Source organism: Bubalus bubalis, chromosome 9 (assembly GCF_019923935.1).
Source record: "Bubalus bubalis isolate 160015118507 breed Murrah chromosome 9, NDDB_SH_1, whole genome shotgun sequence".
In the NCBI taxonomy this organism is placed as follows: Eukaryota; Metazoa; Chordata; class Mammalia; order Artiodactyla; family Bovidae; genus Bubalus; species Bubalus bubalis.
Window position 1 is genome coordinate 106,686,427 of NC_059165.1, and position 72,089 is coordinate 106,758,515.

The 72,089-nt window shown below is 40.9% G+C and overlaps 1 protein-coding gene and 2 long non-coding RNA genes across 5 annotated transcripts; 2 read left to right on the forward strand and 1 right to left on the reverse strand.

The window, feature by feature from the left end:
- Positions 1-5,058: 5,058 nt before the first annotated feature.
- LOC123335190 lies at positions 5,059-22,866 on the forward strand. Of its 2 annotated transcripts, none has more exons than XR_006553578.2 (3): positions 5,059-5,914; positions 9,552-9,659; positions 22,099-22,866. It is a non-coding gene; the product is annotated as an uncharacterized LOC123335190 (long non-coding RNA). The 2 variants fall into 2 exon arrangements; XR_006553579.2 differs by lacking the exon at positions 22,099-22,866 and adding an exon at positions 19,923-20,306.
- A 2,280-nt stretch (positions 22,867-25,146) lies between these two features.
- Positions 25,147-28,625, reverse strand: LOC102409741 (RNA-binding protein with serine-rich domain 1-like). Of its 2 annotated transcripts, none has more exons than XM_045166781.1 (2): positions 28,518-28,625; positions 25,147-27,983 (listed from the first exon to the last, which is right to left on the reverse strand). In XM_045166781.1, exon 2 carries the CDS (start codon positions 27,955-27,957, stop codon positions 27,154-27,156), a length of 804 nt encoding a protein of 267 aa, XP_045022716.1. In that variant the 5' UTR covers positions 27,958-27,983; positions 28,518-28,625; the 3' UTR covers positions 25,147-27,153. The 2 variants fall into 2 exon arrangements, with proteins under 2 accessions (XP_045022716.1, XP_045022717.1); XM_045166782.1 differs by having other exon boundaries at positions 25,147-28,001; positions 28,518-28,617.
- An 8,712-nt stretch (positions 28,626-37,337) lies between these two features.
- Positions 37,338-38,171, forward strand: LOC123335299. The gene is made up of 2 exons (XR_006553668.2): positions 37,338-37,565; positions 37,677-38,171. It is a non-coding gene; the product is annotated as an uncharacterized LOC123335299 (long non-coding RNA).
- Positions 38,172-72,089: the final 33,918 nt, after the last annotated feature.

Sequence of the window (72,089 nt, forward strand, 5' to 3'; positions counted from 1 at the left end):
ATAAGCCTAGCCAGTGGGGAGGTCTCTACCTCCTTCTGAAGTCCGTGTCAGAAGCGTTCTCTATGCTTCCCCACTTTAATAAATGTGCCACATGAAGCTCTGAGTGACTGAAGCTGTGTCTTTGCTCCCAAAGTGAAATTCTGTCCTTCAGAGATCACGAATCTGACACCGTTCACTGTAAGCTATCAGGAGGCCACCGTTCACTGTTCAGGTAGCAGCTGGGATAGGGCAGGTGCTTTGATTGACAGACGGGGGACCTTCCACTGGTTTGCACTGTCCCAGGATGTATGGGGTTGGGCATCTGATGAGCTTCCTGAAAATGTTTCCAAGTCCTCCTCTGGATGCCTGGAATGCACCCTCCCTGCCTTGGCCTGGAGTAGGACATGTGGGGATCCAGGCCATCCATGTAAGGAGTAGACCAGATGACCCACAGGATCATCTAATGGTGACAAGGCTGTTTCAGGTTCCAGTGGCCAGGTTGAAGTTCCAGTAAGTCAGCCTGTGGTGTAGATATCACACACTATTGGGGGTGGGGGTGTGTTTTCTGACCTGGCGGCCAGATTGGGCCACCAGAATGATGGTGACATGCTGATTGTTGGCTATTCAGACTGTCCACCACCCAAGACATTCCTGTTTGACTTGCACATGTGCTGACTTGTCTGTCCACATGTCCTAATCTCAGTGCTACTTCTGATCTGTGGCACCTGCGAGTGGCAGAGGTGATAGTACAGGTTCTTCACCCAGCAGAGGACAAGTGTCTGAAAAGCACTGAGGTCAACCTGAGGTCAAGTTCAAGCCCAGACTAGACCAAAGTAAAAATTTCAGGCAGCAATAGAAATTATGAGGATAGTAGTCAAGGACAGTATATGGGTCTTGTGAAGAAGGCTGAGCGCCGAAGAATTGATGCTTTTGAACTGTGGTGTTGGAGAAGACTCTTGAGAGTCCCTTGGACTGCAAGGAGATCCAACTAGTCCATTCTGAAGGAGATCAGCCCTGGGATTTCTTTGGAAGGACTGATGCTAAAGCTGAAACTCCAGTACTTTGGCCACCTCATGCGAAGAGCTGACTCATTGGAAAAGACTCTGATGCTGGGAGGGATTGGGGGCAGGAGGAGAAGGGGACGACAGAGGATGAGATGGCTGGATGGCATCACTGACTCGATGGACATGAGTCTGAGTGAAGTCTGGGAGTTGGTGATGGACAGGGAGGCCTGGCGTGCTGCGATTCATGGGGTCGAAAAGAGTTGGACACGACTGAGCGACTGATCTGATCTGATCTGATAGAAATAAACACTGCTTAAGATCAATGGCAGGATTTGGTCTGAAACAGAGTAAATATAGAAGCCTAGGGCAAGGTCACATAATCAGTCAATAATAAAAACTGTCAGGATACAGAGTATGGGTCTGAGAAGAGGCAAGTGCTGGGAGCCGGCATATTGCATATTGAGTGAGGATCTGGAATAGCTCAACTGGAATTCTATCACTGCCGGGAGCCAGTGTGAGGCACTCCGCCCATGACAAAGGTCATGAGGAAGGAGGCTCGGCATACGCAAAGGCGGGATCGAGCCTCAGGAGTCCCCCTGGAAATTCTCGAGCATCTACCCCCAAAACCAGAGTCTGCCTACTTTCTGCTTTGTGCTTTCACCTACACCTCTGACTTTACGGGGGGCTGTCCCCCACTACCTCTCTCTGAAAAGAGAGTTAGCTTACAGCTCCAATTAATAATTCCTGGATGTGACAGTGTTTCAACCTACAAACTCCTTTGGAAATCCTCTAGCCTGCCTGAATGGGTTTTTCCGGCCACATGTGATTGTTCAGAGCCTCCCAACTGTGAGAGGCAGGAGATGTTCTAAACTGCCTAAACACAGATTCCTTTGAGTAGTTAAAAGATTGATTAGAAATTGTATTGGTGAAGGGTTTTTCACTTGTTGGGCCAATGTTTGCTGCTAAGTCTCCATACTCCTTACCTACTGTGTCCTTGGCAGTGTATTGATTGATATAATGGGTGTATAGAAATGTAAAATGCAGCTTTGTCTAATGCTTTTTGGAAGGCTGGTGCCTGACTTTGGAATAATCACCTTTAGAGAAAAATAAGTTTCTTAAAATGTTAACAGGCCTCCGGGCAAGAAGATGATGTCAATCACCTGAACTTTTGCATATGATAAGTTTGAAAGCCTGGCTTCGATTAGGACCAGGAACTGCTGTCCTTGCATGACTCCACCCCTTCCCCCATTATCCTCTATGCACAACTTTAGGTATAAAAACTACTTTGGAAAATAAAGTGCGGGCCTTGCTCACCAACGCTTGGTCTCCCCATGTCATTCTTCCCTTTAACTTCCAGCTGAGCGTCCATCTGGAGCGCGGATGTCCTCTGCGACCATTTATTTGCCTGGGCTTCTAAGACCCACTTGAGAAGGTGTCTAAGGTGGGGCACCTTCCGCTATTCGAGAGGGCGCCTGCGGCCTCCGTGGTCAGAGCTAACCTGGTGTCACGGGTTATATTGATTTTCCGCGTAAACCAAGCCACTCAGCTTCTTTTCTCCACTGAATTTTCCTACTGAGCTATCCTTATTTCAGCCGCTTTTCTCCACTGAATTTCCTCACTGAGCTATCCTTATTCTATTACTCTTTGTATCCTTAATTAAAGTGTAATTAAGCAGTTGTTCCCTGACCCTCGCCTAGCCGTCTCTCCTTCGAATACCCTGGATCAGCCGGGGCTGGTCCCCGGCAGGCAAGATCAAATCTAAATCAAGTTTAGGGGAAAGGGCGAGGGCAAGGTTGAGGCTTAAGCCAAGGACAAATTTTCAGTCAGTAATAGAGAAGTAATAGAGAAGATCAAGATGAATTTAAGGGACAGGACATATGTGAAAAGAGGAATGTGGGGAAAGTCAGTTCACAAAGTCAGATCAAGGCCAAATTATTGGTCACAGAGAAATTGAGGAAGACAGTTAGAGACATGTTGTGTTTGACCAATATCTATGTCAATTTCAAGATTACATCAATTTCAAAGTCAAGTTGACAACAAGATCAAGGTCAAATTCTTAGTCATTATTAGAAATGGTGAAGATAGTATGTTTACTGAGACTATGGTTCTGAAAAGGGTGAAGGTCATAATTAGGCCATGATCAAGTTCAATATCATAAAAGCCCAAATCAGGGAGTTCCCTAGTGGTCTAGTGGTTAGGACTCTGAGCTTTCACTGCTGAGAGTTCAATTCTTTGTCAGGAAAGTAAGATCCCACATACTACATGGCACAGCAAAAAAAAAAAAAAAAGCCAAAATCAAGCTCATATTAACAAATTAGTGATAGAAAGGATCAAGATAGTACATAGGAGATACAGTTTGTTTAAAATAAGGGTCAAGGTAAAGTTAAAGGTCAGGGTCAATATTAAGATTGGGGTTGAAGTTAAATTATTAGTCATAGAGAATGCTAGGATGGTAGTCAAGAACAGATTACAAAACTGGAACAGATAAAGGTCAAGAACAATGCCAGGTGAAGTTCATATTCAGGGTCAAATTCAAGTTTAAGTTTTCAGTCCGGGGTAACAAAGAACACTGAAAAAGGTGAAGGACAGGATTTGGTCTGTATCAGAGTCAATATACAGGTCAAGGTTAAATTAAAATAATCATTCAGTAATACAGTAATGATAGGGACAGAATATGGGCCTGAAAGGGGTCATGGTCAAGGTGAGGTCAAGGTCAAGGTAAAAATCTAAGTTTGGTTCAAACAGTGTTAAAGATATGAAAAGACAGTCTGATATAGGCCATTGGTCTGAAAATGTCTAGGTCAAGGAAAGGTGAAGGTCAAGAGAAAGATTGACAGGTTCCTTGGACCCATTCTTGGCTACTACTTTTAAGAAACAGGGAGGCCAGCTAGAAGGAGAAAAACAAAGACCCCCAGCCCGTACCCCCACCCTAGGGGCCAAAAGGTCCTTTAGCCAGGGCCTGGCAGTGAGGGAAGCAGAAAACCTCCCTGGTGACCCTTGCTCCCAGTTCCTCCCCTAACCTGAAAGCCAACTCTGGGCAGCAGCTCTGTCTTCCTGGCCCAGCCCATGGGCGAGTTCCCTGACAGCCAGCCTCTCCACCAGGACAAGTTCTCTTTTCCCCAAGGGCAGAGTCCTGGTCTGAGTGGGTGGGCAGCGTGGAAGTGAGTATGGAGGGCGTCAGTAGGACTGAGCTAGAGGCCCCCGCTTGCACAGGCAGCTTTGGGTGGGAGGGTTAAGTTGGGGCCAGGTAGATGGGGCATTGGCTTCACTGAGGTCCCGGAGGCCGGCAATATTCAGGAGGACACTCTTGGGGCACCCGGCGGAAGTTCCCAATAACAACAGCCATCTAACCTGAATAAGCCGGGTCTCCTCTGCTCTCACAAGCTAAGTGGCGTCAGGTCCATCCAGGATACTGGGTGCTTTCCTTTTACTGTCCTCCCCACTCACCCCAGCCAGCTACCAGTCTCACCTCTTGCAGCAGATCAGACCGCGGCTCCTTCAAAACATCACCTGCCCCTCCATCTCCTGGAAAGGGACCACAGTCCACGACACCATTAGCTGCGCGGTACAGTATCCCAGTCCTGAACCCCTGTGGGCCCAGGTCAGACCAACAGGCAGAGTGGGCCCTGGCGTGTGACGCTCGACCCACCTGGAGGGTCCCGAACGGGGCACGGAAGTGCGGAGATGGCCTCCAAGTACTTGCACCTCCAGTCTTTGAAAATGACTGAGCCGTTCATTCCCCTGCGCGGGCACAGCCTGGATGATCCCTCTAGAGCCTCCAGCCTCAAGAGACCCTCGCCTAAGGCACCGCCCCCAGATCCGTACTGGTTTCGCTGGAGCTGAAAACTATATGATAGAGGCCGCCAGGTGGCGCCAGACAACCGGCGCGAACGTCAGCGGGGGGAATCCGGATCGCAGGACGGAGAGGAAACACCGCCCGCCCCCTGGATGCCGGGTCCTGGTCCAGGCTTACCTCTGAGCGTGTCTCTCCAGACAAGCGGCAGCAAGGGCGTCAGCCTGGGAGCTCAAAGCCTGCGCGGCGTGACCCCAGCAGCAGAAGGGGGACTAGGAAAAATTCTTTTGGGAAAGGACCCAGAACCACTGTTCACTTCCAGAGACGTCTGCTGGGAAGGGGACAGTCTCCCTACGCGACCGCGCGGCTCTGGGCTCCGGAGGGGAGGTAGAAAAAGTCCCGGAGATAATGCCAGGCAGGGGCGTCCTGCCCATCTTCCTAGACCTGCAGGAGCGCAGTTTTGGGTGGGAGGGCATGCACTGTAAACCTGAAATCATGAAAGTACTCCTAGAAACATGGATGAATCATTTTCATTCTACAATGTCGGAGAGGAAGTTTTTCCTAAAGCATAAAACGAGACCCAGAAGCCATAAAGGAAATGACTGGTAAACTGGATCACACAAAGTTTAAACAAAGTCTGTCTATTCCACAAGGAAAGTCCAACTGTAGCAGTGGTCAGCGATAGGACACAAGGCATAAGGGGCCTTTCCTTCCCTGGCACCGGCCTGCAGGCTCCACTGAGACAGACACCGGCTCTGCAGCACAGTCCTACCCAGCCATTTGTCAGCCCCCTGTGGGCCCCTCCTCCCAGGTCAGCAACTGTCAGCCCCAACCAGTTAACAGCCCTGCTCTGCCATTGGGCCCGGCCTCAGAAAGCGCCTTCCCACTCTCTGTCTTGTGTATAAGAGCACCCTGATTCCCGAGGGAGATAAGATGGTTCCTAGGCTAGTCTGCCATCTCCGCTGTCTGCTGGCCTTCCGATTAAAGTTATCATTCCTTGCTCCAACAACTCGTCTTGCAATTTATTGGCCTGCCATGGAGTGAGCAGAATGAGCTTGGGCTCAGTAGCAAATTTTGGCAAAGCCAGCCAGGAGCCTTGCTGCTCGTGGTGAGCCGGCCCAAGTTGAGGAATTTTCAGGTAAGGCCTGCAGCTTCCAGGACCATTTCTCCTGAGGATCTTCCCTTCACAATTCCTGTAGCGGCACTGGCTGCCCCAGCGCTTGGCAGTTGGAGCGAGTTGACATTTAGGAGCTGTCGGACTCCGCATACTAGGGAAAGTCGCTCCCATGTGTACAGCTGGGAACATATTCCCCTCTCAATTCGTTTGTTTGTTGCTTCAGGGTACCCTTCTGGAGGGCAGAATTGTCATTGGATTTTACCTGATTTGTGAACTGGTTCGTTTGCTTTTGTTTTTGTGTTCATTCACAATGGAATCTGTTTGTTCCGTTGGTATTGAAATCTGTTCGTGTCTTTGTTTTGTGATTCTTGAACTTATCAAGAGAGGAAACACTCCATCTGTCCCTAAGGACAGCCTTTTGGGTCATATCCTAAATGGCAAGATACAGTTGTGGGCCTATGACTAAGAAAGAGATGATATTCGATTGTAGTGGTGTGTGGTCCCCATATACACTAGAATTAGGGGAGCAATGGCCCTTAAATGGCTCACTTAATTATGATACAATCTCACAATTTTTTTTTGTGTGAAAGGGCAGGTAAAAGTGATGAGATTCCGTATGTAGAGGCATTTAGGCTGTTACATCAGGAAGAAAAGAAGTCTGATGGCTGCCACCTTATGGGGCAGCGGTCTTAAAGGGAAGTCAAGGAGAAACCTATTCTATAAGAGGGAGAGGGAGAACATGAGAGTGAGGATTTGCTGTTTCAGAACTTAACCACCCCTCCGACCAACCCAGCTCCTCCACTGGCCAAGCACACTGCACGGGCAGTTGTTCCAGCTGCCCCCATGCCATGGGTATATCCATCGCCTCCTGTTTCCCCTCCTTTTGGAGATGAATTAGAGGTTTCTATGTTAACACTCAGGTCACAGGAGCCTGGTTTGGTATCACCATCCTAGATGTGATAGGGAACCCAATTTGGACTGGGAGCCACTTCTGGAGCAGGGCAACCTCCTTTGTGCTGATATCACTTCAGTTCAGTTCAGTTGCTCAGTCATGTCCAACTCTTTGCAACCCCATGGACTGCAGCACGCCAGGCCTCCCTGTCCATCATGAACTCCCAGAGCTTGCTCAAACTCATGTCCATTGAGTTAGTGATGCCATCCAACCATCTCATCCTGTGTCATCCCCTTCTCCTCCTGCTTTCAACCTTTCCCAGCATCAGGGTCTTTTCCAAGGAGTCAGTTCTTCACATCTGCTGGCCAAAGTATTGGAGTTTCAGCTTCAGCATCAGTCCTTCCAATGAATATTCAGGACTGATTTCCTTGAGGATTGACTGGTTTGATCTCCTTGCTGTCCAAGGGACTCTCAAGAGTCTTTTCCAACACTGCAGTTCAAAAGCATCAATTATTTTATGATATCACTTCAGTCAGTCAGTTCAGTCGCTCAGTTGTGTCCGACTCTGTGACCCCATGAATCGCAGCATGCCAGGCCTCCCTGTCCATCACCAACTCCCGGAGTTCACTCAAACTCACGTCAATCGAGTTGGTGATGCCATCCAGCCATCTCATCCTCGGTCATCCCCTTTTCCTCCTGCCCCCAATCCCTCCCAGCATCAGAATCTTCTCCATTGAGTCAACTCTTCCCATGAGGTGGCCAAAGTACTGGAGTTTCAGCTTTAGCATCAGTCCTTCCAAAGAACACCCAGGACTGATCTCCTTTAGAATGGACTGGTTAGATCTCCTTGCAGTCCAAGGGACTCTCAAGAGTCTTCTCCAACACCACAGTTCAAAAGCATCAATTCTTCAGCACTCAGCTTTCTTCACAGTCCAACTCTCACATCCATACATGATCACTGGAAAAACCATAGCCTTGACTAGACGGACCTTTGTTGGCAAAGTAATGTCTCTGCTTTTGAATATGCTATCTAGGTTGGTCATAACTTTGCTTCCAAGGAGCAAGCATCTTTTAATTTCATGGCTGCAGTCACCATCTGCAGTGATTTGGGAGCCCCCAAAAATAAAGTCTGACACTGTTTCCACTGTTTCCCCATCTATTTCCCATGAAGTGATGGGACCAGATGCCATGATCTTCGTTTTCTGAATGTTGAGCTTTAAGACAACTTTTTCACTCTCCTTTTACTTTCATCAAGAGGCTTTTTAGTTCCTCTTCGCTTTCTGCCATAAGGGTGGTGTCATCTGCATATCTGAGGTTATTCATATTTCTCCTGGCAATCTTGATTCCAGCTTGTGCTATGATATCACTTAGGAGGCCTTAATGCAGATGGTCACCAGTGGGGTGTCTATGAATACACAAGCCAGTTTCAACTTCAGATTTGTTTAATTGGGAAAACAATGACCCTACTTTATCAAGAGGACCCCCTCCGCACAACGGAACTTTTCACTTCCACCTTTGCCCTTCACCATCCCTCTTGGATAGACATTCATACTCTTATGAATTTGGTGCTCACAGGGGATGAAAGAAAGACAGTCATTGACAAGGCTAGAGACGAAGCACGCCAGCCTTATCTAGTTGATCCAGATGAACTCCAGAAGCAAACCTGGCAGTTCCTATTGCTGAACCTGCCTGGGATCCCAACAATGGAAGTATGCCACTCCTAAAGCATTACAGGAAGTGTATCTTAGCAGGCCTTCGAAAGGCAGTAGCTAGGCAACAGAGCTTAAACAAAATTCAGGGGCTACACCAAAAACCTAGTGAAGACCCATAAAAATTTCTAGGAAGAATTTATCAAGCTTATAGGTGGTACTCTGATGCTGACCCTAAGGCCCCTGAAAATATAAGAATGGTGAATATGAGTTTCACTGGGCAAAGCACCCCAGATAAAAGAAGAAAATGACAAAAGTTAGATGGTGCATTGGGAATGAAACCTTCTCAGTTGGTAGATGTTGCTTTTAAGGTGTTCCATAACAGGGAGCAACTACAGAAGCCAAGAGGATGCAAGGTGGAGCGCTACGTTATCGGCAGTAGCAGTGGATTCCGGCAAGTAACCGGAAGAGAAGTGAGCCACCGCTGGGGAAGGAACGATGCCCCTCCTGTAAGGAGGAAGGCCATTGGGAGAGAAACGGCCCTCAGTTAAAGAATAAAAAAAGACAACAATAAGAGAAAGGTGGGAGCTTCTCACATGGTAGAAAGAGGAAGGCACTCTGATGATGAATGGAGGGACCTGGAAGTTCCCTTAGACTTGAGATATTTGATTCAAATGTCCCCACAGGAGCCCTGGGTAACTGTGACGGTGGGGAACGAGTTAACTGACTTTCTAATAGATACAGGTGTAGCATACTCCGTGGTGAACCAAGGTGGCACAGAAACCATCTCCATCCATCCCAGGCATGGGAGTGTCTGGCGAAGGACAAAATCAGTCCTTCTTACAACCTCTAGAGTGCCAATTAGGGGACTTCACCCTGAAACACAGGTTTTTTTTTTATATATATATATATATTCCAGTGTGTGCAAAATTGGTCCTTCTTGCAACCTCTGGGGAAGTACAAAGTAGTTCCTTCTTATAACCTCTAGAATGCCAATTAGGGGACTATACCCTGAAACACAGTGTTTTTCGCTTTTTACCTATCCGGGAATGTCCAGTCCCTCTTTTGGGTAGAGATCTTCTTTGTAAATTAAATTCTCAAGTAACTTTTTCTCTAGGGCAGTTTGACATCAGAATCCCTCCAGACTATGCTGTAAGCCTATAGATGGCACTCATGGATGCTCCTGAAGAGGAGACAGCCTTTTCCCACTGAGATCTATGAAAAGGTAAGGCCAGAAGTGTGGGTTAATGGCACCCCTGGGAAGGCCAAGAATGCATGGCCAATACAAATTCCATTAGGAAAAAAATGCTGGGACACCTACTTTAAAGCAATACCTTTTGAGACAAGAGGGCCGAAAGGGAATACAGACAATTCTCAAGGAGTTTTTGAAAATAGGACTGATTAAACCTTGCAGGTCCCCATATAACACCCCTATCATCCTGGTCAAAAAGCTGAACTCAACAGAGTAACACTTTGTCCAAGAGTTGAGAACTATTAATGAAATAGTCCAAGATTTGCACCCAGTGGTACCTAATTTATATACTCTGCTTACAGCTATTTTGGGAGAATATAGCTGGTTCTGTTTTGGACTTGCAAAATGCTTTTTTCTGCATTCCTATTACAGAAGAATCACAGCAGCTTTTTGCTTTTGAATGGCAGGATCCAGAAACACATGTAATCTAACAGTATTGTTGGACCGTCCTGCCTCAAGGATTTAAGAATTCTCCTACCTTGTTTGGGGAAATGCTGGCAATGGACCTTAGAAACTTAATATAGGCTAAAGGACTCATATTCCAATATGGGGATAACTTGCTCATAGTAAGCCCTATTTATGATAAGTGTCTGCTGCTGCTGCTAAGTCTCTTCAGTCGTGTCCAACTCTGTTTGACCCCATAGACGGCAGCCCACCAGGCTCCCCTGTCCCCGGGATTCTTCAGGCAAGAATACTGGAGTGGGTTGCCATTTCCTTCTCCAATGCATGAAAGAGAAAAGTGAAAGTGAAGTTGCTCAGTTGTGTCCAACTCTTAGCAACCCCATGGACTGCAGCCTACCAGGCTCCTCTGTCCATGGGATTTTCCAGGCCAGAAAACCCACTGAAGTGGGTTGCCATTGCCTTCTCCGTGATAAGTGTCTACTAAATACCATCAGAACCGTGAACTATTTGGCCAGTTGTGGATATAAGGTTTCCCAGAAAAAGGCCCAAGTATGTAAGCAACATGTCAAATATCTAGGTTTTTCCATTTCCAAAGGACAGTGGGGTCTTTTACCTGACAGAAAATGGGCAGTTGGAGGCTTGAGAATACCCAAGACTTGTAGATAACTGAGAGGGTCTCTGGGAATGGCAGGGTTCTGTTGGATCTGGATCTCAAACTATGAGCTCATAGTAAAGCCCCTCTATGAGGCTTTAAAGGGCTATGATTTTGAGCCCCTTACTTGGACTAGCAGATGGCAAGCAGCCTTTGAAACCATAAAGACAGAGTTAGTCTCAGCTCCTGCTTTAGTGCTGCCAGACTTAAAGAAGCCTTTCAGACCGTATGTTCCTAGGAGTGTTAATGCGAACTTTGGGAAACACCCCCTGACATGCTGCCTCCTCCTGAAAACAACTAGAGCAGACCATTAAGGGATGGCCCCTTTGGCTTCTAGTTGTAGCGGCTACTTGTGACATGCTTCTGGAAGCTGAGGCGTTTCCCCCAAGGCAGCCCACCACTGTGTGTGTCCCTCCCCGCATCCTTATTTGCTGGAACAAATAGGTGGCTATTAGCTGACTTCTGGGAGAATGGGAAAATACCAAGCCATTCTCCTGGACCATCTGAGGGTGAGACTTCAATGCTCCTCAGCCCTAAATCCAGCCACATTGCTGCCGATTGATGGTGCATGATCCCCAGTGCATGCCTGCCCACACGTCATGGAGCTGGTGTGCTCTAGCAGACTGGACTTAATGCGTCAACCTTTGGCTAAGCCAGATGAGGACGTGTTGACCAATGGAAGCAGCTTTGTGGGCTGAGGTAGGCAATGTGCTGGGTGCGTGGTGATAACCCTTACAGACATCGTAGAAGCAAAGCCCTGTCCCCAGGAGCCCAGCTCAGAAGGCAGAGACAACTGCTCTGACAAGAGCCCTCCTACTCAGTGAGGGCAAGCGGGCGAGTATATACATAGACTCTCACTATGCGTAGCGCACACTTAAGGGGCAATATGGAGAGAAAGGGGACTCCTCACTTCAAACAATAAAAATAGCAACCATGCTTCCAAGATCCTGTTGCTGTTAGAAGCAGTCTATAAGCCCTCGCAAGTGGCTTTAATGCACTTCCCAGGCCACTGACCTGGTGACTCAGAGGTAAAGAATCTGCCTGCACATTGAAATACATATAATATCATATATGAAACGAGTTGCCAGTCCAGGTTCGATGCACGATACTGGATGCTTGGGACTGGTGCACTGGGATGACCCAGAGGGATGGTATGGGGAGGGAGGAGGGAGGAGGGTTCAGGATGGGGAACACATGTATACCTGGGGCGGATTCATTTGGATATTTTGCAAAACCAATACAACATTGTAAAGTTTAAAAATAAAATAAAAAAAAAAAAAAAAAAAAAAGAATCTGCCTGCAATGCAGGAGGCCTGGATTTGATCCTTTGGTCAGGAAGATCTCCTGGAGAAGGGAATGGCACCCCACTCCAGTATTCTTGCCTGGAAAATCCTATGGACAGCGGAGCCTGTGGGCTACAGTCCATGGGGTTGCAGTCGGACAGGACTGAGTGACTAACACTTAATATATAATAAAAGGCAACCAGCTAGCTGACCGATCTGCAAACAAAGCAGCAAAGGGAATTATTAAGCCATGATAGGGTCACTACTCCCGTAGATTAGCTTGTCAAGATACCAGCCAGTATATTCAGAAAAGGGCAAAGAGAGAGCCAAGGAGTGGGGATTCACTCTTGAACACACGCCACCTTGTTGGAAATGTAATGCACAAGGAAGTGCTTTGATTCTTGAGGCCTCCTGAACACTGTGCTCCAGCACATTCATAATAGTACCCATTACAGGAGAGATGCTACCTTACAACGGATTCAGAAATATACAATGGGTCCTAGAAAAGACCCAACGCTGGGAAAGATTGAAGGCAGGAGGAGAAGCAGACAATAGAGGATGAGATGGTAGGATGGCATCACAGACTCAATGGACATGAGTTTGAGCAAGCTCCAGGGGATGGTGAAGGACAGGGAAGCCTGGCGTGCTGCAGTCATGTATGCAGGCCTCTGCATGGGGTTGCAGAGTTGGACATGACTGAGCAACTCAACAACAACCACCTACGAAGGGCCATCTACTGAGTCACTCAAAATTGTATGATTTGTGCAAAAAAGTAACCCAAAGACTGAGGGACTGAACAACAACCCAAGACCCCAGTTAAGCAAAGATACTCTTATCAGACAGGACATTCCAAGGACTTAGAGATTCCCTCCCAGGAGCCAAATGAGGCCAGACCTGTCTTGGAGTGTGCAGGTTCTGTGCTGGACTCAAGGTTGCCAGAAATATCAATAACTTCAGATATGCAGATGACACCACTCTTATGGCAGAAAGCAAAGAGGAGCTAAAGAGCCTCTTGATGAGGGTGAAAGAGGAGAGTGAAAATGCTGGCTTAAAACTCAACATTCAAAAAATGAAGATCATCACATCCAGTCCCATCACTGCATGGTAAATAGATGGGGAAACAGTGGAAACAGCGACAGACTTTGTTTTCTCGGGCTCCAGTATCACTGCAGATTGTGGTTGCAGTCATGAAATTAAAAGACGTTTGCTTCTTAGAAGAAAAGCTATGACAAACCTAAACAGTGTTTTAAAAAGCAGAGACATCGCTTTGCTGACAAAGGTCCATGTAGTCAAAGCTATGGTTTTTCCAGTAGTCATGTACAGATGTGAGAGTTGGAGCATAAAAAAGTCTGAGTGCCAAAGAATTGATGCTTTCAAACTGTGGTGTTGGAGAAGACTCTTGAGAGTCCCTTGGACTGCAAGGAGATCAAACCAGTCCATCCTAAAGGAAATCAGTCCTGAATATTCATTGGAAGGACCGATGCTGATGCAGAAGCTCCAATACTTTGGCCACCTGATGCGAAGAGCTGACTCATTGGAAAAGACCCTGATGCTGGAAAGATTGAGGGCAGGAGGAGAAGGGGAAGACAGAAGATGAGATGGTTGGGTGGCATCATCGACTATTGATGAGTCTGAGCAAACTCCACAAAATAGTGAAGGACAGGGAAGCCTGGTGTGCTGTAGTCCATGGAGTCGCAAAGAGTAGGACACGACTGAACAACAACATATTTTAAATTTGTTTATTTTTGGCTGTGTTAGGTCTTCGTTGCTGCTTGGGCTTTTCTCTGGTTGTGGAGAGTGGGGGTCACTCTCTAACTGCAGTGCGTGGGCTTCTTTTTGTGGTGGCTTCTCTTGTTGCAGAACGCAGACTCTAGGGCATGTGAGCTTTAGTAACTGTGGCTCCTTGTCTTGCCCAATAGTTTTGGCACACAAGCTTAGTCGCTCTACAGCGTGTGGGATCTTTGTGCATCAGGGATCAAATCTGTGTCTCCTGCATTGGCAGGTGGACTCTTAACCTATTTTGGAGTGTGCAGGTTATGAACATCCCAGACCTTGACCACTGAGCCACCCAGGAAGCCCTGAATGAATTTTAAAAGACTTAAGCAAATGAAAAGATATCCTGAGTTCATGCTTTGAAACACATAATATTGCTAAGAGGACAGTAAAGTAATATACATATTCAATGCCATTCCTATCAAAATCGCAGTGGTTTTTTATTTGTTGTTGTTAGAAAATACCCAACATAAAATATAGAGTTTGAAGGGAGCCCAAAGAACCAAAACAGCCTGGAACAAGAAGCATAATTAGAGGACTCACATTTCCAGATTTTATTTTATTTTTTAATTTTTCTAATATAAATTTATTTATTTTAATTGCAGGCTAATTACTTTACAGTATTGTAGTGGTTTTGCCATACATTGACATGAATCCGCCACAGGTGTACATGTGTTCCCCATCCTGAACCTCCTTCCCATCTCTCTCCCATCCCATCCCTCTGGGTCTTCCCAGTGCACCAGCCCTTGAGCACCCTGTCTCATGCATTGAACCTGGACTGGCGATCTGTTCCACATATGATAATATACATGTTTCAATGCTATTCTCTCGAATCATCCCACCCTCGCCTTCTCCCACAGAGTCCAAAAGACTGTTTGTTCTTAAAAAGACTGTCCAAAAGACAGATTTAAAAACTTAACTTCTAGGCTACAGTAATCAGATCAGTGTGCTACTGACATAAAGATAGACACACAGACAAGTGGACAGAATAGGGGGACCAGAAATAAAACCTCAGGTATAAAATCATTTAATTTTCAACATGGATATCAAGATTATCCAGTGAGACTATTCATTCTTGTCCACAAATTATGGTGGGCAAATGACATCCACGTGAAAAAAACGTGGTTGGGCTCTTACCTCACATATACACAACAATTAACTCATAGAAGATCAAGACTTAAATGTAAGAGCTAAAACTACAAAAATCTTGGGGAAAAAACATAGAGGGAAAATCTTCATGATCTTGTATTTGACAATGATAAATTAGACATCAGGAAAATTAAAAACTTTTATGCATCCCTAATGTCATTTAAGCCACCAGGCTTCCCTGGTGGCTCAGAGATTAAAGAGTCTGCCTGGAATGCAGGAGACCCGGGTTTGATCCCTGGGTCGGGAAGATCCCCTGGAGAAGGAAATGGCACCCCACTCCAGTACTCTTGCCTGGAGAATCCCATGGAGAGAGGAGCCTGGTAGGCTACAGTCCTTGGGGTCGCAAAGAGTCGGACACAACTGAGCAACTTCACTTCAATTCACTTCACTTCAATGTCATTTAAAAGGGATTAATATCTAACGTATACCAAGACTCATAACTCAACAACAAGAAGACAAAAATATCTAATTTCAAAGTAGGCACATAGTTTATTTATTGAAGTATTTAATCTCCCCAAAGAAAAAATCATTTGCCTTTCTGTGTGTTGCCTTCTCACTCTCTTGACAGTGTCCTTTGATGCATAAAAGATTTTAATTTTCACGATGTCTAATTTATCTATTTTTTTATTTCATCATGCCTGTGCTTTTGGTGTTATACTTAAGAAATCAGTGTTGTGATGAGTAGGAACTCAATGGTTCTGTTGATTATTTTTGTGCAAAGAAATCTGAAGTCAGTGCTTATCTCATTGGCCAGGGCACTACATGAATTTTAGCTTCATTTTGTTTTTCAGGCTGATTGGTTTATTTCAGGATGTAATATTTGGATAGGTCTACCAAATTACAAAAAGAATTTAAAATCATAAATAAATTTGGTTATATTATCAAGTTGTGTGCATTCTGCAGAATATCACACTTATTGCGTGGTAATCAATTACAGTTCAGTTTTGGTTTATTACCTCAGGTCCTAGCATTTATATTTCTTTTTACTTAATTCAATGGAGACTTGGAAGCTCCAACATAAATTATAGATCAAAAGATGCCTCAGAAGAAAGAAATTGCTCTCTGTGTTGCTATACTTTGACTAGTGAAATAAAAATTTCTCTTTTCTAGCAACTGAAAATAACACTGAATTTCCTTTCTCCTCTAGTACTGTTGAGCTTTGTATAAACACTTATGAAAGTTAGGAAGAGATATTTGTGACCTCGGGTGGTGACTAAATAAAAACACCTCCACATTTATCAAGAGAACCCCCTGCAACTCAGAGAGTAATTTGCCATTCCTCTGGACAAATCAGAAAGTTCACTGTGCACAAAAAGTTTTATAGTCCATGGGGATAAAGTACGCCTTGCCTACTGGAATCCTAGACCCAGGCACACACCTGCATCGCAGTTCATCAGAGGAATCCTTTGAACACTGAAAGCTCAGACTCAATAAGTCCCCTCCCTGTCTGCAGCTCTTGCATGAAGGGAGAGAACTGGCCATTCTTTGTAAGAACTGACTTTCCTCGATCCTTCTGGCTTTGAAAATTTTCTTTCTTTTTATTTTTTAAAAACTATTTAAAACGTTATTTATTTTACATTGGAGGCTAATTAACAATATTGTGGCGGTTTTTGCCATACATTGACATGAATCAGCCAACAGTGTACACGAGTCCCCATCCTGAACCCCCCTCCCACCTCCCTCCCCATCCCATCCCTCTGGGTTGTCCCAGTGCACCGGCTTTGAGTGCCCTGCTTCACGCGTCGAACTTGGACTGGCCATCTGTTTCACATATGGTAGTATACATGTTTCAATGCTGTTCTCTCAAATCATCCCACCCTCGCCTTCTCCCACAGAGCCCAAAAGTCTGTTCTTTACATCTGTGTCTCTTTTGCTATCTTGCATACAGGGTCATTGTTACCATCTTTCTAAATTCCATATATATGTGTTAATATACTGTATTGGTGTTTTTCTTTCTGGCTTACTTCACTCTGTATAATAGGCTCCAGTTTTATCCACCTCATTAGAACTGACTCAAATGCGTTCTTTTTTATAGTTGACTAATATTCCATTGTGTATATGTACTACGACTCTCTTATCCATTCACCTGCCAATTGAAATTTTTCTTATGCTTTTTTTCCTTGTCATTTGTTTTGTATTCCATTTCTCTCATCTCTGTTTTCTGCTATTCCTTTTATTCTGCTGTTTTCTCCCTTTCATTTCTCTTCGTCTGTAGTTCTCATTGCTCTGATTAATATATATTTTTTCCACTTTATAGTCTTCAAACTCACTTATTATATTGATATTTAGTTTTAATTTATCAATCTTAAATTAAAAAAATAGAGAATAATTACTTTACAATATTGTGATTGTTTTTGCCATACAACAACATGAATTGACATTAGGTATACATATATCTCCTCCGTCTTGAAACCCCTCCCCACCTCCCTCCCCTGCCCACCCCTTCACGTTGTCATAGAGCACTGGCTTCCCCGCATCACACACTGAACTCCCACTGACTATCTGTTTTACATATGGTAATCTATATGTTTTACATATGGTAATCTATATGTTTCAATGCTATTCTCTCAAATCATCCTACCCTCTCCTTCCCCTACTGTGTCCAAACGTCTGTTCTTCATGTCTGTGTCTCCTTTGTTGCCCTGCATGTAGGATCATTAGTACTATCTTTCTATATTTATATATATGTGTTAATATTTGATATTTGTCTTTCTCTCACTTCCCTCTATATGATAGGCTCTAGGTTCGTTCACCTCAATAGAACTGACTCAAATGCATTTCTTTTTATAGCTGAGTAATAGTCTATTGTATATATGTACCACGGCTTCTTTATCCATTTATCTGTCACTGGACATCTAGGTTGCTTCATGTCCTAGGAATTGTAAATAGTGCTGCGATGAGCATTGGGGTGCATGTGTCTCTTTTCAATTCTGGTTTCCTCAGGGTATATGCCCAGTAGTGGGATTGCTGGGTTGCGTGGTGGTTTTATTCCTAGTTTTTTAAGGAACCTCCATCCTGTTCTCCATAGTGGCTGGATCAGTTTGCATTCCCACCAACACTGTAAGAGGGTTCTCATTTCTCCACACCTTCTCCAGCGTTTATTGCTTGTAGGCTTTTTGATAATGGCCATTTTGACTGATGTGAGATGATACCTCATTGCATTTCTCTAATAATGAGTGATGTTGAGCATTTTTCATGTATTTATTAGCCATCTATATGTCTTCTTTGGAGATATGTATGTTTAGTTCTTCTGCCCACTTTTTTTTTTTCTGTCCACTTTTTGATTGGGTTGTTTGTTTTTCTGGTATTGAACTGTATGAGCTACTTGTAATTTATCAACTTTTTAATAAGTGTTTATATCCTTTCTAATCTTCCACCTTCTTTGAATGTGAATTCTCATTTCTTCTGTTAATTTATTTATTCCTCTGTGACCTTAAATTCCTCTTGGATTCCTTCCTGCTTTTCCTCTTCTCTGCCAGTTATAATATTCCCTCTCTGTCTTCTATGCCTTCATTTTGTTTTCTTAATTGTATATATATTTTTTTCTATTATGCTTTTGCATTCTTTAACATAGTTTTCTATGTTTCTTTATTCCTCTTTAATGACCTTTCTCATATTACTAAACATCTTTTCATGTCACTCATATGTGTTGTTTACTCTTATATATGGTCTGATTTTTTGAAATTCAAAATTTAGCAATTTTATTTTCATTCTGATTCTTTCCTGTGTGTATTTCTTTTTATGTACAATTCTTCCAAACCTATTTTTATAAGGTGAAATTACCAAACTGTTAAAAACAACTCTATGGAAAAATATCGTGTGATACATAGTTTGGAAATTATTTATTTATTTTTAAAAATTTTATTTTATTTTTAAACTTTACAATACTGTATTGGTTTTGCCATATATCAACATGAATCCGCCAGAGGTATACACGTGTTCCCCATCCTGAACCCTCCTCCCTCCTCCCTCCCCGTACCATCCCTCTGGGTCGTCCCAGTGCACCAGCCCCAAGCATCCTGTATTGTGCATCGAATCTGGACTGGCGACTCATTTCATATATGATATTATACATGTTTCAATGCCATTCTCCCAAATCATCCCACCCTCTTCCTCTCCCACAGGGTCCAAAAGACTGTTTTATACATCAGTGTCTCTTTTGCTGTCTCGTATACAGGGTTATTGTTACCATCTTTCTAAATTCCATATATATGCGTTAGTATACGGTATTGATGTTTTTCTTTCTGGCTTACTTCACTCTGTATAATAGGCTCCAGTTTCATCCACCTCATTAGAACTGATTCAAATGTATTCTTTTTAATGGCGAAGTAATACTCCATTGTGTATATATTTAAAAATCAAGGAAATTTGCTGTACAAATTTCAGCTCTTTCCTAAGTTCACATATAGTCTCCTTATTTTTTAAATTAAATATAGTAGTCTCAAATTCAGATTCATAATTTTAAAAAGTAAACTGCTGCTTTTCTTACACGTGCATTTCTATATTTGTATGATTCTTAATTATACAAGTTTGTATAAATTTAGGGTATTTCTCAGGTGTGTGCCACAAACAATGTTAAGAGTCATTTCAGAAGAAACAGCTGAGTTCTGTTATAATCAAATAAAAATTACACAAACACACACACATACATTCTATTTTGCCTTATCTATCTATATATCATCTATTTATCTCTAGCAAAACAGAGTGATTAGCAGTGACTTTCCAGTATAAAATATATCACATCAGGACAACCTGTGATTGGAGATATAGAATTGAAGTATATGTTCAACATGTGTAAGAAATGATGTAAAATACTAACTTCATACTCTATGAGGTTGAATTATGAAAGCATGAAAATATTTCATGTAGCAAATCAGTAATCACACCACATCAGAATTATTATTTTTTGCAGCTGTAGAAAATAATAATAAAGCATTTATGTCAATTTCATAACCGTGAGGGGTCTTTCTTTTAAAGCATCACAGGAAAGCATGAAGATCTGAAATGGACTCAGGACATCACTTTAGGGAGGAGGAAACTGATCTGGAAATGAACAAGAGGAGCCAGGAGAAAGCTTCTCCAGCTGGAGGACTTAACTTGTGAAGTAGTGAGAGACAGTCGACAGCCCCCACCCCAGATGGTTGTGGATGCAGTCACAGGGTGGGTGCTGAGGACTGAAGAGAAACGGAGTCCAGATGGTTCCAGCAGGTCTGGGAGCAAGCAGGAGAGCTTGAAGACCCAGGGCCATGGCTGATGACTGACAACTCAACCTAGGGAGCTCTGCTTTACCAGTGAATAACGTTGTTTCTCTTGTTGTTTTATACACTTTGCTTCCATTTAAAAAATACATTTCTGTTCAGTTCAGTTCAGTTGCTCAGTCGTGTCCGACTCTTTGAGACCCCATGAATTGCAGCACACCAGGCCTCCCTGTCCATCACCAACTCCCGGAGTTCACTCAAACTCATGACCATCGAGTTGGTGATGCCATCCAGCCATCTCATCCTCAGTCGTCCTCTTCTCCTCCTGCCCCCAATCCCAGTATCAGAGTCTTTTCCAATGAGTCAACTCTTCGCATGAGGTGGCCAAAGTACTGGAGTTTCAGCTTTAGCATCAGTCCTTCCAAAGAAATCCCAGGACTGATATTCAGAATGGACTGGTTGGATCTCCTTGCAGTCCAAGGGACTCTCAAGAGTCTTCTCCAACACCACAGTTCAAAAGCATCAATTTTTTGGCACTCAGCCTTCTTCACAGTCCAACTCTCACATCCATACATGACCACAGGAAAAACCATAGCCTTGACTAGACATACCTTTGTTGGCAAAGTAATGTCTCTGCTTTTGAATATGCTATCTAGGTTGGTCATAACTTTCCTTCCAAGGAGTAAGCGTCTTTTAATTTCATGGCTGCAGTCACCATCCACAGTGATTTTGGAGCCCAAGAAAATAGTGTCTGTCACTGTTTCCATTATTTTCAGTGTTTCCATCTATTTGCCATGAAGTGATGGGACTGGATGCCATGATCTTAGTTTTTTGAATGCTTAGGTTTAAGCCAACTTTTTCACTCTCCTCTTTCACTTTCATCAAGAGGCTCTTTAGTTCTTCTTCACTTCTGCATAAGGGTGGTGTCATCTGTGTATCTGAGGTTATTGATATTTCTCCCAGCAATCTTGATTCCAGCTTGTGCTTCATCCAGCCCAGAATTTCGCATGATGTACTCTTCATATAAGTTAAATAAACAAGTTGAAAGTATACAACCTTGATGTATTCCTTTCCCAATGTGGAACCAGTTTGTTGTTCCATGTCCACTCATTAAGAATATTTGAAGCCAGGGACACAGATGGCATTGCCTGGAAGAATGTGTTGAATAAATGTGAAAGCATGACTGACATAAGAAGCATCAATTGTTAAGTGAGATAGGAGAGAGAGGGCTAGGAGGAGGGGAAGAAGGGAGGAAAATAGCTGTTTACAGTGGAAGAAAGAAACTTTAGGAAGGGAATATGGCTTTTCCAAGGTATGGCATAAGCAGGAGAATATTTGAGGGAAGATGGGACTTGGGTTTGAAAGCAAAGTATCTGAGGGTTGAGAGGTACATGATCACACTGGAGATGCGGTACTAAAGGATGGTGAGAACTAGGTGACTGTGTGTTTTAAAGGAAAGTGAAAAAGGAGATATCAGAAAGATATTAATGTCTTGTTATTCAAAGAACCATGTGATCTCTTTGTCCAGGTGGTGTTGGATGCAGGGGCCCAGCATGTGTATTGTTGACAGTGACAAGGATGGGAAGATATCCTCAAAGGAGGATGATGTAGGGGGAAGTCTGGAATTGGTTCTGGGCAATGACCTGGAGCTTTCGTTCTTGACTAATATCTGCTTGATGCCCCAGGACTCAGTCCTCAATGAGTGGTGCCTGTATTGGCAGTGTCCCCATCCAATGGGAATGCTTGGAAATGCAGTCTCTTGTCTCCACCCCAGACTACTGGCACTGAGAGCCAGAAGTCTGAGTTCTGTCAATCCATTGAATAAATGTGATGCACAGAGCAATTTGAGATTCATCTCACTGGGGAGAGTGCAGTGTGGTTATCCAAATGTGCTGAGAACATTCTCCATGACTGGCAGTTTTGTTCACATTTTACATTTCATTTTGTTTTCAAAGGGGAGGCTCAAAAGAAATATAATGCCCAAAAAACTGGAGAAGAAAAGACAAGAGCTTTTCACCAAGGCCAAGCAGAGATGTCATGACAGATCTGTACTTCCTCTGAGGCTGACCGGATGCACTTTCCAGAAGCCAGTCACAAAGATAACCTTCCATCCTGGCGATGTGATCAGGTGCCATTGATGTGAGAGGACCCTAGGAGAAGCTGCAGCAAGTCTGTGCATTCAGGAGGCTGCAGGAGCTCCAGGCCTACAACTCTGAAGGAGAACCTTTCAGAACCTTGGACAGCACAAATGTTTCTGGGGTTATTGCCCTGGTTTTGCAGGCGAGTTCCTGGGTCATGTTGGTTCCAGATCTCTGCACACCAGGCCTGAGCTCATCACTTTTAGTCTTCAGATAAGGCAGAGATGGATCCAGGATTGGAGCTTTTCCTCCCACAGGTCGTCTGCAGATGGCCAGAAACAGATGCAGATATTCACTGACAGTCTCAGATAGGGAAGACAGCAAGGGAGGGATTGGCTATGACCTTGAGGGCAGACAGGCTTGCCAGGGATGCAGAGAGAGCCAGGAGCCAGAAAGAATGTTCTTGAGAACTAGAGAAAAATAGAAGACTGTCTTGTAGAAACCGAATGGTCCCTGGGAAGTGGTTCATAGGGAGTGGGGTTGGGGACAGTCCTCTGCTCCACTTGCCACTTTCACTGTCAACCCGGTTTCTGAACTAAGATGCTTTATTATATTAACTTTGTACTCTATTAAATGCTTAGTAGACAAAAACAAAAGGCATAAATTTTTTTTGTGGATAAGAGACGGGGTTTCATGTGACAAGAGTAAAGAGTTTTGTATATCTTTGTACACCTCAGTTTCTGCTTGCCAGAATTTCTTTATTGAATTCTACAAAGTAATCTAGCCTGGGGAATTATTTAGTATTTTTAGTTATAGTATTTTCTTACATTACTTACACTTATGAAACAATCTATTCTACAGAGATTATTTTAATATTTAGTTAATGTTATAAAATCTTATTTTGTTAAGCTTGCTTTTAAGCTTATTTTTGTTAAGCTTGCATTTTTAACATGAGTTGCCTCCTTTTTTTTTTTTTTATCATTCTTGTGCCAAACTCTAAATCAGACAGAAGACATTTTACTGTAAATGTCTTCTTATGCTACGTGTTACCTCTTTATCTGTTACCTAAAAATTAAGTGGGTATTGTTTTTGAAGAATGTCATTTTGTAAAATGTTATTTATTTGTTTATTTTGCTTTTGACTGCCCAGTCTTCCGTTGCTGCCCATCGGCTTTCTCTAGCTGTGGAGAGCCGGGCTAGTCTCTAGTCGTGCCCAGGTGTCTCACTGTGGTGCCTCCTCTTGGGCAGAGCACAGGCTCTAGGTGCTCGGTTTCACTGTTTCTAGCATATGGACTTCGTTGCTCCAGGGCATGTGGAATCAGGGATCAAACCCTGGTGCCCTGCATTGGCAGGCAGATTTTTAACCACTGGATCACCAGGGAAGTTCTGCGTGGGTATCCTTAAAAATTAGATTTGAATTTTGATTCTTAAGAAGGAACAGGTTTTTTGGAAACAATTTATGCTGAAAATGACTTGCCAGCAATCTTGTTGCTCTGGTCAAAAATAGGTCTGAGTCACTGAAACTTGTCTTCTTCACAGTGTTGGGCCCATCATAATTGGTCATTATTCAAGAAACACATTAGATCAGATCAGATCAGTCGCTAGTCGTGTCCGACTCTTTGCGACCCCATGAATTGCAGCACACCAGGCCTCCCTGTCCATCACCAACTCCCGGAGTTCACTGAGACTCACGTCCATCGAGTCAGTGATGCCATCCAGCCATCTCATCCTCTGTCGTCCCTTCTCCTCTTGCCCCCAATCCCTCCCCCAATCAGAGTCTTTTCAAATGAGTCAACTGTTCGAATCAGGTGGCCAAAGTACTGGAGTTTCCGCTTTAGCATCATTCCTTCCAAAGAAATCCCAGGCCTGATCTCCTTCAGAATGGACTGGTTGGATCTCCTTGCAGTCCAAGGGACTCTCAAGAGTTTTCTCCAACACCACAGTTCAAAAGCATTAATTCTTCGGCGCTCAGCCTTCTTCACAGTCCAACTCTCACATCCATACATGACCACAGGAAAAACCATAGCCTTGACTAGACGAACCTTTGTTGGCAAAGTAATGTCTCTGCTTTTGAATATGCTATCTAGGTTGGTCATAACTTTCCTTCCAAGGAGTAAGCGTCTTTTAATTTCATGGCTGCAGTCACCATCTGCAGTGATTTTGGAGCCCAGAAAAATAAAGTCTGACACTGTTTCCACTGTTTCCCCATCTATTTCCCATGAAGTGGTGGGACCAGATGCCATGATCTTCGTTTTGTGAATGTTGAGCTTTAAGCCAACTTTTTCACTCTCCACTTTCACTTTCAGCAAGAGGCTTTTTAGTTCCTCTTCACTTTCTGCCATAAGGATGGTGTCATCTGCATATCTGAGGTTATTCATATTTCTCCCGGCAATCTTGATTCCAGCTTGTGCTTCTTCCAGTCCAGCATTTCTCATGATGTACTTTGCATAGAAGTTAAATAAACAGGATGACAATATACAGCCTTGACGTATTCTGTTTCCTATTTGGAACCAGTCTGTTGTTTCATGTCCAGTTCTAACTGTTGCTTCCTGACCTGCATACAAATTTCTCAAGAGGCAGATCAGGTGGTCTGGTATTCCCATCTCTTTCAGAATTTTCCACAGTTGATTGTGATCCACACAGTCAAAGGCTTTGGCATAGTCAATAAAGCAGAAATAGATGTATTTCTGGAACTCTCTTGCTTTTTTGATGACCCAGCGGATGTTGGCAATTTGATCTCTGGTTCCTCTGCCTTTTCTAAAACCAGCTTGAACATCAGGAAGTTCATGGTTCACATATTGCTGAAGCCTGGCTTGGAGAATTTTGAGCATTACTTTACTAGCGTGTGAGATGAGTGCAATTGTGTGATAGTTTGAGCATTCTTTGGCATTGCCTTTCTTTGGGATTGGAATGAAAACTGACCTTATTAAATAAACAATTCATTTTACTTATAAACACTCCCTTTAGTAAACATAATTATTTTCACTGAACACACAGAACATGGAATAAAGGTGTCATGCTACAGAAGTCCCAGGGGGACAATATCAGGAAGGAAAAGAATGACATTTTCTGGAACTCTTTGTGCAGTTTTGATAAAGTTGTTTTATCAGTAGTGGAGAGAGAAGGCTGATTCCAGAGGGCCAAAGAGCGACTGATAAATAGAAGGACAAAGAGTGAGTAGAGGTGGGTAGCTATGCCTTCTGTCAACAGGCTCTGGATTTAACTCTGATAAGTCTGATAAGTTCTCCCCACTGCTGGTAGTACTTACTAAGATTTTCTTCTGTGATTTCAAAGTTCAAGGCACCATAAAGAGTTTATAAATTTGTTTGGGTTCTCAAGTTTTCTCCCTCATGGCCTTGGTTACTTCAGCCCAATTCCCCATAGCTGAGGGAGATAAGAGAGATTTCAGGGATCGATGCAGACTGGACCTGTCCTGGCTCTGTGGTGAGAGCCTGTGCTGCTCCAGAAAACACCTCTAGGAGCACCTCCAGGGGGACCCGGCATTGCTGCTGTGGCCTCTGAGCTCCAGCCACCCTTGAATCAATCCTGGGCACCTTTCTGTCTTCCTGCAAAACATCGTTTGAACAGAGTGACCATTCCAGACCCAGTCATCAAAGTTAATATTGCATTTTCTCCACTAGTTTTCTAATTTTGAATTGTATGTGTATTATCGTCTCTTCATTTTATGTTGATTTTCTCACTAAGTTGGATACCCTATGAGGAGAAGGGTAATGTGAGTTTTAATGATTTACATTGCCAGACTCACTTATTCACTTTGCCCTTCTAAAGAGCTCAGATATTTTGTTGAAAGAAAACATTCAAACTCCAAAAATAGTTTCTAAAGTTTTCTCAGAAAGTCACTCAACTTCAGTTACACAATGATACTGCCTCTTTGGCGGTAGACTGCAATCAATTGTCACTATGATTTCACATCCTTTCTCTCTTAATTCATTTAACACTCTAATCACAATAATCTGCTTCAAATGTTAACCTAATCAGTACACTCTTTCTTTTAAATCAATCATTGCTGTCTTCAGAGATGTTTTGAGTGAAAAACTAAAAATATCATTTTATTCCTGTTGTTCTGCCATAGTTATTAACAGCACCCCTTTCAACACTCATTATTTCCTGGTTTTGAAGGAAAATCAATTGATCCTCCCATTTACAGTGCACTTATTACATGCCAAGGGGTGGACTAAAATCTATGATTCAGAAGTTCATTGAACAAAGTCATTGCCCCAGTTTATTTGAATGTTGATGAGAGAAAAGGTGTTTTTTTTTCCACTTTAATCCTAGATTTATTCAACACAATTATTTTTACTGTACACAACAAAGTATAGACACAACATTATCTAAAATACTACAAAGCTACAAAACAGAAAATTTATAGTACTGACTATACAATAAAAGCCGAAAAAGCAAGGACATGTTGCCAAGGTAACCTGCAGGACCACCGGGGTGGTTCTATGGGGACCCTGTAAAGCTGGCTCTCAACTTACCAGTTTCAGAGAAGGGAGCTGTGTGTGTGTGTGTGTGTGTGTGTGTGTGTGTGTGTACACATGTGAAAAGAACCATTTTGGGCAGATCACAGGAGGTATTTGACTCTAGAGGTCAGAAAAGGACCCTAGCAGGAGAGTAGGGCCAGGCTGACAAGAATGGCATCACTGCTGGACTCTGCAGGCGGACAGGTTAGGGCAGCACCAGGCCACCAGAACGGGCCTCAGGTCATCTGGGAAAAGCGCGTTCCCAGGCTGCGGCTGTTGCACCAGCTGGCCCGCTCTGCTCCTCCCTGCTGGCTTTGTCATTAAACAGATTCTCAGGAACTACAACCAGAGTTTTCTAGCCAGAACTGCGGAGGGCATCTTTACAAGCCCGACCCCACACCACTGCAGCGGGAACTCTGCTGCCCTGGGACAAGCCGCAGTTGCTGCCCTCACGAGGAGCTGGAGCTGGAGCGGCTCCGGTGGAGGGGGCGACGAGGGAAGCGGTGTCGCCAGCGCTTCTGGGACCTGAGCCAAGGGGAAGGCGACCTTCTCCTTCTCTGTGAGGGTGACCTGCGCCACCTGGGGGGCGGTGAACGCATTCTCCTGCGAGGGCTGAGTCGCCTGAGGGGTGGCACAGCGGTGGCCCTGATCTCCTGGCCGTCAATTTGTCCTCCATCCATGTGCTTCAGCGCCTTCTCAGCCCCGTCTGGAGTCTCGAACTCCACATAAGCATCAGACAGACCAGGGTGCATCCTCTCTACAGGCATGTCAATCACTCTAACTTTCCCGAAGGTGGAGAATATCTCCCGGATGTGGTCCTTGGTCACGTTCCTGGTGAGTCTCGCGATGTGCAGCTTGGTGGGTTTAGGGGAAGGGCTGTGCCTTCTCCCTTCCTTTTCATCCCTTTCGGGTTGTTTGGAGCGAGACCGCTGTCTCTTGCCTCTTCTATGCCAAGAAGGCTTCAAAGAGCCAGGGGAGCTGCTGGAGCTGGAGCTGGAGCTGCAGGACGTGCTGGAACGTCCTGAGCGGCTGGATGCTGAAGGTGAGCTGGAGCCGCTGCTGGATCCCGAGCTGGTGCTACAGCTGGGCGGAGACCTGGAGCTGCTGCTACCACTGGAAGCGCTGCTCCACTTTCGAGTTCTAGCCCTGCCACGGTACTTCTCGCGTGACTCCTTGGGGCTGGCTTTATCTGTAGAGGGATCCCTGGACTGCTCATCAGAGTTCTCTTTGCATCTGGTAGGAGAAGGTGCCATTTTCTCTCTGTCGTGCTCCTCAGTATCTGGAGAGAAACGGCCGACTGAGTAAAAAATGCTCACTAGTGTTTGGTACAATAAAGCACTATAGTAATCAATAAGGCCATCACAGACACAGAAGAGAGAAAGAGGGAGATATGAAGGAAGAGAAGTAAGGGGAAAGAAAAACATTAATAACAACTGGTGAAGAGATTGGGGAAGGCCAAACTGATGACATATGGAGCAGAGAACTGAAATTTTAAAAAGAAAGAAAAGCAAACAAACCAACCAAGCACTTTGTGGATAAAACATTTTCCAGAGAGAACTATGCAAACAGCCTGAGCAAATACTGCTTCTACTTCAGAGTGATTTTATTTAAAAAAAAATCTGGCTTATTATCCCAAGAAAGGATCATACACAAAACTGTACAAAATGTGGAATATTTCTTAATACTAACATCAAAGAAATAACTTTTAATAGGGTAATTTCTTATTTTAAGGGCCACTACCTGCCAAATTAAAGAGATTGCACAAAAGTAAAAAGCATATACACGAACACTCTTTTGTGGTTTCTACACTCACCAGAAGAGGCTGGCTTGGAAATCTGGTCTGTGCAGGTTCCCCCAGTTCCAAGAGCTGTCCTTGAACCACTCCTGAGATGCAGACTTGCTGAAGTCTACTGACTTCTGCCTCTGATTCTCCTTTTATAGGCGAAGAGATTGGACAATCCAATCAGGGGACAACCCAATCCAGAGGACACACCCTGTCTCAGATCAAAGGCATTGGAGAGGTTCCTAAATCTTCATCCACAAACATTAGGAGTTTTAAACACATGAGCCACCCACCTCCTCGCATGGCCCTGCAGTAAACTCTCTTTGTTCCAAACTCTGATGCTGTGATATTTTTTGGCCTCACAATGCACCTGAACTTGCTTTCTGGTTACATTCTTTCAGGAAAAGGAAGATATAGGAAGTTGCTAAGGCATCTAGTGACTTGTAAAGAACACCTGTAGCTGTGGTCCTTCTAAAAGCTACTTTGAAGTTGTAAACAGTCTAGCTTTCAAAGAAGGAAACAATGTATCTTCCTTTCCCTTTTGGTTTCTATGGAAATATTTGTTCCACTATATATATATACTATATATAAATATATATATATGTATTTATGAGAGCTATATATATTTCATGAGAGCTTTCCTGGTGGCTCAGTGATAAAGAATGCTCCTACAATGCAGGAGACCCGGGTTCGATCCCAGGGTTGGGAAGATCCCCTGGAGAAGGAAATGGCAACCCACTCTAGTATTCTTGCCTGGGAAATCCCATGGACAGAGGAGCCTGGTTGACTAGAGTCCGTGGGATCGCAAAGAGCCAGAGTCAGACACGACTGAGTTCCAAACACACACATATGTTTCATAAAAGCTACAGGGAAAGAATTTGGGGCACTGTGTTCTTTCCTTGAAAGGACATACCAGCGAGTTGTATTACTGACTTTCACCACAACTGCCTCTAAGGTTTCACTGAAGCTGGGAAAACTGGCCTTTCAAACAGGCTATGTTCACAACAGCCAACATGTGCAGCCAACACCAGTGTCCATCAGAAGGTGAGTGGCCCCTCTGTGTGTTACCCTGGGGTAGGTGGGTGGGTGGTGCCACTCACCTCACTGGGTAGGGTGCCAGGGGAGTGAGGCGAGGCAGAGGTGAGCCCTGGGGTCTTGCCTGTCGGCGTAGGTGAAGCTGACGCCTTTACCCTGTGTTGGAGGCAGCTGCGGGATGGATGGATTCATGCATATGAGCCCCCACCACCCACTGCAGGCACTTTCCTCACCTGACCAGATCCCACGTGATCTAGGCTGAGGTTTTCAGTGCAACCCTGTGGTTCTGGATTCCCTGACACTTTTGGCATGCCTCAGCTCCTGTGCTGGGTCACTTTCCACATATAGCTAGATCCTTCCTGGGGGATCCTGCTGATGAAGACTGAAAATGTAGATTTGACTGTTTGCAACTGGGAGTCAGGTGAGAATTTCAAGAAATTGTGGACATCATACTATGAAAGTTGTAAATTAAAGTGTTTTGGTCAAAGGTGAGGAAAAGAGGTGAATGAGTAAAGAGAATGTGGCATCTACCTAGAATGGATGAATATCTTTCAGAGGCCTCTGGTGTACTTAACAATGCTGTACTGTGCACTTCAAATGCATTAAGAAGATAGATCTCATGTTAAGAGTTAGTACCAGAAACATACACACACAGAACATAGAGAACATTTTGATGGTGATGGGTATATGTAGTACCTTGGTTGTATAGGTAATATCGTGGGTGTTTTATATGTCTAATCTGACCAAGATGCATATAAGAAAAGTGTGCAATTAAAAAAAAAGTTATGCCTCCATAAAACTAAACATTAAAAAATATAAATAAATATACCAATTAAAAAACAGAACTTGGTGAAGTCACTAAAAGACTGTGATCTAAGTTTATTCTTTATATGTGAGCTCACTTTAAAGGCATTGATATAAGGTAGTTGGGGCTGGTGCACTGGGACGACCCAGAGGGATGGAATGGGGAGGGAGGAGGGAGGAGGGTTCAGGAAGGGGAACACATGTATACCTGTGGCGGATTCATTTTGATATTTGGCAAAACTAATACAATTATGTAAAGTTTAAAAATAAAATAAAAAAAAAGGCATTGATATAGGTAGTTGAAAATAAGTGGATGGAAAAAGTTACACCATGCTAACATTAATAGAGAAACAAAACAAACGTTAGTGTTAATATCAGTAAAAGTAGATTTCAGATCAAAGCATTTATTAGTAAGGAATAGGGACATTGCATGATGTAAAATGTGTCAACTCACAAAGAAGTCCTAGTAATTGCAACAGAGTATCAGTATACAATCAGTTCAGTTCAGTTCAGTTCAGTCCAGTTCAGTCCCTCAGTTGTGTCTGACTCATTGTGATCCCATGAATTGCAGCATGCCAGGCCACCCTGTCCATCACCAACTCCTGGAGTTCACTCAGACTCATGTCCATCGAGTTGGTGATGCCATCCAGCCATCTCAGTCTCTCTCGTACCCTTCTCCTCCTGCCCCCAATCCCTCCCAGCATCAGAGTCTTTTCCAATGAGTCAACTCTTCGCATGAGGTGGCCAAAGTACTGGAGTTTCAGCTTTAGCATCATTCCTTCCAAAGAACACCCAGGACTGATCTCCTTTAGGATGGACTTGTTGGATCTCCTTGCAGTCCAAGGGACTCTCAAGAGTCTTCTCCAACACCACAGTTCAAAAGCATCAATTCTTTGGCGCTCAGCCTTCTTCACAGTCCAACTCTCACATCCATACATGACCACTGGAAAAACCATAGCCTTGACTAGATGGACTTTTGTTGGCAAAGTAATGTCTCTGCTTTTCAGTATGCTATCTAGGTTGGTCATAACTTTCCTTCCAAGGAGCAAGTGTCTTTTAACTTCATGGCTGCAATCACCATCTGCAGTGATTTTGCAGCCCCCAAAATAAAGTCTGTCACTGTTTCCATTATTTCCACTGTTTCCATCTATTTGCCATGAAGTGATGGGACCAGATGCCATGATCTTCATTTTCTGAATGTTGAGCTTTAAGCCAACTTTTTCACTCTCCACTTTCACTTTCAGCAAGAGGCTTTTTAGTTCCTCTTCACTTTCTGCCATAAGGGTGGTGTCATCTGCCTATCTGAGGTTATTGATATTTCTCCCAGCAATCTTGATTCCAGCTTGTGCTTCTTCCAGTCCAGCATTTCTCATGATGTACTCTACATGTAAGTTAAATAAACAGGGTGACAATATACAGCCTTGATGTACTCCTTTTCCTATTTGGAACCAGTCTGTTGTTCCATGTCCAGTTCTAACTGTTGCTTCCTGACCTGCATACAAATTTCTCAAGAGGCAGGTCAGGTGGTCTGGTATTCCCATCTCTTTCAGAATTTCCCACAGTTTATTGTGACCCACACAGTCAAAGGCTTTGGCATAGTCAATAAAGCAGAAATAGATGTTTTTCTGGAACTCTCCTGCTTTTTCCATGATCCAGCGGATGTTGGCAATTTGATCTCTGGTTCCTCTGCCTTTTCTAAAACCAGCTTGAACATCAGGAAGTTCATGGTTCACATATTGCTGAAGCCTGGCTTGGAGAATTTTGAGCATTACTTTACTAGTGTGTGAGATGAGTGCAATTGTGCGGTAGTTTGAACACTCTTTGGCATTGCCTTTCTTTGGGATTGGAATAAAAACTGACCTTTTCCAGTCCTGTGGCCACTGTGGAGCATTTCAAATTTGCTGGCATATTGAGTACAGCACTTTCACAGCATTATCTTTTAGGATTTGAAATAGCTCAACTGGAATTCCATCACCTGCACTAGATTTGTTCATAGTGATGCTTCCTAAGGCCCACTTGACTTCACATTCCAGGATGCCTGGCTCTAGGTGATCACGCCATCATGATTATCTGGGTCGTGAAGATCTTTTTTGTACAGTTCTTCTGTGTATTCTTGCCACCTCTTCTTATTATCTTCTTCTTCTGTTAGGTCCATACCATTTCTGTCCTTTATCGAGCCCATCTTTGCATGAAATGTTCCCTTGCTATCTCTAATTTTCTTGAAGAGATCTCTAGTCTTTCCCATTTTATTGTTTTCCTCTATTTCTTTGCACTGATTGCCGAGGAAGGCTTTCTTATCTCTTCTTGCTATTCTTTGGAACTTGCATTCAAATGTTTATATCTTTCCTTTTCTCCTTTGCTTTTCGCTTCTCTTCTTTTCACAGCTATTTGTAAGGCCTCCCCAGACAGCCATTTTGCTTTTTTGCATTTCTTTTCCATGGGGATGGTCTTGATCCCTGTCTCCTGTACAATGTCACGAACCTCAGTCCATAGTTCATCAGGCACTCTATCTATCAGATCTAGTCCTTTAAATCTACTTCTCACTTCCACTGTATAATCATAAGGGATTTGATTTAGGTCATACCTGAATGGTCTAGTGGTTTTCCCTACTTTCCTCAATTTAAGTCTGAATTTGGCAATAAGGAGTTCCTGATCTGAGCCACAGTCAGCTCCCAGTCTTGTTTTTGCTGACTGTATAGAGCTTCTCCATCTTTGGCTGCAAAGAGTATAATCAATCTGATTTTGGTGTTGTCCATCTGGTGATGTCCATGTATAGAGTCTTCTCTTGTGTTGTTGAAGAGGGTGTTTGCTATGACCAGTGCGTTCTCTTGGCAAAACTCTATTAGCCTTTGTCCTGCTTCATTCTGTATTCCAAGGCCAAATTTCCCTCTTAACCCAGGTGTTTCTTGACTTCCCACTTTTGCATTCCAGTCCCCTATAATGAAAAGGACATCTTTTTTGGATGTTAGTTCTTAAAGGTCTTGTAGGTCTTCATAGAACCATTCAACTTCAGCTTCTTCAGTGTTACTGGTTGGGGCATAGACTTGGATTAGTGTGATATTGAATGGTTTGCCTTGGAAATGAATAGAGATCATTCTATCATTTTTGAGATTGCATCCAAGTACTGCATTTCGGACTCTTGTTGACCATGATGGCTACTCTATTTCTTCTAAGGGATTCCTGCCCACAGTAGTAGATATAATGGTCATCTAAGTCAAATTCACCCATTCCAGTCCATTTTAGTTCGCTGATTCCTAGAATGTCGACCTTCGCTCTTGCCATCTCCTGTTTGACCACTTCCAATTTGCTTTGATTCATGGACCTAAGATTCCAGGTTCCTATGCAATCTTGCTCTTTACAACATCGGACCTTGCTTCTATCACCAGGCACATCCACAACTGGGTATTGTTTTTGCTTTGGCTCCATCCCTTCACTCTTTCTGGAGTTATTTCTCCATTGATTTCCAGTAGCATATTGGGCGCCTACCGACCTGGGGAGTTCCTCTTTCAGTATCCTATCATTTTGCCTTTTCATACTGTTCATGGGGTTCTCAAGGCAAAAATACTGAAGTGGTTTACCATTTCCTTCTCCAGTGGACCACATTCTGTCAGACCTCTCCACCATGACCGTCTTGGGTGGCCCCACAGGGCATGGCTTAGTTTCATTGAGTTAGACAAGGCTGTGGTCCATGTGATTAGATTAACTAGTTTTCTGATTATGGTTTCCGTGTGTCTGCCCTCTGATGCCCTCTTGCAACACCTACCGTCTTACTTGGGTTTCTCTTACGTTGGACGTGGGGTATTCATCAAAAACTGATATCAGTGAATAAAGAAATAGAGAAATCCAAAATTATGATTAGGACTCCAACACCCCTCCCCAACAATACTACTAGTCTAAAAGTCAACAAGCTTATAGGGGAACAATGGCACCAATCAACGGGATCCAGGTGACACTCACAGAGCACTCAGTTGGTATTTGTAGGGCAATCAACCCAACAACAGAATATACATTCTTATCAAGCACCAATGTGTTATTTCACTGAGATAGGCCATATTCTGGGTCATAAAACAAGCCTCAGTACATTTAAAAGAATTGAATCATACAGAGCATGTTCTCTGACTACAGTGGAATCAATCTCCAGTCAATAAAATAAGATATAAATCTCAAAACAATTGCAAGTTAAAGAACACACATATATAATGATCCATGATTCAAACAGGAACTGTCAAGGAATTTAAATATACATAGAAATCATTAAAAATAAAAATACAATATGTCAAAATTTATGAGATGTAGCCAAAGCAATGCCAAGAGGGAAATTTATAAAACCAAATACATACATTGTGAAACAGGAAATGTCTCAAATCCACGTTAAAATCTCCAGTTCAAGAAATTAGAAGAGCAAAATAAACTCAAAGTAAGCAGAGGGTAGGAAAAACAAAAGAAAAATCATTGACTTTAAACAAATGCATAGAGAAAATAAAAATGATAAAGCAATATGAAATAAGAACTCTGATTAAATAGGGAAATGTTAAATTTATCAGTAATTACCATATTGTAACTTTTACCCAAACTATTTGATTCAATTCAGTAAAGTTAGAACTATAATATATTTTTTTAAAGGATGGAAAGGTTGATTGTCAAATTCACATGAAATAGACATTTTTAAGGAAGAAATAAGAACTTTTTTTTTTTAAAGAACCATGATAGGAAATATGAAAAAGGTGATATGCAGAGACATTATGTAAATTTTGTTACTGAAGGAAAGAGAATAAAAAACAACCAACCAACTGAATGACTAATGCAGAGGGTGCAGGAACACTTCCTTGTATACAAGGGAGCTTACTATGTGATGAAATTAGCATTTCAATAAGTTAGAAAATGATTTAATTAATGACTTAAGGAAAATACACTACAGATTTAATCTACATTAATTCAAAATATATTCTAAAACTTGAAAGTTTGAAACACTAAAGGAGTGAGAAGAAAGCACAAAGACACTGTGTATGACCGGTATATTCAACTCAGTACGGATCTTTACAACTGACTGTCAGTTGACTCAAACAAACAAACAAAATACCTGGGGCAGATACAACAAAGAGTGCTTTGACAAGTTCTTAGTTATAAAATACGGTTACTAAGATGGAGGAGAGGCTGAAAAAATAGACGCTGTGCTTACTGCATATTTAATGATGGAAGAAATGGTTGGATTCAATAGCAAAGGCTTTGAGGCATGCCATTAGTCTAGAACAGAAAGCCTATGAGTGAGTCTTGAGGACTGAGTGTAGTTATATACCAATACTTTTAAAAAGAGAGGGTAGGTTACCCGGTAAACAGAGGTAAAGCAATTTTGGTTGTTTTTAAATATCTGAATGAACATATGATATAATAGTAAGTTTGATGTAATGCATTCAGATATTACGAATCATATATAGTATTTAAATGTTCTATTTTTCAAAATCCTAAAAATGAGATAGAGACTCATGAGATAAAACCTAAGAATGTCTATTTCCCTGGGAACTTAAATTCTTTAAAACTTTCAAAGTGTTCTTCTCGGGTCTCAGGAGGATAATGTAGCACTCTGGGGCAAAGATGCGGCCCTGGAGCCCAGCACTGGAGGCCAACATGGAGAGGATCTCCACGGCCACCATGACCTTGCCCTTGGTGCGAGACAGGGAGGAAGGTGACCCAGACACTGCAGAACACCAGCATCCTGAAGGCCAGGAACTTGGTTTCACTGAAGGTGTCAGGCAGGTTCCTGGCCAGGAAAGCTAGGGAGAAGGTTCCCAGGGCTAAGGAGCCCAAGTATCCCAGGACACAGTAGAAGGCAGTGACTGAGCCCTTGTTGCACATGATTATGAGCTCCTTGGGCTCAGAATGAGTGTCCATCTCAAGGAAAGGGGGCGAGGTTCCCAGCCAGACTCCACAGAGAATCACTTGGATCAGAGAGCACAAGGGGATGACATCATTAGAAGCTCCTGTTACCAGTTACCGCCTCATGGTTCTTCCTGGTTTCCTGGTCTTGAATGCCAGGATCACAGTCAGGGTTTTGGCCAAAACACTGGCAACAGCTATGGCGAACCCAGCTCCAAATGTGATTTGTTGGAGGATGCAGGTGGCTCTGTTGGGATGACCAATGAAGAGTAAGGAGCAGAAGAAACACAGGAGGAGGGAGATGAGCAGGACTTAGCTGAGAGTCCAGTTATTTGCCTTGACTATGGGGGTGTCTTGTTACTTCATAAAGACCCACAAAACCTCAGCTGTGATGGCAGATAAACAGAGAGCTGTGCAGGCCAGAGACACCCCCAAAGGATCATCAAAGCCCAGAGAGGTCAAGTCCTTAGGGAGGCAGCGATTTCTCTCACTATTTGGATGCTCTTGAGCTGGGCACAAACTGGGGAAACCGTGGAGACAGTGTCAGACTTTATTTTTTTGGGCTCCAAAATCACTGCAGATGGTGATTGCAGCTATGAAATTAAAATACATGTACTCCTTGGAAGGAAAGTTATGACCCACCTAGATAGCATATTCAAAAGCAGAGACATTACTTTGCCAACAAAGGTCTGCCTAGTCAAGGCTATGGTTTTTCCAGTGGTCATGTATGGATGTGAGAGTTGGACTGTGAAGAAAGCTGAGCACCGAAGAATTGATGCTTTTGAATTGTGGTGTTGGAGAAGACTCTTGAGAGTCCTTGGACTGCAAGGAGATCCAACCAATCCATTCTAAAGGAGATCAGTCCTGGGTGTTCATTGGAAGGACTGATGCCAAAGCTGAAACTCCAATACTTTGGCCACCTCATGTGAAGAGTTGACTCATTGGAAAAGACTCTGATGCTGGGAGGGATTGGGGGCAGGAGGAGCAGGGGACGACAGAGGATGAGATGGCTGGATGGCATCATCAACTTGATGGATAAGAGTTTGGGTGAACTCCGGGAGTTGGTGATGGACAGGGTGGCCTGGCGTGCTGCAATTCATGGGGTCACAAAGAGTCAGACACGACTGAGCAACTGAACGGAATTGAACTGAGCTGGGCACTGGATACAGTGCTCTGCATCTAGGGAAAAAGCAAAGACTCAGCATTTCATTTTCAGAAATTCTCCATATTTGGCCTTTTTTTTTTTTTTTTTTAAACATGGTCACTTTTCCTCTCATTATGCATACAAACTGCCCCTGATGTCATACTTAGGTACAAGATTAAGAGTCTACATTCATAACCTAGGAAGAACGCTTTCAGTTACAGGTAAGAAAAAACACAATCAGTCTGGATCTTCAGCATATTGTGGGTCAATGTTGGCTCAGCAATCCCAACAAGGATATGGATTTCATCCCAATTTTTTCTCTACTGTCCCAGTGTCTTCTTCATCCTAAGATTTGTCCTGCCATGAAAGTGAAAGAAAGTGAAGTCGCTCAGTGGTGTCCGACTCTTTGCGACCCCATGGACTGTAGCCTATCAGGCTCCTCCGTCCATGGGATTTTCCAGGCAAGAGTGCTGGAGTGGGGTGCCATTTCCTTCTCCAGGGGATCTTCCTGACCCAGGAGTCGAACCCTGGTCTCCTGCATTGCAGGCAGATGCCTTACCGTCTGAGCCACCATGGCTTCTGCAATTTTCCTGGTGAAGTCAAAGCCAAAGCTTTCCTTATTCACACATATACTGAGAAGGAACGTTCACCTAGCCCTCCCGGGGCATCCTCTTTTGTCATTACCCTGATTCCTATGGGCTGCTTTTTGTATATAACGTGATATCTGGTAGAACAAATGTTTCCACATTCTACTCTTTCATTTTTCTATGACCAGTCTTGTACAATTTTTCTATACAAAATTTGAAAATAATTTGATTGAATAGAAATAACTTGGTGTCTGAGTGGATTTCTATTGTCTTATACATTTGTGATGGTGATATCTTAATTACTGATGAATTTTAAAAAATTTCCATTCAGGTACACCTCCCTGAATCAGGCTTAATTTTTTTTTTCTTTGTAAAATAGCAGGTAGTAAATAACTTCAGTGTTACAAGGCTATGTGGTCTTAGTGGCATTTATTCCCCTCTGCTGTTATGAAACAAGATCAGTCATAAATACGTAAATGAATGAACTTGGCTCTGTTTCAATTATATTTATTCAAATAGGCAATAGTCTGCCTGCTGCCGCTGCTAAGTCGCTTCAGTCGTGTCCGACTCTGCGTGAACCCCACAGATGGCAGCCCACCAGGCTCCCCCGTCCCTGGATTCTCCAGGCAAGAACACTGGAGTGGGTTGCCATTTCCTTCTCCAATGCATGAAAGTGAAAAGTGAAAGTGAAGTTGCTCAGTCATGTCCGACTCCTAGCAACCCCATGGACTGCAGCCTACCAGGCTCCTCCGCCCATGGGATTTTCCAGGCAAGAGTACTGGAGTGGGGTGCCATTGCCTTCTCCGAATAGTCTGCCTACTCCTCCCCAAAAGTTCCTATTATTTTTTATGGCTGACTCTCATGCAATAGTACAAAGTCCTAACACAAGCAAGGTAATTCTCATTCACATTTCTTTCCCCCAGCTACCTGGTCTCACTTCATAGAGCCGACACCTCTCCTGGCCTCTCTCTCTGTCCTTTCAGAGATGTGTGGCACCCACTAACACATGTCTGTTTAGTCTAGATCTCTAGTCCTGTGTTCCTTTATATGTCTCTTGTTTTAAACACTTACTTGATGTTACAAATCCTTCAGTAAGTCCATGAACAAGAGAATTATTTTTATAAATATCTTGTTCATACCTGAGAATATTTATTTGACAAGTGATCAAAATGCAATGACTTCTACTCTTAAGGTGACTGGAATTACCCAGTACTGATGGAAGGACTCAATTCATTACAATAGACTTAATGTTTTAGAAAATTGAAGCGCTGTAATCCTCCGCCACTCAATATTTTATAGTAACGTGTTTTGTTTCAGTACATAAGTTTATAAATCTCTATTTCAAGCAACAGCTACATTTAGGGGCTGTAGGTTGTGATTTAAATTAGAATGATGTCTTTTTCTTTTTTTATATTGTAATACTCCAAAGGGTAGAGTCCTGGTGTTAGTTACACACACTTGATAAGTTGTGCAGTATTCAGGTCTTGGTACATAAGGTAATAAAATATTTCTGTTTTAATTTACATGTACATGCTCTGTGCTTATCATCTGGGTGTGAAAAGTATTAAGTCTCAAGCTTTCAAGGCACCCACAGGCTGCCTTGCTGATCATATATGTTATATTTTATGGCAGGCTTTAGCATGGTCCCTGATGAAACTTCAGAATGAGATTTTCCCCTGGAAACAGTGCTGCAGTGCAGCCTAATAGGAAGACCACAGGCAGACCTGAGATTACACATAATTGGGAAACAATAGTGATTAAAATATGGAGCTGTTGAAAGAATGAGTGGAAGCATGAATTGAGAGCAATGGTGCATATTGGCCCTGATGCCAGTCCCCTTGGTTTTCTTCTTATTGAGAGTATTCATGGGGGGAAGTTGCCATAAAGTGCAAACTTATTTTATACCTGTCTGATTGGAAATTTCTCTCCGTGTGCATGAAACACAGATAAAGCAGCAGATGGGCTTCCTTCCTCTGGAATTTTCCTGAATCCTGGAACACAGGTCTGGCTGCACACAGATTGAGGCATCTGAAGGGAAGAGAGAATTATGGTCATAATTTTGCAGAAAATGAGCAGCTTTAAGAAGATGTCTGTATTTCTGGCCTTGTAATGAGAATTCTGATAGAAGGTAATCACTCTGTACCCCCACCCTCCACTGTTGATACGATGTAGACATATAATTAAGCATGTCTATGGTTAACTTGGGCTTCCCTCGTAGCTCAGTCGGTAAAGAATCTGCCTGCAAGGCAGGAGACCTGGGTTTCATCTGTGGGTCGGAAAGATCCCCTGGAGAAGGAAATGGCAACCCACTCCAGTATTCTGGCCTGAAGAATCCCACGAACAGATGAGCCTGGCAGGCTACATCCACGGGATTGCAAGAGTCGGACATGACTTAGCAACTAAAGAGAGAGAGATGGTTAACTTTCTTCTTTTTAAAATGGTCACCAAATATCACCAAGCTATCTAATCAGTTTTATTTCACAAATCAATGACAATCTGTCTACTTTATTATGCACTTTATCAAATCTTTCACATGCAGCTTTCTGTGTAGTAATGACTTTGAGAACTTGTATGCCTGATGACATTCCTACCATCCTTTCATACTTGGTTAGAAGGAAGAGAATAGTTTCTAGACGGAAGATGCTGATGCTGTGATAAAGAGGCACACTACTTGTTGTTGTTCGGTCACTACTCATTGTGTCTGACTCTTTGTGACACCATGGACTGAGGCAAACCAGGCCTCCCTGTCGTTCACCATCACCTGCAGCTTGATCAAACTCATATCCATTGAGTCGGTGATGCCATCTAACCATCTTGTCCTCTGTCATCCCCTTCTCCTCCTGCCTTCAATCTTTCCCAGCTTTAATGTCTTTTCTAATGAGTCAGCTCTTTGCATCAGATGGCCAAAGGATTGGAGTTTCAGCTTCAGCATCAGTCCTTCCAGTCAATATTCAGAACTGATTTCCTTTAGGATTGACTGGTTTGATCTCTTTGTAGACCAAGGGACTCTCAAGAGTCTTCTCTAACATGGTTCACAAGCATCAGTTTTTCAATGCTTAGGCTTTTTTATGGTCCAATTCTCACATTCATACATGACTACTGGAAAAACCATGGTTTTCACTAGACAGACCTTTGTTGGCAAAGTAATGTCTCTGCTTTTTAATATGCTGTCTAGGTTGGTCATAGCTTTTCTTCCAAGGAACAAGCCTCTTTTAATTTCATGGAGACAGTCACCATCTGCAGTGATTTTGGAGCCCAAAAAAGTCTCTCACTGTTTGCATTGTTTCTCCATCTATTTGCCATGAAGTGATGGCACCAGATGCCATGAACTTAGTTTTTTTGAATGTTGAGTTTTAAGCCAGCTTTTTCAATCTCCTCTTTCACCTTCATCAAGAGGGTCTTTAGTTCCTTTTCCCTTTCTGCCATTAGGGTGGTGTCATCTGCATATCTGACATTATTGGTATTTCTCCTGTCAATCTTGATACCAGCTTGTGCTTCGTCCAGTCAGGCATTTTACACGATGTACTCTGCATAAAAGTTAAATAAGCAGGGTGACAATATACAGCCTTGACATACTCCTTACCCAATTTTGAACTAGTCTGTTGTTTGATGTTCTAACTGTTGCTTCTTGACCTGCATACAGGTTTCACGAGAGGCAGGTAAGGTGGTCTGATAGTCCCATCTCTTTAAGAATTTTCCACAGTTTATCATGATTCACACAGTCAAAGACTTTGGCATAGTCAATAAAGCAGAAATAGATGTTTTTCTGGAACTCTCTTGCTTTTTCTATGCTCCAGCGGATGTTGGCAATTTGATCTCTGGTTCCTCTGCTGTTTCTAAAATCAGCTTGAACATCTGGAAGTTCTTGGTTCATGTACTGTTGAAAACTAGCTTGCAGAATTTTGAGCATTACTTTGCTAGCATTGAGATGAGTGCAATTGTGTGGTAGTTTGAGCATTCTTTGGCATTGCCTTTCTTTGGGATTGGAATGAAAACTGACCTTTTCCAGTCCTGTGGCCACTGCTGAGTTTTCCAGATTTGCTGGCATATTGAGTGCAGCACTTTCACAGCATCATCTTTTAGAATTTGAAATAGCTCAACAGGAATTCCATCACCTCCACTAGCGTTGTTCATAGTGGTGCTTCCTAAGGCCCTCTTGACTTCACGCTCCAGGATGTCTGGCTCTAGGTGAGCGATCACATCATTGTGGTTATCTGAGTCATGAAGATTTTTTTGTATAGTTCTTCTGTGTATTCTTGCCATCTCTTCTTATTATCTTCTGCTTCTGTTAGGTCCATACCATTTCTGTCCTTTATCGTGCCCATCTTTGCATGAAATGTTCCCTTGGTATCTCTAATGTTCTTGAAGAGATCTCTAGTCTCATAGGGTAACTTCTCATGGGATATAGGATGTCTGTGCCCAGGAAATATTCTGGAAGGAAAAGCTCAAGGACCTCATACAGTGTCATTTCAGGTGGTATTCTCTGCTTTCCTCTCATGGTAGAACATCCACAAACTGACCAAAAAACCACACCTTTAAAAATGAGTCATTTACTGACTGTTACAAAAAATTCTATGTCCGCCTCTGCCAAAGTGTGGTTGTGCGCCTTATATAAGGACTTAACTTTTTGGACCCTCATTGTTTGCTTCTAGAAAGTGAGCTTAATGTTTAGAAGGTGTTAGGATTAAATGAGATACATGTAATGTGTTTGCACATCCTAGACAGAAGAGGAGCATTCATTTGATCCCCATTAATAATACTATTGACTTTATTTTAGATCAATAAACCCATAAATGCTCTGCTCTGGAAAAAACAGCTACTGCATCTGTGTGAAATGCACCACAGAGGACAAATGGTTGATAAAAAATCTAGCCATTTCCTCCATAATTAAGTACCCAGTAAGCACATCCCTGGGGCTTCCCAGGTGGCACAGGGATGAAGAATCTGCCTGTCAAGCAGCAGATCAAACCCAAGTTCGATCCCTCGGTCAGAAAGATTCTCTGCAGAAGGGAGTGGCAACCCCCTCCAGTATTCTTGTCTGCGAAATCCCAGTAACAGAAGAGCATGGCAGACGACAGTCCATGAGGTCGTAAAGAGTTGGACATGACTTAGCGACTAACCAACCACAGCAACAAAGCACATCTTCATTAGTTTGGCCACTCCTCCAATCCACAAAGGTCATTTTCGAACTCAAACTTCTCACCACACTTTGCTGTACCTTGTCTGTTTGCTTTCATCAACTGACCCTTAGTGTAAAGGTTTATATTTGGGTAAAATATTGAAGTTATACATGGTTTTCCCACTTGTCTTTGTAATTCCTTAACTTTTACAATGCAACTTTAAAATAAAATACTAATTCAAATGAGATGAAAAAGTTGTAAATTACCTCTAAATGATGATTTAGCCAATTTTTAATATTTGTTATGTATTTTCCTCATCCTCTTAAATCATGCATTTCCAACATACTGGAAATGGTAACTTTTGAATGACTAAAGTACTTAACTTAGTATAAAGAATTATCTATGTCTGAATTGAGTAACAGAGAAGAAAAATATTGCTGGATTTTGTTAAAATCAGATACAAAGCCAATCTTAATAAAATAACACTTTATGGGATCAGATTTTATATTACGTTAACAGAAAATTCTCATTTGAATAGGTATCATCTCTTCCTTGAGTGGAGATGGCAATGGCACCCCACTCCAGTACTCTTGCCTGGAAAATCCCATGGATGGAGGAGCCTGGACGGCTGCAGTCCATGAGGTCGCTAAGAGTCAGACACGACTGAGCGACTTCACTTTCACTTTTCACTTTCATGCATTGGAGAAGGAAATGGCAACCCACTCCAGTGTTCTTGCCTGGAGAATCCCAGGGACGGGGGAGCCTGGTGGGCTGCCATCTATGGGGTCGCACAGAGTCGGAGACGACTGAAGTGACTTAGCAGCAGCAGCAACTTCCTTGAGTGTAACTACAAGAAGAAACAAATGTAACTTCAAATATTAAGTAGACCTTCTGTTTCAATTAGCCTATAGATCTTAGTATAAAAATGAAGACCAATCATGGGAAATACAAACTGAGGTTTCCCATGAGGCTTGAAGATCAGAGTACATTGCAAGGAGAGGCTGGTGAAGGTGAAATCTGTCAGATGCAAATTTCTCAAGGACCACCCCACTCTCCTTTCCTTCAGCACCAATGTAGCCCTTCCACTCTTTTCTCAGGGTCTTTCTTGGTTCCTTGTTCTCTCTGCCTCCCTGACAATCCCAGCTGCCATCAAGGCCAGAGTAAGATTCTCCTCTTTCTTCACAACCTGCTTCTGACTCTTGATTTATCCAAAAGTAACCTGTTTCCTGCAGAGGGGCTGTGAGACCCAGGCCCATTCCTGGACTCATCTATGACTGCTGTGGACACTGCTTGGGCTTTATGAGGGCTGATATGCAGACCCTCTCGCACCCTTAGGTTGGTCCAGGGATTCACCTGAAGTACGTGGTGCAATTGTTGTTAAGGCATTTGTAAAATCCAAAGGACGTAGACGTTCTCCTTCACCTGGAATCCCTGCAGTCTCTTATTCTCCAAGGTCTCCTCACACTGGCCGCCCCTGAACTCGCTGTCAGCCCGAGGTATATTCTAGTCACTGACCTCTGGAATAGGCAGCTGGACAGTCTGACAGGGTGTCTAGAGCTTATGCTGGTTTTCTGCTTGGCCTGTTTCATGTTCTCACTGTTTCCTCTGTGAAGTTGGGCATCATTTTTGAGCTTTCTTTGTAAAATTAAAATGTGAAACTTGAATAAAATGGAGGCTAAAGACTACCATACATGGGGAAGGTCTCAACTAATTTGAATATTCTATCCTGGTCTGTCCCTTGAAAAGTGTCTCTCAAATTGTAGTCTACAAAGACAGAAAGGTGAAGGTCATTATCCAGTGCCAAATCCAGACCAATTTATGTAATACATTTTTCAAATACTAAACCTTTACCTCCTGAAGGAGTTAAAATCCATCCACTAACTACACTTACACAGATGTCATCTTTTGAGTGATACTCAGCAATAAACTAGCAACAGCAGCTTAGGAGTTTAATACTTTCTTGATAAAATTCATTTGCAGTTCTAGTCACATTGATCCATTTCAGACATAAACATGATCATTTCACCATAACTTTTCACATATATCTAAATGTCTGGCTCTAGGTGAGTGATCACACCATTGTGATTATCTTGATTGTGAAGATCTTTTTTGTACAGTTCTTCTGTGTATTCTTGCCCCCTCTTCTTAATATCTTCTGCTTCTGTTAGGTCCGTGCCATTTCTGTCCTTTATCGAGCCCATCTTTGCATGAAATGTTCCCTTGGTATCTCTAATATTCTTGAAGAGATCTCTAGTCTTTTCCATTCTGTTGTTTTCCTCTATTTCTTTGCATTGTTGTTGAGGATGGCTTTCTTATCGCTCCTTGCTAGTCTTTGGAACTCTGCATTCAGATGCTTATATCTTTCCTTTTCTCCTTTGCTTTTTGCTTCTCTTCTTTTCACAGCTATTTGTAAGGCCTCCCCAGATAGCCATTTTGCTTTTTTGCATTTCTTTTCCATGAGGATGGTCTTGATCCCTGTCTCCTGTATAATGTCATGAACCTCCATCCATAGCTCATCAGGCACTCTATCTATCAGATCTAGTCCCTTAAATCTATTTCTCACTTTCACTGTATAATCATAAGGAATTTGATTTAGGTCATACCTGAATCGTCTAGTGGTTTTCCCTACTTTCTTCAATTTCAGTCTGAATTTGGCAATAAGGAGTTCATGATCTGAGCCACAGTCTAGGATTGGGATGCACCAAAACCCATGACTGAAGCATCCTTTGATTGTGTCATGAATATGTTGACACATTCATTGAAAGGGTCATTGAGATTAAATTCCTTCTCTGTTTTCAGAGTGAGAGGTAAATTCCATGTCACTAGAGTCCTAGAGATGGTAAACACACACACACAACTACCAACAAGAACTTAAAGCTAGGGAGGTAGAAAAAGATGGTGCCTTTGTAAGAATGAGCCTTCCATCTTTAATTTGAATACTTCCAGTCCAGCTATTGGACTGGAAGAAGCACAAGCTGGAATCAAGATTGCCGGGAGAAATATAAATAACCTCAGATATGCAGATGACACCACCCTTATGGCAGAAAGTGAAGAGGAACTACAAAGCCTCTTGATGAAAGTGAAAGTGGAGAGTGAAAAAGTTGGCTTAACACTCAACATTCAGAAAACGAAGATCATGGCATCTGGTCCCATCACTTCATGGGAAATAGATGGGGAAACAGTGGAAACAGTGTCAGACTTTATTTGGGGGGCTCCAAAATCACTACAGATGGTGACTGCAGCCATGAAATGAAAAGACACTTACTCCTTGGAAAGAAAGTTATGACCAACCTAGATAGCATATTCAAAAGCAGAGACATTACTTTGCCAAAAGGTTCGTCTAGTCAAGGCTATGGTTTTTCCTGTGGTCATGTATGGATGTGAGAGTTGGACTGTGAAGAAGGCTGAGCGCCGAAGAATTGATGCTTTTGAACTGTGGTGTTGGAGAAGACTCTTGAGAGTCCCTTGGACTGCAAGGAGATCCAACCAGTCCATTCTGAAGGAGATCAGCCCTGGGATTTCTTTGGAAGAAATGATGCTAAAGCTGAAACTCCAGAACTTGGGCCACCTGATGTGAAGAGTTGACCCATTGGAAAAGACTCTGATGCTGGGAGGGATTGGGGGCAGGAGGAGAAGGGGATGACAGAGGATGAGATGGCTGGATGGCATCACTGACTCGATGGACGTGAGTCTGGGTGAACTCCAGGAGTTGGTGATGGTCAGGGAGGCCTGGTGTGCTGCGATTCATGGGGTCATAAAGAGTTGGACACGACTGAGCGACTGATCTGATCTGATCTGATTTATTTTAAAATTTCTTCTATAGAAAACTATAAAACACTGGTGAAAGAAATCAAAGAGGACACTAATAGATAGAGAAATATACCATGTTCATGAATCGGAAGAATCAATATAGTGAAAATGAGTATACTACCCAAAGCAATTTATAGATTCAATGCAATCCCTATCAAGCTACCAACCGTATTTTTCACAGAACTAGAACAAATAATTTCACAATTTGTATGGAAATACAAAAAACCTCAAATAGCCAAAACAATATTGAGAAAAAAGAATGGAACTGGAGGAATCAACCTGCCTGACTTCAGGCTCTACTACAAAGCCAGTCATCAAGACAGTATGGTACTGGCACAAAGACAGAAATATAGATCAATGGAACAAAATAGAAAGCCCAGAGATAAATCCACGCACCTATGGACACCTTATCTTTGACAAAAGAGGCAAGAATATACAATGGATTAAAGACAATCTCTTTAACAAGTGGTGCTGGGAAAACTGGCCAACCACTTGTAAAAGAATGAAACTAGAACACTTTCTAACACCATACACAAAAATAAACTCAAAATGAATTAAAGATCTAAACGTAAGACCAGAAACTATAAAACTCCTAGAGGAGAACATAGGCAAAACACTCTCCGACATACATCACAGCAGGATCCTCTATGACTCACCTCCAAGAATATTGGAAATAAAAGCAAAAATAAACAAATGGGACCTAATTAAACTTAAAGGCTTCTGCACCACAAGGGAAACTATAAGCAAGGTGAAAAGACAGCCTTCAGAATGGGAGAAAATAATAGCAAATGTAGCAACTGACAAACAACTAATCTCAAAAATATACAAGCAACTCCTACAGCTCAATTCCAGAAAAATAAATGACCCAGTCAAAAAATGGGCCAAAGAACTAAACAGACATTTCTCCAAAGAAGACATACAGATGGCTAACAAACACATGAAAAGATGCTCAACATCACTCATTATCAGAGAAATGCAAATCAAAACCACAATGAGGTACCATTTCACGCCAGTCAGAATGGCTGCCATCCAAAAGTCTACAAGCAATAAATGCTGGAGAGGGTGTGGAGAAAAGGGAACCGTCTTACACTGTTGGTGGGAATGCAAACTAGTACAGCCACTATGGAGAAGAGTGTGGAGATTCCTTAAAAAACTGGAAATAGAACTGCTTATGACCCAGAAATCCCACTGCTGGGCATACACACTGAGGAAACCAGAATTGAAAGAGACACATGTACCCCAATGTTCATCGCAGCACTGTTTATAATAGCCAGGACATGGAAGCAACCTAGATGTCCATCAGCAGATGAATGGATAAGAAAGCTGTGGTACATATACACAATGGAGTACTACGCAGCCATTAAAAAGAATACATTTGAATCAGTTCTGAGGTGGATGAAACTGGAGCCGATTATACAGAGTGAAGTAAGCCAGAAAGAAAAACACCAATACAGTATACTAACGCATATATATGGAATTTAGAAAGATGGCAACAATAACCCTGTATGCGAGTCAGCAAAAGAGACACAGATGTATAGAACAGTCTTTTGGACTCTGTGGGAGAGGGAGGGGGGGATGATTTGGGAGAATGGCATTGAAACATGTATAATATCATATATGAAATGAATCACCAGCCCAGGTTCAATGCATGATACTGATGCTTGGGGCTGGTGCACTGGGACGACCCAGAGGGATGGTACAGGGAGGGAGGATGGAGGGGGGTTCAGGATGGGGAACATGTGTACACCCGTGGCAGATTCATGTTGATGTATGGCAAAACCAACACAATATTGTAAAAGTAATTAACCTCCAATTAAAATAAATAAATTTATATTAAAAAATAATAAAGTTTCTTATTTTCTAGCTTCACTTATTCCTAAGAAAACTCCAATTTAGAAACAGTGCCAGGGAGCACATGTTGTTAGATGAGAAAAGAAGCCATGTGATGCAGTATGATATTCTGAATGCTGTGAGTTTTCCAGCTGGTCTTTGGCTGCAAGTTAAAGTGGGAGAGTTTGGCTTCGATGGTCTATATGATCAAGGCTTGGTGGTCAATCATGAGATGATAGAATGGCCTATTGGATTCAAAGAGGTAAGAGGCCGTTTCAAGATTAGACATATAGACTAAAGATATTAGAGCTGATTCTTCATATGAAATGAAGAGTACACAGATTTCCCTGAGCACTAAATTCACTCTTTGAATTCAACATCTTCACTCATATTGTAGAATCTTACATACTTTCTGAGGCAACGTCTAGAAGGAGTTAGCTGTATAGGTGAATATTTTTAGTTTGAGTGTATCTATTTCTGCTACAGTTGGGTGAATGCAAAAAATAATGTTAATGGATATATTGAATACCCTGACCTTATTTACATATGGGTAAGATTCCTTCTTATGTTTAGATAAAGACAAGTAGATTATGAATATCAACTATTTCTTAGAAGATTCCATTTACACATTCCCTTGGTTATATGCACATTACTGAATCATCAAACTTCATTCTAATTAGTATTTCAAAGCATTGACCACTATTTTCAAAAAATTTCCCAATTTGAAAACTCTAGGGTAATTTTAAGGTGATTCTTTGTGCAATTGTTTAACATTTTGCACATGAAAATATTTTGAACTGTTTTATAAGTCTGTGCTGCCCTGTTCAGGAGCCATGAATTGCGTTAATCAAAATCTGCATTTCCCTAACACTTTCTCATGGTTTGTGTCTTCATGAATTGTTTATGAAGCCACTTTTCATAGTGTGTCTGCTTTGACATTGTTAGGTTCTTTAACCTAAAACCTCCCTCCTCTATGTAGCCAATATGAGAGCATCAGTCAGCCAGTCAGTTCAGTAGCTCAGTTGTGTCCGACTCTTTACGATCCCATAGACTGCAGCACACCAGGCTTCCCTGTCCATTACCAACTCCCGGAGCTTACTCAAACTCATGTCCATTGAGTCAGTGATGCCATCCAACCATCTCATCCTCTGTCATTCCCTTCTCCTCCCGCCTTCAATCTTTCATGGCATCAGGGTCTTTTCCAATGAGTCAGTTCTTCACATCAGGTGGCCAAAGTATCAGAGTTTCAGCTTCAGCATCAGTCCTTCCAATGAATATTTAGGAATGATTTCCTTTAGGATGGACTGGTTGGATCTCCTTGCAGTCCAAGGGACTCTCAAAAGTCTTCTCCAACACCAATTCAAAAGCATCAGTTCTTTGGTGCTCAGCTTATTTTATAGTCCAGCTCTCACATCAATACGTGAGTACTGGAAAAACCATAGCTTTGACTAGACAGACCTCTGTCAGCAAAGAAATGTCTCAGCTTTTTAGTATGCTGTCTATGTTGGTCATAGCTTTTCTTCCAAGGAGCAAGCATCTTTTAATTTCATGGCTGCAGTCACAATCTGAAGTGATTTTGGAGCCCAAGAAAATTAAGTCTGTCACTGTTTCCTTTGTTTCCCCATCTATTTGCATGAAGTGATGGGACCAGATGCCATGATCTTAGTTTTCTGACTGTTGAATTTTAAGGCAGCTATAACACTCTCTTTCGCTTTCATCAAGAGGCTCTTTAGTTCTTCTTCACTTTCTGCCATAAGGGTGGTGCCATTTGCATATCTGCTATTTCTCCTGGCAATCTTAATTCCAGCTTGTGCTTCAACCAGCCCAGCATTTTGCATGATGGATTCTGCATATAAGTTAAATAAGCAGGGTGGCAATATACAGCCTTGACGTACTCCTTTCCTGATTTGAAACTAGTCTGTTGTTCCATGTCCAGTTCTAACTGTTGCTTCTTGGCCTGCATACAGAGCATATGAAAATGAGCATATGAGATATGTGCTCATAGTAAAATACATACAGAACATTTTACTATGCTCCCATATGTTACATAAATTAAATGCTCTCATACATATGAGAGCATAGTAAAATATTTTTTTGCAGATAAAGCTTCTGTATCATGACCATATGGATATCTGTACTGACAAGATTTTTGGATTATGTGGTTAAACAAGAGAAACACAAGGTTCACTGTCAGGAATATATGATAGAGAAGCTGTGAGATACTTTGGTAAAATTTAGCTTGTCTTTGTAAAGAATGTGGAAATGTCATTTAGTACCTCATATTTAGGTTTCTAGAGAATATGGCAAGGCTGGGATTGGGGAGGAGACCTGGTGATGTAACAGAAGATGAAATGTCTTTTCTTCTGTGAGAAATATAGATATTCTCTGATAGCAGCTAATCATATGCCAAATTTGACCAAAGATTGTCTATTTTTCCTTTCAGACACCAAAATCTGTGTGTAGCCAGAGATGTATTTCAGGGTTCAGGAAAATTCCAGAAGAAGAAAGGCCTATTTGCTGCTTTACTTGTGCTTTGTGCCCAGAGAGACACATTTCCAACCACACAGGTATAAAAATTTATAATCACCTATGGTCACCCTACCAGGGCTTCCCTGGTGGCTCAGCTGGTAAAAAAAAGTCCACTTGCAATCCAGGAGACCCCAGTTCAATTCCTGGCTTGGGAAGATCCTCTGGAGAAGGGGTAGGCTACCCACTCCGGTATTCTTGGGCCTCCCTGGTGGCTCAGAAGGTAAAGAATCTGCCTGCAATGCAGGACACCTGGGTTCATCCCTGGGTTGGGAAGATCACCCAGAGGAGGGCATGGCCACCCACTCCAGTATTCTTGCCTGGAGAACCCCATGGACAGAGGAGCGTGGCGGGCCACGTACAGTCCATAGGGTTGCAAGGAGTTGGACATGACTAAGTGCCTGAGCACAACATGGTCACCCTGCCCCTCACCTATTTCATGATGAGAAGGAAACTGAGGGCTATGTGAAAGGGGTTATGGCATCTTGTTTCTCAATTCATGTACTTATTTATTTTTTGACCTTTCTATTTTTATTGTGGTTAAGTATGCATCATATAAAATTTACCATTTTATCCTTATGAGTACAATTCAGTGACATTAACAAATTTCTATTGCTGTGCATTCTTCTCCACTGTCCCTATACAGAATGATCACCCCTAACTTCATCTCTTTTAACATGAAACTTACTTCCTCTTAGTCTCAACTCCCCTGTGAACCTCATTCCAATTTCTGTGTCTATGAATTTACCTATTTTAAGCATTAATACATCTATAAATAAGGGCTTCACAGGTGGTGCTAGTGGTAAAGAACCCTCCTGCCAATGTAGGAGATATAAGACATGCAAGCTTGATCCCTGAGAAGGGAAGATCCCCTGGAGTAGGAAATGGTAACCTACTCCTATATTCTTACCTGGAGAATCCTATGGACTGAGGAGCCTGGAGGACTATAGTCCATAGGGTCTCAAAGAGTTGGACATGACTGAAACCACTTAGCCCTTATGCATATCTATAAATAAAACCGTATTTGTCCTTTGGAGTGTGACTTTTTTCAAAAGGATAAGACTTCCAAGATTCATGCATATTGTAGCCTGTGTCAGATAAATTCCTTTCTTTTAAAGTCAGGGTGTTCTTGCATTGTGTATATGTACCTCATTTTGTTTAGCCAATTATCTGTCAATGGACATTTGGGTTGTTTCCATTTTTTGCCTATTGTAAGCAATGCTGGAGGGACATTATTTATTCAAATCATTGCTTCAGATTTGAAGAGAATACACCTAGATCAAAATTGCTCACCGAGGCTAATTCTATATTTGATTTTTAGAAAAACTGTCAGACTTATTTTGGCAACAGCTGCACCATTCTTCATTCTCAGCAAGAACATACAAAGGTTTCAATCTTTACATCCTCTCCAACACTTCTAAATATTATATCAGAAGGGATTAGTATGTACAATGACAGGAAATGTCTCTGTTTACCACATCTTGAAATGTGGTACTAATGAAGAAATGCTGAGTCTGATTTCTCCCTAGATGCAGAGCTGTGTGTCCAGTGCCCAGACCAACAGTATCCAAACTGGGAGAGAAATCATTGCCACCCCAAAATTGTGACCTTCCTGGCCTTTGAGGATTCCTGGGGGATGTCACTGACCTACATGGCTCTGAGGTTCTTTGTCATCAAGCTATGGTTTTGTGGGTCTTTGTGAAGCAGTGAGACACCCCTGTAGTCAAAACCAATAACTGCACTCTCAGCTATGTCCTGCTCATCTCCCTCCTCCTGTGCTTTCTCTGCTCCTTACTCTTCATTGGTCATCCCAACAGAGCCACCTGCATCCTCCAACAAATCACACTTGGAACTGTGTTCACTGTGGCTGTTGCCACTGGTTTGGCCAAAACCCTGACTGTGATCCTGGCATTCAAGGCCAGGAAACCGGGAAGAACCATGAGGCGGTTACTGGAAACAGGAGCTTCTAACGATGTCATCCCCTTGTGCTCAATGATCCAAGTGATTCTCTGTGGAGTCTGGCGGGGAACCTCACCCCCTTTCCTTGAGACAGACACTCATTCTGAGCCCAAGGAGCTCATAATCGTGTGCAAGAAAGATTTGGTCACTGATTTCTACTCTGTCCTGGGATACCTGGGTTCCTTAGCTCTAGTTAGGTAGACTAGTTAGGTAGGATTACTCCTCAGAAATTTACACTGTCTTTTACTGTACCTGGTGACTTCTGGGCCTTTGTGGTTTTGAGGTCCATGGTCTCACAATTACCAGTTTACATCCAGGTTCATGTTATTACTGATGTGTCCTAAAGGAGCAGCTGGGCCTGACTCCAGAGCTTGTAGCCTCTGGGATGGCTGTGTTCTTTACCACTGCCTCGAGATGTGTTTTGTGATGGTGATTTGTGTGAAAGTTCCCTGTTAGGAGCTTTGATGGATGAAGCTTGTGAAGGGCAGTTTGAGGGGAACAAGAGGAGATGCTTCAAGACTGATGGTAGGTGGACATGCATGGACATAGCCTCACCAATTAAAGTACTGAAATGCCTCCAATCTGAGTGGTAAACAGTCACACCAAGCATCCACCCTATTACTAGCAGATAAAGGGTTTCCATGTTATATCCCTTTTACCCCCAGCAAGCACCTCAGCTGGTCCTGGTATCTCTGACTGCCTGGGAGAGTCAAACCATTCTTCCTGAAGAGTCATTAGTAGGTCATTAGTAGTCTTGCCTGTATGGGTTCTTTGTAGTTCTCCACTGATTTTAATCATGGGATATCTTGATACTAAGAAAGCCCTTAGGAACCTCTTCATTTCCAGACTAAGCCTGCCTCACCTTCATTGCAGAGTCAAGAGTTCAAGATCAACCACCTGACCCAGTATAAAAATTTCTTTCTTTGCTCACTGATTTATAGGCATGATTGGACCAAAGGTTTAGTCTTAGTCTTAAAATCGGTTTATTAAAATCAAAGTTGGGTCTTGTCAAAACCCAACTCCCATAGGGACTAAGACCTCCAGACCAGCAGAGCACAAAGTCCCATTGACATGCAGTCAAAGTTCTGTTAGCAGATCCTTGGTGGTAGCAGGGATCACAGTGGTATCACTCCCATTTCAACCTTTATTCCATGGACCTTGTGGTCCTAGATATGAGAATATCAATTCCCTATAATTGATGATGATTTAGAGCTTATATAGCCCCCGAAAGAGCATCTCCCTCGCTTTGCAATATATTGTCACCTGGGCACATTGGCTCTCGTTCCTCAAAAGCCCATTGCACTGTAGTATCAGGTAAGATGCTTCCGAGTAACTGGGAAAAGGGAAGGAGCAGTGAGTCCCAGGGGCAGTTGCTCAGTGCCACACTTCATTTCCTGCGCAGTGCAGGCCTTCTTCAGAAGCAGTGCGTATGGGCACCATGATGGTGGGTAAGACATTTGTGGGTCCAGGCATGCTAGTTTTGATAGAAGCATTGCTTGAAAGTAAGGGAAATCAGTTTCCAAGATTAGTGTCTATCGCAGAAAGAACTAAATGCTGTCTTCTACTGCTCAGTTCAGTTCAGTTCAGTCGCTCAGTCGTGTACAACTCTTTACGACCCCATGAATCGCAGCACGCCAGGCCTCCCTGTTCATCACCAATATATATTATATATATATATATCTGTTGTTCCATGTCCAATTCTAACTGTTGCTTCCTGACCTGCATATAGGTTTCTCAAGAGGAAGGTCAGGTGGTCTGGTATTCCCATCTCTTGAAGAATTTTCCACAGTTTATTGTGATACACACAGTCAAAGGTTTGGCATATATATATAAAAAATATATTATATTACATATATATTATGTATTATATTATATATACTATAAATATTATATAATATATATCATATATATACAACACATAAATTATATAATTATATATATATTATATATAATATAATATATATGAATATATATAGAAAAATATATAATAATATATATAATATATAATATATAAAAATATATAATAAAGTATATAATATAAGATATAATATATTACATATATTATTTATTATATATTATATATAAATATATATAGAAAAATATATATAGTATATATTTATATATATACTATATATTATATATATATAATATATACCATATATATAATTTATATATGATATATATAATATATATCATATATACAATATATAATTTATATATAATATATATATTTATCATTATATATACAATAATATATATAATATATTATATACATATAAATATATACAGAAAAAATATATACTATATATTTATATATATATACCATATATATATACTATATATGCTATATATATACTGTACATACTATATATATTATATACTATATATAAAAATATATATATTATATATATACACAAATATATACTATATATAATATACTATCAGAACAGATCAGATCAGTCGTTCAGTCGTGTCTGACTCTTTGCGTCCCACGAATTGCAGAATGCCAGGCCTCCCTGTCCATCACCAACTCCTGGAGTTCACTCAGACTCATGCCCATGGAGTCAGTGATGCCATCCAGCCATCTCATCCTCTGTTGTCCCCTTCTCCTCCTGCCCCCAATCCCTCCCAGCATCAGAGTCTTTTCCAATGAGTCAACTCTTCCCATGAGGTGGCCAAAGTACTGGAGTTTCAGCTTTAGCATCATTTCTTCCAAAGAAATCCCAGGGCTGATCTCCTTCAGAATGGACTGGTTGGATCTCCTTGGAGTCCAAAGGACTCTCAAGAGTCTTCTCCAACACCACAGTTCAAAAGCATCAATTCTTTGGCACTCAGCCTTCTTCACAGTCCAATTCTCACATCCATACATGACCACAGGAAAAACCATAGCCTTGACTAGACGAGCCTTTGTTGGCAAAGTAATGTCTCTGCTTTTGAATATGCTATCTAGGTTGGTCATAACTTTCCTTCCAAGGAGCAAGCATCTTTTAATTTCATGGCTGCAGTCACCATCTGTAGTGATTTTGGAGCCCAGAAAAATAAAGTCAGCCATTGTTTCCACTGTTTCCCCATCTATTTCCCATGAAGTGATGGGACCAGATGCCATGATCTTTGTTTCCTGAATGTTGAGCTTGAAGCCAACTTTTTCACTCTCCACTTTCACTTTCATCAAGAGGCTCTTTAGTTCCTCTTCACATTCTGCCATAAGGGTGGTGTCATCTGCATATCTGAGGTTATTGATATTTCTCCCGGCAATCAAGATTGCTTGTGCTTCTTCCAGTCCAGCGTTTCTCGTGATGTACTCTGCATATAAGTTAACTAAGCAGGGTGACAATATACAGCCTTGACGTACTCCTTTTCCTATTTGGAACCAGTCTGTTGTTCCATGTCCAGTTCTAACTGTTGCTTCCTGACCTGCATACAAATTTCTCAAGAGGAAGGTCAGGTGGTCTGGTATTCCCATCTCTTTCAGAATTTTCCACAGTTTATTGTGATCCATACAGTCAAAGGCTTTGGCATAGTCAATAAAGCAGAAATAGATATCTTTCTGGAACTCTCTTGCTCTTTTGATGATCCAGTGGATGTTGGCAATTTGATCTCTGGTTCCTCTGCCTTTTCTAAAACCAGCTTGAACATCAGGAAGTTCATGGTTTATGTATTGCTGAAGCCTGGCTTGGAGAATTTTGAGCACTACTTTACTAGCATGTGAGATGAGTGCAATTGTGTGGTAGTTCGAGCATTCTTTGGCATTGCCTTTCTTTGGGATTGGAATGAAAACTGACCTTTTCCAGTCCTGTGGCCACTGCTGAGTTTGCCAAATTTGCTGGCATATTGAGTGCAGCACTTTCACAGCATCATCTTTCAGGATTTGGAATACTCAACTGGAATTCCATCACCTCCACTAGCTTTGTTCATAGTGATGCTTTCTAAGGCCCACTTGACTTCACATTCCAGGATGTCTGGCTCTAGGTCAGTGATCACACCATCGTGATTATCTGGGTCATGATCTTTTTTGTGCAGTTCTTCTGTGTATTCCTGCCATCTCTTCTTAATATCTTCTGCTTCTGTTAGGTCCATACCATTTCTGTCCTTTATCAAGTTCATCTTTGCATGAACTGTTCCTTTGGTATCTCTGATTTTCTTGAAGAGATCTCTAGTCTTTCCCATTCTGTTGTTTTCCTCTATTTCTTTGCATTGATCACTGAAGAAGGCTTTCTTATCTCTTCTTGCTAATCTTTGGATTTCTGCTTTCAGATGCTTATATCTTTCCTTTTCTCCTTTGCTTTTCGCTTCTCTTCTTTTCACAGCTATTTGTAAGGCCTCCCCAGACAGCCATTTTGCTTTTTTGCATTTCTTTTCCATGGGGATGGTCTTGATCCCTGTCTCCTGTACAATGTCACGAACCTTATTCCATAGTTCATCAGGCACTCTATCTATCAGATCTAGTCCCTTAAATCTATTTCTCACTTCCACTGTATAATCATAAGGGATTTGATTTAGGTCATACCTGAATGGTCAAGTGGTTTTCCCTACTTTCTTCAATTTAAGTCTGAATTTGGCAATAAGGAGTTCATGATCTGAGCCACAGTCAGCTCCTGGTCATGTTTTTGCTGACTGTATAGAGCTCCTCCATCTTCGGCTGCAAAGAATATAATCAATCTGACTTTGGTGTTGACCATCTGGTGATGTGTAGATATAGTGTACATATATATTCCATATATAATATTTACATATTATATACATTTTATACATATTATATATGTATATACATGTATATATATGTGTATATATACATATGTATATATATACACACATATAAATACTACACATATATAGTGTATATATATTATATACATATATATAAAATATATATATAGTGTATATATATTATATACATATATACATATTATATACATTATATACATATTATATACATATATATTATATATATACTATATATAATATATAATATTATATAATATGTATATATAAATATATATAGATACATATATATAAAATTTATATATATATGAAAATGTTATATAAATATATTTATATATAAATATATGTATTTATATAGAAATATATATATAATATATATACTATATATATAAAGGAATATTATATATATTATATATAGTACACATATATATTATATATAATGTGTATATATATCTTATATATAGTATATATTTATATATATTATTATATACATTATATATATAATTTATAAATTATTATTATACAGTATATATCATATAATATATAATACATATATACTATATAATTTATATATATTATATATTATATAGAGATTATATTAATTACATAATATTAAATATATTAACATATTATATTAACATCTTATAGTAATATATATTATATATTAAATATATACAATACATATAATATACAGATATTAATATATAATATTAATATATATTATATATTAATATAATATATATGATATGATATTATATATATCATATATTGTATACTATATATTATATACTATATACTATATATACATATATACTCTCTATATATAGTTTTAGTATATATATATTCACATATATTATATATATTTATATTTATATTATATATATACAATATATATATTGTATGTATATATAGTATATGCATATATAGTATATAGTATATATATTATATTATACATAACATGATAATAATATTAATATATAATATTATATACAATATAATATATATACTATATATTATATGATATAATAATATATAAATTATATATAATATAATTTATGTATTATATTATATATATAATATATAATATATAATAATATATAATGTATATAATATACTATATGGATATATTAATTATATTACACATATATAAATATATTAATATAATGTATATTTTATATATAAAGTATATATTATATATATAAAAAGTATATATTATATATTATATCATATATAATATATATTATATCTAATATAATAATATATACCTTATATATTATGTATTATTAAAAAGACTAGTATATATTTTATATGTATTAATTATATAATATTAATATATATCATATATTTTGTATATTAATATATAATATATTATTTATATGATATATATTATATCATATATATGATATGATATATCATATATTATATATTATACATATAGCATATATAATATATATATAAATTATATATTATATATACAAATTATATGTTATATATTATATAATATATGTTATATACACTATATATTTATATATATAAATTATTATGTTATATATAATATATTGTATATATTATTATTATATATTATATAATATATGCATAATATGTTATTATTATGTATTATTTGATATAATATTAATTATATATAATATACAATTTATTTCATAAATATTATATATAATATATATATATTATATAAGATATATGTTTAATATATATAATATATATTATATATTATATGTCATATATATAATATATAATCTATGATATTATATGTATTATATGATATATTATATATGTATATATATGATATATATTTATATATAAATATATATTATATAATATATATGATATATATAATATATCCTATATAATATATATCATGTATGATATATATTATATGTCATATATTATATAATTTTCTAAAATATAAAATAATATGTTTATATATATACTATAAATATATTAATTATATAAATTTTATATACAATTATATAAAAATAGACATTTTCCATTTTTAACTCCTCTCACACTCTGTTGAAACGATGTTTTGCAGGAAGACAGATAGGTGCCCAGGATTGCTCCAAGGGTGGCTGGTGCTTACAGGCCATAGCACCAATGCCGGGTCACCCTGGAGGTGCTCCTAGAGGTGTTGTCTGGAGCAGCACAGGCTCTCACCAAAGAGCCCGACAGGTCCAGTCTGCATCCATCCCTGAAATGTCTTTCATCTCCCTCAGCAACGGGGAATTGGGCTGAAGTAACTAAATCAATGATGGAGAAAACTTGAGAACTGGAACAAATTATTGGGTACTTGAACTTCGAAATCACAGAAGAAAATCTTAGTAAGTACTACCAGCAGTGGGGAGAACTTATCAGACTTATGCAGAGTTAAATCCAGAGCCTGTTAACAGAAGGCATAGCTGCCCACCTCTACTCACTCTCTGTCCTTCTATTTATCAATCACTCTTTAGTGAAGTTGCTCAGTCATGTCCAACTCTTTGCAACCCCATGGACTGTAGCCTAATAGGCTCCTTCATCCATGGGATTTTCCAGACAAGAATACCAGAGTGGGTTGCCATTTCCTTCCAGGAGATCTTCCTAACCCAGGGATTGAACCTGGGTCTCCCGCATTGTAGGCATACTCTTTACCATCTGAGCCACCAGGGAAGTCCTCTTTGGCCCTCTGGAATCAGCCTTCCCTCTTCACTACTGATAAAGCAACTTTATCAAAATTGTTCAAAGATTTCCAAAAATGTCATTATTTTCTTTCCTGATACTGTCCCCCTGGGACTTCTGTGGCATGACACCTTTATTCCACCTTCTATGTGTTCAATGGAAACAATTATGATGTTTATTGAATGGAGTGTTTATAAGTAAAATGAGTTATTTATTGAATAAGCAATGATGTGTTTCTTGAAAAATTACAAATTATGATGGGCCCATCACTGTGAGATGAACAAATTTCAGTGACTTGGACTTACTTTTAGTCAGGGCAGCAAGATTGCTAGCAAGTCATTTTCAGCAGAAAATGTTTCCAAAAAACATGTTCCTTCTTAAGAATCAAAATTCAAATCTAATTTTTAAGGATACCCATGTAGGACTTCCCTGGTGGTCCAGTGGTTAAAAATCTGCCTGCCAATGCAGGGCACGAGGGTTTGATCCCTGATTTCACATGCCTTGGAGCAACGAAGTCCATGTGCTAGAAACAGTGAAACCGAGCACCTAGAGCCTGTGCTCTGCCCAAGAGGAGGCACCACAGTGAGATGCCTGGGCATGACTAGAGACTAGCCCGGCTCTCCACAGCTAGAGAAAGCCGATGGGCAGCAATGGAAGACTGGGCAGCAATGGAAGACTTGGCAGCCAAAACCAAAATAAACATACAAATAACAGTTTACAAAATGACATTCTTCAAAAACAATACACACAATTTTTAGGTAACAGATAAGGATGTAACACATAGCATAAGTGCTAATTGATTTACAGTAAAATGTCTTCTGTCTGATTTAGCATTTGGCACAGGAATGATAAAAAGAAAGGAAGAAACATGTTAAAAAGGAGAAGTAAAAGCAAGCTTAAAACAATCTCTTTAGAATAGATTGTTTCTTGCTTAAGTATAAGGAATGTAAGAAAATATAATAACTAAAAACACTAAATATTTCCCCAAGCTAGACTGCCTTTGTAGAATTCAATTAAGAAATTCTGACAAGCGGAAATTGAGGTGCACAAAGATATGCAAAAATCCTTACTCTTGTCACATGAAACCCAATCTCTTATCCACAAAAACATTTATGCCTCTTGTTTTTGTCTACTAAGCATTTAATAGAGTACAAAGTTAATATAACAAAGCATCTTAGTTCAGAAACAGGGTTGACAGTGAAAGTGGCAAGTGGGATAGAGGACTGTCCCCACGCCCACTCCCTGTGAACCACTTCCCAGGAACCACTCGGTTTCTACAAGACAATCTTCTATTTTTCCTTTAGTTCTCCAAAACATTCTTTCTGACTCCTGGCTCTCTCTCTGTCTCCTTGGCAAGTCTGTCTGCCCTTAAGGCCATAACCAATCTCTCCCTTGCTGTCTTCAGTATCTGAGACTGTCGGCAAATATCTATATCTGTTACTGGCCATCTACAGAGGACCCGTGGGAGGAAAAGTCCCAATCCTGGGTCCATCTCTGCCTTGTCTGAAGACTCAGCAGTGATGGGCTCAGGGCTGGTGTGCACACAAAACATTTGTGCTGTCCAAGGTCCTGAAAGGCTCTCCTTCAGGGCTGTAGGCCTGGAGCTCCTGCAGCCTCCTGAATGCACACACTGGCTGCAGCTTCTCCTAGGGTCCCCTCTCATCGACAGTGCCTGACCACATCACTGGGATGGGAGGTTGTCCTTGTGACTGGCTTTTGGAAAGTGCATCTGGTTAGCCTCAGAGGAAGTAGATCTGTCATGATGTCTCTGCTTGGCCTTGACTAAAAGCTCTTGTCTTTTGTTCTCCAAATTTTTTTGGTATCATATTTCTTTTGAGCCTCCCCTTTGAAAACAAAATGAAATGTAAAATGTGAACAAAACTGCCAGTCATGGAGAATGTTCTCAGCACATTTGGATAACCACACTGCACTCTCCCCAGTGAGATGAATCTCAAATTGCTCTGTGCATCACATTTATTCAATGGATTGACAGAACTCAGACTTCTGGCTCTCAATGGCAGTAGTCTGGGTTGGAGACAAGAGATTGCATTTCCAAGCATTCCCATTGGATGGGGATGTTGCTAGTATAGGCACCACGCATTGAGAACTGAATCCTGGGGCATCAAGCAGATATTAGTCAAGAACAGAAAGCTCCAGGTCATCATCCAGTACCATTCCAGACTTTCCCCTACTCATCCTCCTTTGGGGATGTTTTTCTTTTCCCATCCCTGTCACTGTCAACCACAAACATGCCAGTCCCCTGAATCCAACATCACCTGGACAAAGAGATCACAGGGTTCTTTGAATATCAGGACATTAAACTTTTTGATATCTCTTCTTTTACTTTCCTTTAAGACACACAATTATCTAATTTTCATCATCCTTTAGTACCTCATCTCCAGTGTGATCATGTACCTCTCAACTCTCAGATACTTTGATTTCAAACCCAAGTCCCATCTTCCCTCAAATATTCTCCTGCTTATGACATAACTTAGAAAAGTCATATTCTCTTCATTAAGTTCCTTTTCCCCACTGTAAACAGCTATTTCTCTCCCTTCTTCCCCTCCTCTTCCTCCTCTCTTTTATCTCACTTAATGATTCTTGCTTCTTATAAATCGATCCTACTTTCACATCTGTTCTACATCTACACCTTCTTCCAGGCAATCCCATCCATTTCCCTGGCTTAAAATATTCTTAATGAACAAGAAATGCTCAGTTTCCTTGATCTGAGTTCAACCCTAAAAGGCAAATATCCATCTGTCCACCCACCACATCAGTGATAATATTCATGACTCAACTCACAGTGACCAGGTCACAAGCTGAACCTACCAGTTCCCCAAAATAATTCATCTTTATCTCAATGTCCCCATAAACTCACTTGTTGGAACGAATATCCCATCTAACCCTGAATGGCACTCTGGACTCCCTACCACTCCGCACTCTTATGCCAACCAACAATTTGACCTTCTGAATCCACCTGAAGCTTCCCAATTTTTCAATAATTCTTGGGCACCTTTCATTTGCTCTACAGTAGCATTTCCACAGAATGACTTTTCCTGATGCCATATTAAAATAAATCTTACATTGTCTCTTTGTTAATTTTTTAATTTTATGTGTGATATCTACTTATCTTTGATTGCCTTTCTCAATAAATTGACTACTGAATGAAGACAGAGAAATTTAATATTTTCTTGGATATAATCACTTATTGCTTTGGCTTTCTAAGGTGCACAAATATCTTTTTTTAGGGAAACTATGCACACTCCAAAAAGCACTTTCCAAGTTTTCTAACAAATTCACACAACTACAATTATAAAATGAGTTTATCTCTTTTGTGCTAAATTGCAATCAGTTGCCACTAAGATTTCAATCCTTTCTCTCTGAGATTCATTATGAGACTCATCACACTATGCTATGCTATGCTAAGTCACTTCAGTCGTGTCTGACTCTGTGCAACCCCATAGACGGCAGCCCACCAGGCTCCCCCGTCCCTGGGATTCTCCAGGCAAGAGTACTGGAGTGGGGTGCCATTGCCTTCTCCACTCATCACACTAATCTATTTAAATTGTAAACCTCCAGATGAGGCTCCTTTCCTTGTAATCTCACATTTCTGTTTCCTGAAGATATTTTTTAAGGGAAACCAGTAACCTCATTTTATTCCTGTTTTCCTGATGTTATTATTAGACTAACTCTTGCATTAGTCAAGATATAATGGTATGGGGAGGGAAGTGGGAGGGGGTTCAGGATGGGGAACACGTGTACACCCGTGGTGGATTCATGTTGATGTATGGCGAAACCAATACAATATTGTAAAGTAATTAGCCTCCAATTAAAATAAAAAATTTATATTTAAAAAAGATATAATGGAATGTTTGATAGAAAAATGACTTGATCTGCCTATATTTCCATCAACTCTTACATACTGAGTTGTTTACTAAAACCCAAGACTTGGAATTTAACTTAACAAATTCGGTGCTCAGACTATTTTCATTTTAGGGAGAGAAAAGGGTCATAAACTAAGAAATGTCTAATAATAGTGTTAAATATAATTAAGTGTTATGATAAACAGTAAGATCAACATAGAAACAGAGGGAATAAGAGGGAGATATAGAGAGAAATAAGGAGGGGAAATAGGAAAATAAATTATCTACAATGATGGATGACAAGAGATTGGAGAAGGCCTATTTGAAGCACAGAACAGAATTTGAAAAAAAAAAAACAAGAAGAAGGAAAAAAAAAAAAAAAAAAAAAGACCAAACACTCTGTGGGCAAAGAATTGTCCATAGAAGAGAACAATTTAACTACCCTAGGGCCAAAAACTACTTCCACTACCTAAGGATTTTGGTTTGAAACACATTTCATCAATTATCCCAAGAAAGCTTCATATACAAAATTATGTACACTCTCAAATATTTATTAAGAAACCTTAAAACCTGGGAAATAACTTTCCATAAGAAAGCTTGTTGTTTAGTTGCTAAGTGGTGTCCAACACTCTGCAACCCCATGGGATATAGCCCGACAGGCTGCTCTGTCCATGGGATTTTCCAGGCAAGAATATTGGATTGGGTTGCCATTTCCTTCTCCAGGGGTCTTCCTGACCCAGGGATAAAACCAGAGTCTCTGTCATCTCCTGTTGGCAGGCAAATTCTTTACCACTGAGCTACCAGATATCTTATTTCAAGAGCTAAATTCTGCTTACTGAGATTTTACACAAGAAAAAAGCATCCTAATGAATACTCTTGCCAACAATATGGATTCCACACACACCAGAAGAGGTTGGCTTAGAAACCTGGTCAATGCAGGTTCCCCCATCTTCTAAGAGCTTCCAGAGCTTCTCCTGACTCACTGCTGAGAGGCAGCTAGCCTGTGTCTTGCCAGAAAGCACAGTGACTTCTGTCTCTGATTCTGCTTTTACATGGGAAGAGAGTGAACAACCCAATCAGAGGATAACCCAATCCAGAGAACACACCCTATATCTCAGATCAAAGGGATCAGAGACAGTCTTAAATTTTTATCTACAAATACAGGAATTTGGGGCTATTGGCAATATTAGATACTATTGAATAATATGAAATACTATATGAAAAATTTAATAATTTGTGAGTGGAGATGTTATTTCAAAATTTTTATATTTCAATTTTTATGGACACTTTCTACAAAAATAGTTATGGACATTTCTATAAGCTAAGATTTCCATACAATTTATGTTTATCAAGAAAAAACTACAGCTTGTTTCCATGTTTAAATAAAAGACTGTTGAACATATTTACTAACAAGTCTATGAAATCTATAATACAGAGTCATTAACAAGAGCTGAATGTTTTGTACGTCGACATTTCACCTAACTACAGGTAAATCTGAGATGACGTTTTAGCTTCACTTTCTGCCATTACAGTGGTATCCACCTGCATATCTGAGGTTGTTGATATTTTTCCCAATAATCTTGATTCCAACTTGTGATTCATCCAACTCAATATTTTGCATGATGTACTCTGCATATAAGATAAATAAACAGATAACAATATACAGCTTGTTTTACTCCTTTCCTGATTTAGAACCAGTCAGCTGTTCCATATAAGGTTCTAACTGTTGTTTCTTGGCCTGCATACAGGTTTCTCAGGAGACAGGTAAAGCAGTCAGGTATTCCCATCACTTTGAGACTTTTCCACAGTTTGTTGCAATCTACACAGTCAAAGGCTTTATTGTAGTCAATAAAGCAGATGTTTTCCCAGAATTCCCTTGCTTTCTCTGATCCAATGAATGTTGGCAATTTGACATCTGGTTCCTCTGCCTTTTCTAAACCCAGCTTGTACGTCTGGAAGTTCCCCATTCATGTACTGCTAAAGTCTAGCTTGAAGTATTTTGAGAATAACCTTACTAGCATGTGAAATGAGTACAATTGTACAATAGTTTGAACATTTTTTGGCATTGTCCAATTCTTTGGGATTGGAATGAAAACAAACCTTTTTTAGTCCCATGGCCAATGCTGAGTTTTCCAAATTTAATAGTGTATTGAGTGTAGCACTTTAATAGCATCATCTTTTAGGATTTGAAATAGCTCACCTGGAATTCCCTTACCTCCACTATCTTTGTTCATAGTGATGTTTCCTAAGGCTCACTTGACTTCACATTCCAAGATGCCTGGCTCTAGGTGAGTGACCACACCACTGAGGTTATTTCAGTCATTAAGACTTTTTTTGTGTAGTTCTTCTGTGTATTCTTGCCTCCTCTTCTTAATCTCTTCTCCTTCTGTTAGGTCCTTAACATTTCTGTCCTTTATCATGCCCATCCTTGCATGAAACATTCCCTTGATATCTCAAATTTTCTTTAAGAGATCTCTAATTTTATCCATTCTATTGTTTGCCTCTATGTCTTAGCATTGTTCTTCATTGGGTATATCTAATCCATTCTTGTTTGCTTTTTGCTTCTCTTCTTTCCTCAGGTTTTTGTAAAGCCTCCTCAGGCAACAACATTACCTTCTTGCATTTCTCTTTCTTGGGGTTGGTTTTGGTCATTGATTCCTCTGCAGTGTTATGAACCTCTGTCTATAGTTCTTCAGGCACTCTGTCTATTAGACCTAATCCTTTGAATTTATTCATCACCTCCACTGTGAAATGGATTTGATAGATCCTATCTGAATGGTCCAGTGGTTTTCCCTGCTTTCCTCAATGTAAGCCTGAATTTTGCAATTAGAAGCTCATGATCTGAGCCACAGTTAGCTCCAGGTCTTGTTTTTGCTGACTGTATAGAACTTCTCTATCACTGGCTGCGAAGAATCAACCTGATTTTGGTATTGACTGCTTGGGGATGTCCATGTGTAAAGTTGTCTCTTGTGTTATTGGAAAAGGTTATTTGCTATGACCAGTATATTCCCTTGACAAAATTCTGTTAGCCTTTGCCCAGCTTCATTTTGTACTCCAAGGCCAAACTTGCCTATTACTTCAGGTATCTCTTGACTGACTTCCTACTTTTGCATTCCAGTCCCCTGTAATGAAAAGGATATCTTTTTTTGCTCTTAGTTTAGAAGGTCTTGTGGTCTTCATAGAACCAGTTAGCTTCAGCTTCTTCAGCTTTAGCACTTGGAGCATAGATTTAGATTCCCATGATGTTGAATGGTCTGCCTTGGAAATGAAACTAGATCATTCTGTCATTTTTGAGATTATACCCAAGTACTGCATTTCATACTCTTGCTGACTATGAGGGCTATTCCATTTCTTCTAAGGGATTCTTGCCCTCAGTAGTAGATATAATGGTCATCTGAATTAAATTCAACCGTTCCCATCCATTTTAGTTCACTGATTAAAATGTTGATGTTCGCTCTTGCCATCTCCTGCTTGACGACGTCTTGATTCAAGGACCTAACATTCCAAATTACTGTGTAATGTTGTTCTTTACAGCATCAGGCTTTGCTTTCACCACCAGACACATTCACAACAGAACATCATCTCTGTTTGGGCCAACTGCTCTATTCTTTCTGGAGCTATAGATAATTCTCCTCTGCTCTTCCCCAGTAGTATATTGGACATCTTCTGACCAAGGTTGGTGGGGGGGAGGGTGCTCATCTTGTGGCCTCATATCTTTTTGCCTTTTCATACTGTTCATGGGGTTTTCTCCACAAGAATACTGTAGTTGCTTGCCATTCCCTCCTGCAGTGGAGTTATGCTTTCTCATAACTCTTCAGTATGGTTCATCTGTCTTGGGTGGCCCTGCATGGCATTGTTCATAGCTTCACTGAGGGTTAAAGAGGAAAGTGAAAAAGTTGGCATAAAACTCAATATATAAAGTCTAACATCAAGCCTTTGGATCCCATCACTTCATGACAAATTGAAGGGGGAAAATTGGAAGTAGTGACAGATTTTCTTTTCTTGGGTTCCAAAATGACTGGAGACAGAGACTGTAGCCATAAAATGAAAATACACTTGCTCCTTGAAAAGAAAGCTATGACAAACCTAAACAGCATATGAAAAAGCAGAGACATCACTTGACCAACAAAGTCTGTATTGTCAAAGCTATTGTTTTTCTGGTAGTCATGTACAGATGTGACAGTTGGTCCATAAGGAAGGCTGAGTGGTGAAGAATTGATGCTTTCAAATTGTTGTGCTGGAGAAGACTCTTGAGAGTCCCTTGGACAGCAAGGAGATCAAACTAGTCAATCCTAAAGGAAACCAATCCTGAATATTCACTGGAAAGACTGAGGCTGAAGCTGAAGTTCCAGTATTTTGGATATTGATACAAGAGCAGACTAATTGGACTAGGCCTTGATGCTGGAAAAGATTGAAGGTAAAAAAAGAGGTGGTCAGCAGAGGATGAGATGGTTGGATGGTATCACTGACTCAATGGACAGGAATTTGAGCAACTCTGGGAGATAGTGAAGGATAGGGGAGCCTGACGTGGTCCAGTCCACGGAGTAGCAAAGAGTGGGACATGACTGAGTGACTGAGCAGCAACAATTGGTATTATTTCAATCATCTTACTCCTTCCTGACCCTTTGACCCTTCTCTTTATTTAATTGACAATGATTTAATTCTTTTTTTAATTCCATTTTCCCTCTATAAACTTGTTAGTTCCAATCATATGCAAAACTTCTGCAGTTACTTTAGTGGTCAAATTCTGAAACCTTTACTTAATATAGAATAATACAATTAATTGCTTTTATCACCTCTCCCAAATGCTAATACCATTTCAACGTTCCTGATTTTTCTATTAATGTGGTCATGCATCTTAATTCTGCATGTATTTTGTTCTCCATGAGATAGTTCTAGAATTTCTTTATAAAGCAAAATTTATTTACATTTATTTTATTTTGTTTTTAAATTATATTTTATTTTTAAACTTTACACTATTGTATTGGTTTTGCCAAATATCGAAATGAATCCGCCACAGGTATACATGTGTTCCCCATCCTGAACCCTCCTCCCTCCTCCCTCCCCATACCATCCCTCTGGGTCGTCCCAGTGCACCAGCCCCAAGCATCCAGTATCGTGCATCAAACCTGGACAGGCGACTCATTCCATATATGATATTATACGTATTTCAATGCCATTCCCCCAAATCATCCCACCCTCTCCCTCTCCCACAGAGTCCAAAAGACTGTTCTATACATCAGGGTCTCTTTTGCTGTCTTGTATACAGGGTTATTGTTACCATCTTTCTAAATTCCATATATATGTGTTAGTATACTGTATTGGTGTTTTTCTTTCTGGCTTACTTCACTCTGTATAATAGAACTGATTCAAATGTATTCTTTTTAATGGCTGAGTAATACTCCATTGTGTATATGTACCACAGTTTTCTTATCCATTCATCTGCTGATGGACATTTATTTTTAAACTATTCTTTCCTTTTATCTTCATTTCCTTCTGCATTTCTGGTTTTCAATCTGATATTATTTTCCTTTGTACTTCATAACTCACTCTAGTAGTCTATCTATTCAAGGCTGCTATCAAGGAAATGTTTCACTTTATATTTTTTAAAAACTTCTTTATTGGGGGCAATACTGATGGTGAGTATAGAATTCTGATTTGATATGATTTTGATCACTTTAATAATGGTGCTTTCTTGATCTGTACGTTATTTATGTAACATTACCAATTAGCATTTTCTTGCTTCTTTGACCTTTGTATTCTCTAAAATCACTTATATTCACTCTGATTATTAGACCATAGTGTAACTCTTTATCGTTTCCCATGTATTTTCTTTGTTTAAAGACCATTGAGTTAATTCCCTCTGTGTGTTGATGTCTCCCATCCATTTGGAACATGCTTGTATATATTTTCACTGTGATATCAATTCCTCATCAAATTCCCTTCCCTAGTGGCTCAGACAGTAAAGAATCCACCTGCAATGCAGGAGACCTGGGTTCAAACCCTGGGTTGGGAAGATCCATGGAGGAGGGCATAGCAACCCACTCCAGTATTCTTGCCTGGAGAATCCCATGGACAGAGGATTGTGGCGGGCTGCAGTCCATGGGGTTGTAAAGAGTAGGAAACTACTGAGCAGCTGAGAGGGTAACAGGCAGGAAGGCTAGGGGGTCTCCAAATGGAGGAGAGGCTGCAAGTGTCAGACATTTTTAAATCTCTCTCTTAAGCAGCAGGAGGAAACAAACTACAAATGTCAGATCTTTTTTTCCCTTCTGTATATGAATTTAAAAGGAGGCTTCTTTTAAAATTTTGTGTTGCCACGATGACACCTGGTTCCTCCTGAACTTTTCTCAAACCTTGAGTTAATCAATGAGTTTTTCTCATGGAAATGTTTTTCCTAAGCTGTGTTAATGACTATGTATTTACCCTGGACTCTCTTTCTTCTAGTTGGTTCTTTTTTTTTTTTTTTTTTTTTTCTAGTTGGTTCTTAAGACTCAGAACCAATAAGGGCTCAACAAACCAGTACGTTTTACTCATACATTGTTCTTCTATTCTATGTTAATAAAGCTATATATTTACTTGGAAACCTGCCTTTCTTCAAGATTCATGTCAAGAGTTTTCACCTTGTGCCAATGTTATCTCAAAATGCATGTTGTGGGTGAGGGGCCTGGTGCCACCCTGAGTTTTGAGACATCTCCTTTCTCTAATTAGCAGCCTGCTGATAGGTATATAACATACTGCTAAAGGCTAGCAGGGGGCACTCTTTCTGCCCTCTTCTGATGTCTGTGTCAGAAGCTGTGTCTATTTCTTTTATACTTTAATAAAACTTTATCACACAAAACTTCTGAGTGATCAAGCCTTGTCACTGAATTCCTCTTCTCTGGAGGCCAAGAATCCCGGTGCTGGCATGGCTCAGCAACAACCTTTCACAATTAAACACAACACCTTCATAATCAACAAAATGCTTAATTTCACTTCGGACAAAAGCAAAACACAGAGCTTTATTTTATTTATCTTTTACATTTATTTATTTGGCTGCACTGAGTCTTAGTTGCAGCTCTTAGGATCTTCATTTGTTACAGCCAATCACCCCGGGAAACAAACTCACTCAGAAGGACAGCGCAGATAGTGGCGTGCACTTTATTACACCGGCAGCTGAGGCCGAGTCTCCCCTTTACCCAGGGACCCTGACCAACTTTTGTGAAAACCTTATATACCTTAAGTGTACGTGCTCAACCCCACACCCCCAAATTCCTTAAACCTAGCCTGGAAAATGTTAAAGAGAGATACAATCAGGTTACAGTCAAGATTCATAATCTAAGAGCTCAGCTGGTTATACATTATAGTCTATACCAATGGGTGCCATAAAGATTACAGAAGTGATTGACTACATAGGGGATCATTACTTCTTTCTGGCAGCGGGAAATCTAGGCACGGGGTCTGGTGTTCATCAGTTCGGAAGGCCTGTTCGGCCATAGGTATGTTGTCTCCATGGCTGCTAGGTATATAGTTCAAAGTTCGCTGAGAAAATAAGAGAGAGTTCCCTTCTTCTCAAAATGGAGTCAGCTTAGCCTGTTCCTTTCTTCCTTCATTCCCACCTCTTGATGCTCTCAACTCCCAGTGTGAGCATCATTCATTGGGATGAACTGCGCCTTAGG

What these genes read in the sequence shown, in the direction of transcription:
- LOC102409741 (XM_045166781.1), bottom strand. Translation starts at nt 27,957, where the DNA reads ATGGCACCTTCTCCTACCAGATGCAAAGAGAACTCTGATGAGCAGTCC.